The sequence below is a fragment of the Heptranchias perlo genome, chromosome 8, assembly GCF_035084215.1.
Source record: "Heptranchias perlo isolate sHepPer1 chromosome 8, sHepPer1.hap1, whole genome shotgun sequence".
NCBI classification, from domain to species: Eukaryota; Metazoa; Chordata; class Chondrichthyes; order Hexanchiformes; family Hexanchidae; genus Heptranchias; species Heptranchias perlo.
Genome location: NC_090332.1, coordinates 90,277,358 through 90,349,446, shown reverse-complemented (window position 1 = coordinate 90,349,446; position 72,089 = coordinate 90,277,358). Strand labels below are relative to the sequence as shown.

General features: G+C 45.0%; 1 protein-coding gene across 1 annotated transcript; it reads right to left on the bottom strand.

The window, feature by feature from the left end:
* Nucleotides 1-22,550: 22,550 nt before the first annotated feature.
* Nucleotides 22,551-71,756, bottom strand: abch1 (ATP-binding cassette, sub-family H, member 1). Its single transcript, XM_067989517.1, has 20 exons — nt 71,608-71,756; nt 66,172-66,322; nt 65,303-65,462; nt 64,984-65,138; nt 60,519-60,626; nt 57,708-57,801; nt 54,354-54,428; nt 54,093-54,261; nt 50,970-51,066; nt 47,696-47,864; nt 45,423-45,523; nt 45,207-45,277; nt 42,615-42,664; nt 42,455-42,511; nt 41,566-41,636; nt 38,362-38,450; nt 34,840-34,943; nt 33,699-33,858; nt 28,384-28,488; nt 22,551-23,466 (listed from the first exon to the last, which is right to left on the bottom strand). The coding sequence occupies exons 2-19, from the start codon at nt 66,291-66,293 to the stop codon at nt 28,400-28,402; spliced, it is 1,941 nt and encodes a 646-aa protein (XP_067845618.1). The 5' UTR covers nt 66,294-66,322; nt 71,608-71,756; the 3' UTR covers nt 22,551-23,466; nt 28,384-28,399.
* Between the last annotated feature and the right edge of the window lie 333 nt (nt 71,757-72,089).

Sequence of the window (72,089 nt, the reverse complement as noted above, 5' to 3'; positions counted from 1 at the left end):
TAACTGCAGTCTCAAATAACACTCGCAGTTATGTTCCCCTGAGAGTTTGCAAATCTCAGTCACATTATCTGTGGGAGGATGGTGTGAGAATGCACACGTTACAACTATCCATTTCTGCTGTAAACAGTTAAATATTTCCACAACAGATGGTGCAAGAAATTTTTGTTACATAAGAACATAAGAAATAGGAGCAGGAGTAGGCCATTCGGCCCCTCGAGCCTGCTCCGCCATTCAATATGATCATGGCTGATCTTCGACCTCAACTCCACTTTCCCACCCGATCCCAAGAAAACTAATATTGAATCGGGGACAGGGACTCGATAAAATTAACATAAGTAAAGCAACAGTAATGAAGAAAATAATAGCACTAAAGAGTGACAAATCCCCAGGACCAGATGGTTTCCATCCCAGGTTTTCAAAGGAAGTAGGTGAGCACATTGTAGATGCCCTAACTATAATCTTTCAAAGTTCTCTAGATTCAGGAACTGTCCCTCTGGATTGGAAAATTGCACATGTCACTCCGCTTTTTAAGAAAGGAGAGGGAAACCAGGGAATTATAGACCAGTTAGCCTAACATCTGTTGTGGGGAAAATACTGGAGTCTATAATTAAGGATAGGGTGACTGAACACCTCGAGAATTTTCAGTTAATCAGAGAGAGCCAGCATGGATTTGTGAAAGGTAGGTCGTGCCTGACAAACCTGATTGAATTTTTTGAAGAGGTGACTAAAGTAGTGGACAGGGGAATGTCAATGGATGTTATTTATATGGACTTCCAGAAGGCATTTGATAAGGTCCCACATAAGAGACTGTTAGCTAAGATAGAAGCCCATGGAATCGAGTGAAAAGTACGGACTTGGTTAGGAAGTTGGCTGAGCGAAAGGCGACAGAGAGTAGGGATAATGGGTAGGTACTCACATTGGCAGGATGTGACTAGTGGAGTCCCGCAGGGATCTGTCTTGGGGCCTCAATTATTCACAATATTTATTAACGACTTAGATGAAGACATAGAAAGTCTCATATCTAAGTTTGCCGATGACACAAAGATTGGTGGCATTGTAAGCAGTGTAGATGAAAACATAAAATTACAAAGTGATATTGATAGATTAGATGAAAGGGCAAAACTGTGGCAAATGGAATTCAATGTAGACAAATGTGAGGTCATCCACTTTAGATCAAAAAAGGATAGTACAGGGTACTTTCTAAATGGTAAAAAGTTAAAAACAGTGGATGTCCAAAGGGACTTTGGGGTTCAGGTACACAGATCATTGAAGTGTCATGAACAGGTGCAGAAAATAATCAATAAGGCTAATGGAATGCTGGCCTTTATAACTAGAGGACTGGAGTACAAGGGGGCAGAAGTTATGCTGCAGCTATACAAAACCCTGGTTAGACCGCACCTGGAGTACTGTGAGCAGTTCTGGGCACCGCACCTTCGGAAGGACATATTGGCCTTGGAGGGAGTGCAGCGTAGGTTTACTAGAATGATATCCAGACTTCAAGGGTTAAGTTACGAGGAGAGATTACACAAATTGGGGTTGTATTCTCTGGTGTTTAGAAGGTTAAGGGGTGATCTGATCGAAGTTTATAAGATATTAAGAGGAATTGATAGGGTGGATAGAGAGAAACTATTTCCGCTGGTTGGGGATTCTAGGAGTAGGGGGCACAATCTAAAAATTAGAGCCAGACCTTTCAGGAGCGAGATTAGAAAACATTTCTACACACAAAGGGTGGTAGAAGTTTGGAACTCTCTTCCGCAAACGGCAACTGATACTAGCTCAATTGCTAAATTTAAATGTGAGAGAGATAGCTTTTTGGCAACCAAAGGTATTAAGGGATATGGGCCAAAGGTAGGTATATGGAGTTAGATCACAGATCAGCCATGATCTTATCAAATGGCAGAACAGGCACAAGGGGCTGAATGGCCTACTCCTGTTCCTATGTTCCTTGATTCCCCTAGAGTCCAAAAATCTATTGTTTTTATGTGTAACCCAGTTAGCTCCTATCTATATGTGAAAACAATCTAATTATGGGTCGACTGCAGCTTCAAAATATGGGCAAGCGATTTTTGGTATTATCATCAACAATTTCAATCTATGGAAATTCTTTTTAAAAAAAAAATTGGACCTCAGCATTTTCATTTCCTTGTAATTGCAACACCACAAGGTTTTATGTATGAATTTTATTTTCCAACTTTACCATCTGTGGGCTCCAAAGTTTAATTTGTATTGAATCATATTAAATGGCTTTAAAGATAACAGTTGTTTTTCTTTAATCTTTTCTTCCATAAGGGTGCAGCTTGCCATCATACACATTAGTCAGCCAGGGGAGTGAGTCAGATGGTTTGCTTAGTTGATTTACTTCCAGTACAGCTATAACACTGGCATCTACCCGACAATGTGGAAAATTGCCCAGGTATGTCCTGTCCACAAAAAGCAGGACAAATCCAATCCGGCCAATTACCGCCCCATCAGTCTACTCTCAATCATCAGCAAAGTGTTGGAAGGTGTCGTCGACAGTGCTATCAAGCGGCACTTACTTACCAATAACCTGCTCACCGATGCTCAGTTTGGGTTCCGCCAGGACCACTCGGCTCCAGACCTCATTACAGCCTTGGTCCAAACATGGACAAAAGAGCTGAATTCCAGAGGTGAGGTGAGAGTGACTGCCCTTGACATCAAGGCAGCATTTGATCGAGTGTGGCACCAAGGAGCCCTCGTAAAATTGAAGTCAATGGGAATCGGGGGGCAAACTCTCCAGTGGCTGGAGTCATACCTAACATAAAGGAAGATGGTAGTGGTTGTTGGAGGCCAATCATCTCAGCCACAGGGCATTGCTGCAAGAGTTCCTCAGGGCAGTGTCCTAGGCCCAACCATCTTCAGCTGCTTCATCAATGGCCTTCCCTCCATCATAAGGTCAGAAATGGGGATGTTGACTGATGATTGCACAGTGTTCAGTTCCATTCGCAACCCCTCAGATAATGAAGCAGTCCGTGCCCGCATGCAGCAAGACCTGGACAACATCCGGGCTTGGGCTGATAAGTGGCAAGTAACATTCGCGCCAGAAAAGTGCCAGGCAATGACCATCTCCAACAAGAGAGAGTCTAACCACCTCCCCATGACATTCAATGGCATTACCATCGCCAAATCCCCCACCATCAACATCCTGGGGGTCATCATTGACCAGAAACTTAATTGGACCAGCCATATAAATGCCGTGGCTACAAGAGCAAGTCAGAGACTGGGTATTCTGTGGCGAGTGACTCACCTCCTGACTCCCCAAAGCCTCTCCACCACCTACAAGGCACAAGTCAGGAGTGTGATGGAATACTCTGCACTTGCCTGGTTAGGTGCAGCTCCAAAAACACTCAAGAAGCTCGATACCATCCAGGACAAAGCAGCCCGCTTGATTGGTACCCCATCCACCACCCTAAACATTCACTCCCTTCACCACTGGCACACAGTGGCTGCAGTGTGTACCATCCACAGGATGCACTGCAGCAACTCGCCAAGGCTTCTTCAACAGCACCTCCCAAACCCACGACCTCTACCACCTAGAAGGACAAGAGCAGCAGGCACATGGGAACAACACCACCTGCACGTTCCCCTCCAAGTCACACACCATCCCGACTTGGAAATATATCGCCGTTCCTTCATCGTCGCTGGGTCAAAATCCTGGAACTCCCTTCCTCGCAGCACTGTGGGAGAACCGTCACCACACGGACTGCAGCGGTTCAAGAAGGCGGCTCACCACCACCTTCTCAAGGGCAATTAGGGATGGGCAATAAATGCCGGCCTCGCCAGCGATGCCCACATCCTGAGAATGAATTTTTAAAAAGCCACATCAATGCCATTCTTTGATTGGTCAGGAGGGAGCATGATTCTAGAAGTAAGAAAGAACTTCCATTTATATCGCACCTTTCATAACCTCAGGACACCCCACAATGCATCACAGCCAATGAAGTACTTTTGAATTGTCATTACTGTTGTAATGCAGGGAAAGGTGGCAGCCAATTTGCGTACAGCAAGATCCCACAAAGAGCAATGAGATAAATGACCAGATCATCTTTTTTGGTGGCGTTAGTTGAGGGATAAATGTTGGCTAGGATACTTGGAGAACTCCTCTGCTCTTCAAAAAGCACCTTGGGATCCATCTGAGATGGCAGACGGGCCTCAGTTGAACATCTCATTTAAAAGATGGCACTTCTCTTCGTACTGCACTAAATTATGGGCTGCAAGTCTCTGGAGTGGGGCTTGAACCCACAACTCTCTGACTCAGAAGGTGAGTGTGCTACCCACTGAGCCAAATCTGACATCTAAATCAGCTTCTGCCCATTTTCTGCATCCTGAAATGAAATACCCTATTACTGTGCTGAGAATCTGTCTGAGGATAGACAGAGCTCGAGGCAGTCTGCTGTCGTGTAGTCGACGTGTCCAACAAGGCTCAAACCCATAATTCTCCACACAACCAGCTCCTAATCTCAGAAAATGCTGAGAATAAATAAGATACAGAGGTATTTTAGAGAGGATTATGGAGGTCAACGCAGGTCACTGTGTGCCTGGTTGTAAAGTGGCATTGGTAGAATCTGCCAGCAGGTCACCAGCCGTCCCTCAGAGCGGGGAATTATATTCACAGCAGAGAAGCTGTAGGGAGGGAAGGCAAATAATAAATTGGGGGGGCGGTGGTGGAATAGGAAACAAGCTGGCAGGCAGCCTGAAGAATGTGGCTCGTAACTAAGCAGTCAAATATCTTGAGCTATCAATATGCTCTGATGGTCACTCTCATTTCTGAAACTTAATGTGTAATAAAATACTTTGGAAACAACTTAAAACCCCAGGAAGCAGTAATTTATCACTTTAGGTAAAAGTTTCATGTTTGATCAGCAGCCAGTTGCCTGTATTTACACCACACATTGATACAACGGATGAACTGAATATAACCAGTGTTCTTCATCATGTTGTTTTGGTACAGGCCCTGATCTGTTGTCATGTTGCTATGGATACAGTATCCAGGCAGAGGGAATGTTTACATACTGTTTTACATACTTAAAGCTTTGAGGATGTGAAATGCCACTCGCTCAATTCCTGATGTATTAAACCGATAAATATGTAAGGGACTGGTTTAATTCATTTCTATTGCTTAATCTTAAGATTGATACACTTAATATTATTCCTTAAAGATGGTATTAAGTGTCACTAAAGTCTGGTCAAATTTTGCTGTACAGAGGGTTTGTGTCAACTGGATCATTTGTCAAACATGTGGACAAAACTGTTGGGAAAACACAGTTAATGTAAATGCACAGAAAAAGGGGGCTGTGACCTTTTACATTCCTAGTAAGTTGATTGAAAGTAAATTGTCCCAATTTTGTCTTTTTAAATTGTTCTTTAATGATTATGATATATGAGTTATAAATATGAATATTAAGAAAGGATATTTTGTGGGCTGATGGCGCAGCGTATTGGGGTCTTGTATCGCAGCATGGTGGGGGTTGCTTTACATTCACCATTCTCCAAGCATTGAGTTTCTGATCTTATGCTGGGCCATTAAGGGGCAGAGGCAACAGGAGATGAGGCGTTTCCGCAGAGGGTGGGAAAAACACCAGAGGCAAGCCAACTCAGGCAGCATTGGATCATGTCCAGTGAATGAGTGACAACTTCTAGAGTGTAGGCAGTCTGCTACCATTTTAGCAGGGGAGCAATGAGTGAGGTGGGGGAAAGGTGGAGCTACACAAATGGACAGAAAAAAACTGAAACCAGGAGCAGAGACAATCCTTTAAAAGAATCTGATTCAATGGTGTCTCAGCACACCTTAATGTAAACAATTTCATTACAGTTGTAGAAGAACAAAGGGAGAGAGCATCTTCAGTACTTTCATAGAATTCTCACACCGTTTACTTTATGTGTCTAATTTTGTAATCACAAAATAAAGGAACTAGTAAAACACATATTATCATCACAAGGAACTGCAATTTTTTTAAATTGCCATCTTTTCCTGCAAGTTGTAACTCGTTCTGGGGTATGCTTCTGTAGCAGAAACCCTCCAGTGCCTCACCCAACTGGCCAGTCTTCAAGCCTGGACCTAAACAGTGAGTGTTAATTGGCTCTTTGACCTTAGGGGCCATCACAGTTGAACCTTACCCTGTCCTGATTTGAAAAGCATGTCTGTGGACAGTGAGGAACACTCATTGCTTTGGGAGATGTGGCTGCGAAGCTACGTTCTGGACAGTGATCAGGAGCAGGAAATATGTCTGACATTTCCTCTGGGATACTAATACTAATACTCGCAGCCCGACAGCTTCATGGGTGAGATCATTCAAATTGTCACTGATCAGGAATGAATTCTGGAACCTTCCCATGCAACGACAGTTTAGCAAAAACAAAATTCTTTAACAATAAACTCTCTGGTCAAATCAGGTCTCTGCGCTGCCACAAGCTGCATTTACTCAACGAGTCATTGGGAAAACTTCAGGGTTTTATAAAATAAACAAATAAATTTAAGGTGAAGAAAATGATAAAAGTTAGTGGCCAGAGGTGCAACAGTTTAGTTTTCTGTGAAGCCATTTTAGATAACTGCGCTGGGCTGATAGTCTCGGCCGTGCCTTAGTGGGTAGGACTCTTACCGCTGAGTCAGAAGATTGAGGGTTTAAGTCCCGCTCCCAGTGTAGTACTGAGGGAGTGCTGCACTGTCAGAGGTGCCATCTTTCAGATAAGACATTAAACTGTGGCCATGTTTACCCTCTCAGGTGGATGTAAAAGATCCCATGACACTATTTGAAGAGCTGCCGAGGAGTTCTCCCCAGTGTGCTGGCCAATATTTATCCCTGAACCAACATCATTTAAACAGATTATCTGGTCATTATCATATTGCTGTTTGTGGGATCTTGCTGTGCGCAAATTGGCTGCTGCGTTTCCTACATTAAAACAGTGACGACACTTCAAAAATACAAATGGTTGTAAAGCTCTTTGGGACGTCCTGAGGTCATGAAATGCGATATAAAAATGCAAGTCTTTCTTTCTCTCTTTTTGATAATGCAATAAAAACAGAACATTCTGGAAATACACAGCAGGTCAGTCAGTAAAGAGAAAAAGCAGTTTATTAACGTTTCGGAGTATAATTCTATCAGAACGAAAGACTGAAAGATAAACAGGCATTTTAGTAAGATTGAAAAATTAGAGGGTCTTATTACAAAGACACCCCACATATTTCATCTAAACTTTCGGCACAGATTCTTCAAAGTCTGTGGGACAATGACTGGGTACAAAACAACAACCTCCTGCATTTATATAGCGCCTTTAACGTAGTAAAACGTCCCAAGGTGCTTCACAGGAGCGATTATCAAACAAAATTTGACACCGAGTCACATAAGGCGATATTAGGACAGGTGACCAAAAGCTTGGTCAAAGAGGTAGGTTTTAGGGAGTATCTTAAAGGAGCAGAGAGAGGTGGAGAGCAATGTTCCCAATAATTTTTCTTAGCCGTGTGTGAATGAATTTGGGTTTGTGCACCGATATAAAGGCTGTGTGCGTCACCGTAAAAAAACACAACTTTAAATAGAACATCTTTTCAGAAAATATTATTCAGGGTAAATAACAAACAGAACAAAAGTACAAAGTAATGGATAATTGTAACAATTTAAGGTTATATTGGTTGATAAATTTATGTAATTTATGAAATGGGTTTCTTAAGTTGCACTGGATTGAGCAGACCAGCCTCGTTATATTTTATTAAAAATTATCTGGTGGGAACGATTCCAATCAGCTTTTTGTTGGATCAGCTTAATGACTCTGATTCAAACAGGAATAAATCGTGTGCGACCAGAATTTTTAAATTGAGTCAGAAATACAAAACTGCTGTCAAATCAGTCAGTGTGAATTTGGGGATAGGAAACAGTTTAATTAAAGCTCCTCCCTCCCCCTCTCCATTGAGTCCTCAGCAGGGTTTAAAAAATTATTGCATTCAATTGTCGCATTCAATTGTCGCATTCAATTGTCGCATTCAATTGTCGCATTCCAATTGCACATCTTGCAGGTCTCATTAGTTTTGGCTGCTTCTATGTACAGATCCCTCATCTGTGATTGGCCACTGACAAACGCATTGGTTTGGCCAATCGGTTTACATTTTACTTCCTGGTCTGGTTTCCGCGCAGCCAATCAACTGCTCGCATTTCCTAGCAACGCGGTAAACAATGCAACAGCTGGGGCCGGAGCCGCGGGATCAGACACTCGGGCCTCCGGACACTCAGACACTCGGGCCTCCGGACACTCAGACACTCGGGCCTCCGGACACTCAGACACTCGGGCCTCCGGACACTCAGACACTCAGGCCTCCGGACACTCAGACACTCGGACCGCCAGACACTTGGACCTCCGGACACAGGGACACTTGGTGACTCGGACACGCAGACATTCATACCTCTGGACACTCGGACCTCCGGCCACGCAGACACTCGGACCTCCGGACACGCGGGCCTCCGGCCACACAGACACTCGGGCCTCCGGACACTCAGACACTCGGGCCTCCGGCCACACAGACACTCGGGCCTCCGGACACTCAGACACTCGGGCCTCCGGACACTCAGACACTCGGGCCTCCAGACACGCAGACACTCGGACCTCCGGACACTCGGACACTCGGACTTCCGGACACTCGGGCCTCCGGCCACACAGACACTCAGATACTCGGACCTCCGGACACTTGGCCAATCGGACCTCCGGACACAAGAACACTCAGACACTCGGACCTCCGGACACAGGGACACCTAGACCTCCGGACACTCGGACCTCTGGACACTCGGACCTCTGGACACATGGGCCTGCAGACACATGGGCCTCTGGACACTCAGACACTCAGAACTCCGGACCTCCAGACCTTTTTTTTTTATTCGTTCACGGGATGTGGGCGTCGCTGGCGAGGCCAGCATTTATTGCCCATCCCTAATTGCCCTTGAGAAGGTGGTGGTGAGCCGCCTTCTTGAACCGCTGCAGTCCGTGTGGTGACGGTTCTCCCACAGTGCTGTTAGGAAGGGAGTTCCAGGATTTTGACCCAGCGACGATGAAGGAACGGCGATATATTTCCAAGTCGGGATGGTGTGTGACTTGGAGGGGAACGTGCAGGTGGTGTTGTTCCCATGTGCCTGCTGCTCTTGTCCTTCTAGGTGGTAGAGGTCGTGGGTTTGGGAGGTGCTGTCGAAGAAGCCTTGGCGAGTTGCTGCAGTGCATCCTGTGGATGGTACACACTGCAGCCACAGTGCGCCGGTGGTGAAGGGAGTGAATGTTTAGGGTGATGGATGGGGTGCCAATCAAGCGGGCTGCTTTATCTTGGATGGTGTCGAGCTTCTTGAGTGTTGTTGGAGCTGCACTCATCCAGGCAAGTGGAGAGTATTCCATCACACTCCTGACTTGTGCCTTGTAGATGGTGGAAAGGCTTTGGGGAGTCAGGAGGTGAGTCACTCGCCGCAGAATACCCAGCCTCTGACCTGCTCTCGTAGCCACAGTATTTATATGGCTGGTCCAGTTCAGTTTCTGGTCAATGGTGACCCCCAGGATGTTGATGGTGGGGGATTCGGCGATGGTAATGCCGTTGAATGTTAAGGGGAGGTGGTTAGACTTTCTCTTATTGGAGATGGTCATTGCCTGGCACTTATCTGGCGCGAATGTTACTTGCCACTTATGAGCCCAAGCCTGGATGTTGTCCAGGTCTTGCTGCATGCGGGCTCGGACTGCTTCATTATCTGAGGGGTTGCGAATGGAACTGAACACTGTGCAGTCATCAGCGAACATCCCCATTTCTGACCTTATGATGGAGGGAAGGTCATTGATGAAGCAGCTGAAGATGGTTGGGCCTAGGACACTGCCCTGAGGAACTCCTGCAGCAATGCCCTGTGGCTGAGATGATTGGCCTCCAACAACCACTACCATCTTCCTTTGTGCTAGGTATGACTCCAGCCACTGGAGAGTTTTCCCCCTGATTCCCATTGACTTCAATTTTACTAGGGCTCCTTGGTGCCACACTCGGTCAAATGCTGCCTTGATGTCAAGGGCAGTCACTCTCACCTCACCTCTGCAATTCAGCTCTTTTATCCATGTTTGGACCAAGGCTGTAATGAGGTCTGGAGCCGAGTGGTCCTGGCGGAACCCAAACTGAGTATCGGTGAGCAGGTTATTGGTGAGTAAGTGCCGCTTGATAGCACTGTCGACGACACCTTCCATCACTTTGCTGATGATTGAGAGTAGACTGATGGGGCCGTAATTGGCCGGATTGGATTTGTCCTGCTTTTTGTGGACAGGACATACCCGGGCAATTTTCCACATTGTCGGGTAGATGCCAGTGTTGTAGCTGTACTGGAACAGCTTGGCTAGAGGCGCAGCTAGTTCTGGAGCACAAGTCTTCAGCACTACAGCTGGGATGTTGTCGGGGCACAGGCACTCGGACACTCGGACCTCTAGGACACTCGGACAGTCCCCAGCACCAGAGGCCGAGCAGCTCGCCTGAGGCTGGAGCACTGGGGACCGGGGAGGCAGTGCTGGAGAAGGGCATTGGGTCTAGGCACTGGGGACTGGTCAGTGTGAGAGAGGGGCCTGGGGACTGGTCAGTGTCAAAGAGGGGCCTGGGGACTGGCCAGTGTGAGAGAGGGGCCTGGGGACTGGCCAGTGTGAGAGAGGGGCCTGGGGACTGGTCAGTGTGAGAGAGGGGCCTGGGGACTGGTCAGTGTGAGAGAGGGGCCTGGGGACTGGTCAGTGTGAGAGAGGGGCCTGGGGACTGGTCAGTTTGAGAGAGGGGCCTGGAGACTGGACAGTGTGAGAGGGGGGCCTGGGGACTGGTCAGTTTGAGAGAGGGGCCTGGAGACTGGACAGTGTGAGAGGGGGGCCTGGGGACTGGTCAGTTTGAGAGAGGGGCCTGGGGACTGGCCAGTGTGAGAGAGGGGCCTGGGGACTGGTCAGTGTGAGAGAGGGGCCTGGGGACTGGTCAGTTTGAGAGAGGGGCCTGGAGACTGGACAGTGTGAGAGGGGGGCCTGGGGACTGGTCAGTTTGAGAGAGGGGCCTGGGAACTGGTCAGTGTGAGAGAGGGGCCTGGGGACTGGTCAGTGTGAGAGAGGGGCCTGGGGACTGGTCAGTGTGAGAGAGGGGCCTGGGGACTGGTCAGTGTGAGAGAGGGGCCTGGGGACTGGTCAGTGTGAGAGAGGGGCCTGGGGACTGGTCAGTGTGGGACGGGGCAGAGAGCACTGGTTTAGCGCACGGACGGAATGATCAAGTGAGCGGCCCACAACAGACTGTTGCATGGCCTCGCACCCGCACGGCTTAGAGGGGACAGTGATAGAGAGGCGGAGAGGGTTAGGGAGGAATTCCAGAGCTTAGGACCTAGGCGGCTGAAGGCACGGCCGCCAATGGCGGAGCGATTAAAATCAGTGATGTGCAAGAGGCCAGAATTGGAGGAGCGCAGAGATCTCGGAGGGTTGTGGGGCTGGAGGAGGTTACAGAGATAGGGAGGGGGCGAGGCCATGGAGGGATTTGAAAAGAAGGATGAGAATTTTAAAATCGAGGTGTTCCTGGACTGGGAGCCAACGTAGGTCAGCGAGCACAGGGAGAATGGGACTTGGTGCGAGTGAGGAGACGGGCAGCTCAAGTTTACGGAGGGTGCAAGGTGGAGTACTGAAGGGTAACGGGTACAAATGTAATTTTGGAAGAGTTCACCTTTTTCCATTATTGAACGGAAAGCAGGGTTGTGTGAGTGGCAGCTCGATAGTGACAGAATAACATTGTCATTATACGAGCTACATAGCGATAATAGCTCGGGCCATAAATATTGCGGCTTCACTGACAGGATGGCCCAGAATATTCTAGAATCAAAGCACAGATAAACAAAAGAGAAGTGTCTTGTCAATCGTAAGCTGATTTTATTTTGTTGTAATTGCTAATCATTGGGCTGAAATTCCTATGTTCATTAATTTTAGTGAAAAAGCAGATGTGAGTAAAAAAGTGATGGAATGGAGGAACCTTCCAAAAATGGATTAACAAACACGAGTGAGGCTCCATCTGATCTCTCGGGTGGATGTAAAAGATCCCACGGCACTATTTCAAAGAAGAGCGGGGGAGTTCTCCCTGGTGTCCTGGCCAATATTTATCACACAACCAACATCACTAAAAACAGATTATCTGGACATTATCACATTACTGTTTGTGGGATCTTGCTGTGCACAAATTGGCTGCCATGTTTCCTACATTACAACAGTGACTACACTTCAAAAGTACTTAATTGGCTGTAAAGCGCTTTTGAATGTCCTGAGGTCCTGAAAGGCGCTATATAAATGCAAGTCTTTCTTTCTATCAGAACACCTTCCACAGTACAAGGAGGCCTGATTACTTACTACAATATCGAGGCTGTATTAAGCATTCACTTGCCTCTTAAGGAAGTCCACTAAGGTCTGTGTCCCCCTAATACTCAGTTCAAGGCATTTAACATACTGGACATTTCCACTTATCAGCTAGGCCCACACTAACCATCCCACTGCTACTCCTTTATTACTACTGCTCAATGCAACACCCTGGGATTCCTCCTGTACATCATGATTTACTGCTCCTGAGTGTTTATACCTGTCCTTGGAGGCTGTGACAATCGGTGCTCGGTTGAATGATGCTCTGCAGTTTCAATTGAAAGATGACTGATTCCTCCTTGTTGTATAAAGAGAACAGATGGTGACATTGTGATTCAATAAACACTTATCCAGATGGATATTGCATTGTTATTACAATCTTGATTATGTGCTTGAAAACAATGACCCTTTGTGAGAATGTTCATGCGACATGTCATACAAATCATAGAATAGCTGAATAATAAGGTACATATCGTAAGTTCTTTACAACCGTCCAACCTCCCTCTCAAGTAACCCCACAATAGTTTCTTTACATGAACTCAATGGTTTATGGTCTGGGTCCCACCACCTGGTCCATCTTTCATTCTCTGGTCACATGCCAGCTTTGTTTTTAATTATTTATTTCTATTTATTGCCGTTTTTATAAGCAATTTCAAAATTTTATGAACTTCTTTGTGGCATGTACAGCCTGGATGTATTCACTTGGAAAATTCTGGGGTTTTATACTTATTGTGTTCATTTGTACAATTTACAGGTGTCATAAAAATACAGTATTTAAGGTGTTTAATTGTTAACCTTAAAACTGAAAAAATGTTGGGATTTTTCTTGAATTTCTTTCTTTTGCAAGAATTGAATTAGTACCAAAACCCCAGCACAATGCAACATTAAAATCCAGAGAATTGCAATGTATCCTGCTTCTTTAGCAGCTATTACTGCATACACCAAAAAGAATGTAGTTATCAATTTCCCTTAAGGAATGTTTCCGAACAAGATGCAGTCCTTAGTAATTAGAATTGGTTGGCAAGGTCTTACAAAGGCCAGAACAAGAACACACACATGAAGTGCAGAAATAGTGACGAGGGAGGTCTAAGAGCTCAGTCTGGTATGATGGGTGTCTGAAACCCGGAGGTGGGTACACTTTTGGTCAAACAGATAGAAAAACAGCGATGGTTTGCCTGTTTTTAATGGTGCAAATGGATAGGCAAATATTACAGTTGTGACGGTTGGAAAATTTGTTCCAACTGAAATGTTTACAGTGAATCAAATTTCCAGCACTCCTAAGTTTAAAAAACACAGTGTTGCTAAGAAAATATTTAAACATTTCTAAACAAAAAATAAATTATGGATATGACTTTAGATGTGATATGGATATGACTTTTCGAAGTCTAATTCTGTGGAAATTGGGCAATGAGGAATCTGGCTTGGAATCATTTCACAGACGACTCACAGAACTCAACAGTTTCAGGAATAGAAACAGATGATTTGGATGCATTTTTAACCTGACCTGAAAAGTTTATGTACACAGTGTATATTCCATCATACACACTGTAATCAGTGTGAGAAAAATAACAATCATGTTGCAACTAGCATGAGAAAAGGAAGAGTCACTTTTATAACCAGAATATTTGTCATAACGTAATGTATGAAGGTTGTTTACTGTTATTTTATTTTACTTTATATATAAATTTTGCAAAGCAGAAAGGTTTATTGGAATGGCAAAAAAGTGCACTTTGTAGGCAAATTCTAAACTTGAAGAGGAAAAATTCAGAGAAGCAAAGGAGAAAAAAGCAAAAGGATGATAAAAACAGAAATATAAGAGAAAGAAAATACAAAACAACAGAAAAAACAACAGAAAAAACAGGCAAAGAAACGGAAACGTCCCGAGTGCACATTCGAAAACCATTGACATGTTTTCCAAAAAAAACCAATAACATTCTTCATGAAAGGCTCCGACTGAAACTGAAAGCGGAGCATGTGGATCAGGATTAGGATCAATGAAGGAGTGCAGGTGGATCAGGATTAGGATCGATCGGGGGAGTGCAGGTGGATCAGGATTAGGATCGATGAGGGAGTGCAGGTGGATCAGGATTAGGATCGATGAGGGAGTGCAGGTGGATCAGGATTAGGATCGATGAGGGAGTGCAGGTGGATCAGGATTAGGATCGATGAGGGAGTGCAGGTGGATCAGGATTAGGATCGATGAGGGAGTGCAGGTGGATCAGGATTAGGATCGATGAGGGAGTGCAGGTGGATCAGGATTAGGATCGATGAGGGAGTGCAGGTGGATCAGGATTAGGATCGATGAGGGAGTGCAGGTGGATCAGGATTAGGATCGATGAAGGAGTGCAGGTGGATCAGGATTAGGATCGATCAGGGGCAGTAGCAACATGGATACAGAATTGGCTAAGTGACAGGAAGCAGAGAGTAGTGGTGAACGGTTGTTTTTCGGACTGGAGGGAGGTGTACAGTGGTGTTCCCCAGGGGTCGGTGCTGGGACCACTGCTTTCTTGATATATATTAATGACTTGGACTTGGGTGTACAGGGCACAATTTCAAAATTTGCAGATGACACAAAACTTGGAAGGGTAGTAAACAGTGAGGGGGATAGTGATAGACTTCAAGAGGATATAGACAGTCTGGTGGAATGGGCGGACACATGGCAGATGAAATTTAACGCAGGGAAATGTGAAGTGATACATTTCGGCAGGGAGAATGAGGAGAGGCAATATAAACTAAATGGTACAATTTTAAAGGTGGTGCAGGAACAGAGAGACCTGGGGGTATATGTGCACAAATCATTGAAGGTGGCAGGACAGGTTGAGAAAGCGGTTAAAAAAGCATACGGGATCCTGGGTTTTATAAATAGAGGCACAGAGTACAAAAGCAAGGAAGTTATGATGAACCTTTCATAAAACACTGGTTCAGCCACAACTGGAGTATTGTGTTCAATTCTGGGCACCTCACTTTAGGAAGGATGTGAAGGCCTTGGAGAGGGAGCAGAAAAGATTTACTAGAATGGCTCCAGGGATGAGGGACTTCAGTTACGGAGATAGACTGGAGAAGCTGGGGTTGTTCTCCTTACAGCAGAGAAGTTTGAGAGGAGATTTGATAGAAGTGTTCAAAATCATGAAGGGTTTAGATAAAGTAAATAAAGAGAAACTGTTCCCATTGGCAGAAGGGTCGAGAACCAGAGGACATAGATTTAAAGTGATTGGCAAAAGAACCAAAGATGACATGAGGACAAACTATTTTACGCAGCGAGTGGTTAGGATCTGGAATGCGCTGCCTGAAAGGGTGATGGAGGCAGATTCAATCATGGCTTTCAAAAAGGAATTAGATAAATACTTGAAGGGAAAAATTTGCAGGGCTACGGGGAAAGAGCGGGGAAAATGGACTAACTGGATTGCTCTTGCAAAGAGCCGGCATGGGCTCGATGGGCCGAATGGCCTCCTTCTATGCTGTAACCATTCTATGATTCTATGTTTCAATGAGGCTTTTTGAAGAAGAGCGGGGGAGTTCTCCAGTGCCCTGGCCACTAATTATCACTAATTATCCCTCAACCAACTAAAACAGATCATCTGGTTATTGCTGTTTGCGGGACCTTGCTGTGCACAAATTGGTTGCCGTGTTTGCCTACATTCTATTAGTGACTACACTTTCAAAGTTATGTATTGACTGTGGGACGCTTTGGGATGTCCTTAAGAAGGATGCTATATACATACAAGTTCTTTCTTGCTGTGTGTACCAAACACTTTTTCAAGAAGGCACTACTCTACATGCCAGGCACATGTCTGGTGCGCTTTCCAGGGCGGCAAAGGTCCAAAGTGAAAAGAGATGATTGGTCTGTTGAAAAGAAGCTGAAATCTTGCTAGGGAGACTGAATCCAGGCGGCATGATGAAAATCTTCATATACATTAGTTTGATATAAATTATTTACTGTGAAACCATTGCATATAAATAAACAATTTTACCTTGGGGTATATGTAGATTTGTAGGAAGATGTGAGGACTTGTTAACAGCTTATTTAAATAGAAACAGGTTTGCTGGTAAACTTATATGTTAAATGAAACAAACTGCATGACTAGATTTGTATTACTAGAATTTTACTTTTAATATTGGGCTAAATTTGCTGTGGTGCGGCATCTAACAGTATCTGCCGTTAGTTCGACTTGTCCCTGCACGTTTAGGTTTTAAAACTTTTTTGCGTGACAAGTTGCTGAAAGTGTGAGCTGATAACGGGGCAGTGAGGGAATCAGGGCATCTGGGACCTGAGCGAACAGGACAAGGAACTGGGTATCTCCATAATCAATCAGATTGAGGGATTGTGAAATTAACAGCACAAGGACTGAGAAGGAGGGTGAATTAGAGTGGGTGAATTCAATGTCAAATCAGGTACTGAAAGAGAAATAGAGAGGGAAAGAAAGATTGGATTAAGAGAGAGAAAAGAGACAGAAAGGAAAAGTAAAAAAAAAAATTTTAGTTTAAAATTTTTACATTTTTAAAATCTCCAACAGTTGAAACCTGAAGGAATGAGACTCCACACTTGTAATAATTAATCTTCAGTACCAGAGGGGTTGACTGGCAGTAATTAACACTTACTACGTCGTTAAAGGGGGACTTAGATTTGAAATGACTTGACTTGACTGTCTGTGGTGAGTTTAGTTTGTATCAACCATGTAAATACAGCAACTTTACACCATTTAATGCATTTCAACGGTGAGTCGGACGGTGAGATGCCGTTTTCTCCAAGGTAACGACTGAGCAGCAACTTCTGGATATTGGTGTTTAACCGCACATCTGCCCCTCGCCTGAAGATGGTTATTAGCCTCACCGTTATTTTGATGTCAAAATCAGGGCCAATTTTTAAAAATGTTCTTGGGCAATATTCAAATCACAGTGGCATGAAAATAATTCAATCGGCGCATCTGGATTTAAAATTGCGACTTAGTTCTGACAATTCATCTTTTTGTGTAGTTGACCTGTGCAAATGAAATTTGGTGTGTCACAGCAATCTAAATAATAATTTTTAAAAACTTGAGTTTGAATTCCTCACAACTCATATTTTGGAAAAGGTCACCCAGAACGATTTATTTTCTTCCATTTTCTGTTCTTTTCGCAGTTTCGAAGCCACCATCTGGTCCAATTAGGAGGGTGGGGGGTTGTTAGGCCTCCCCATCACCATCAATAGTCCCCGAGGAGCTCAGTTCAAGTCGAAATATTGGCTGTCAGTTTATGCTGTTTCCTCAGTGGCTCAGGGCATTCGACCCAACAGCAAAAGTGAGAGCGAATGGACAAAATTAAACTGCATTTTATCCAACACTCCACAGTCTAGAAATGACCATTATCCCAACACTTAGAGAATTTTCATCAAATTTCACTCTCCATTATTTAATAAGGACACCAGGCTGTCTCCACACACTTTTTTTTTTACTTCATTGGGAGTCAAAAGCATGCTATTATAACATTATTAACTTATTTACTTAGCAACATAGTCTGGCTTACTAGGATGTTGTCTTAGCAACAGGAATATGTTATGGCATCATCAACTTAATATGCGTACATACCTAAAGCTAGCACTGGAACAACTTGTTTCAGAATTTTTTATGCCATTCTCCCACCAACTGTTCATGGGAGATCCTGCGATTCTGTAAAAGGGGTTTCTGGCCACACAATTGTGAAGTGGGACCTTTGAATGAGGTGGTTTGATCGTAGGGTGTGCTGGTCCCAGTATAATGGGAACCTCTATCACAGTGCCCTGGAAACCTTAACACCACAACACACGACACACATTTAAATTGCTCTATATTTTTGCTAATGTGAGCTTAATCTGCCTCAGGCTGACAGACTTGTGTCAGTAAGTGGATTTAATGGGCCGTGCACACTGGGTGTGCTGTTTTGCTCCATAATGCGCAGTTCCATAGTGCTCGGATAGGCATGTCAGCAGTAGCCCAGTTTATGTGGCTACACTTGGCCAGGGCCATTCTAACTTTCAGAGCAACCCAGCGGATAATGAGTGTCATAAATATAATTTAGCTGGAGAAAGTGAGGAAGTATTAATTAATGGGCCTCAGCCTAATCAGAGCGCTTGGAAGAAAGGCATCGGAGTTTAAACTGCAGTCTCAAACGACCAGATTACAACGTCCACCACACGGACTGCAGCGGTTCAAGAAGGCGGCTCGCCACCACCTTCAAGGGCAATTAGGGATGGGCAATAAATGCCGGCCTCGCCAGTGATGCCCACATCCCATGAACGAATTTTTAAAAAATATATGAAACGGTCAGCAGTGGATAGTAGAATAACTGCGGTTGTAACTGACATAATGTGGACCGGAACAAACACAAAATGGGATTAAAGTAGCAGAGCAGTAAAGATGGAGCCGCACGTAACAACAATTGATAGTCACTGCGTCACCAATCCATTAGGTCAATGTAGATCAGGGCTACAATTGACATTCAATCAGGGTAAAGGGAGGAGAGATCTGGAGACATGGGGGGAGTTCTAACCCCCCATCATGGCAGGAGAGGGTCGGAGGGGGGTTAGATTGTTAAAAATGTGAAACCCGACCCCAACCCGCTGTGAACGTGCCGACCTCTGGTTTAACCGCGACGGGTCTGGAGGGCGGCCGAGTAACCGTCTCTCGAGAGGCGGGTCAGTGATTGTAATATTATTATATGAGGCTGCATTCCTCAGATTTTGGGAGCCATTGGAATTTAATGGCCGTGGGCTGGGACCCCCAGGGCTCTGGAAACCTGGCAGCAGAAGGGAGGCGGGAGCTGCCGGATCCAGCGGGTGAGAGCCTTTCCATCACAGCTTGTGGGCCAAGAGGAGCAGGAGGGCTTTCCCCCAGCCCGTCAAGCAAACCTGCAGTGATCTCTCCCCCCCCCGCCCCAGCGTGATCTCTCCCTCCCCGCAATCGGCCGACCCTCCCCTGCGATCTCTCTACCCTGCGATGTCTCCCTCCTTGCAATCGGCCGACACCGCCCGCCCACCCACCCCGATCTCCCCCTCCCTGCGTTCTCCCTCCTACCTTCCTTCTCGCTGTCATGCGCTGAGCCCTCCCCTCACCCCCGACCTTCTCCGATTGCCGGGGACTGTCCCCAGTTGCTGCCTTCTACAGCAGTTTTCCCACCCGCCAGTGACCAGCCTCTCCATCTGTCCGGCTGTCAGGCGGAAAATGGAGTAAAAAAATTCTAATGAGGTCCTGCTGTTACATTCGGCCAAACCTCTGCCTGTCCCTTATTTCTGGGCTTCCAGGCCGCTGACACCTGCCCCCAGTCCCACTCCCTCCCCCACCTTTTTAAATCATGATATAAATTCTAATTTCCAGAAGTAATTTTCCCCTCCCCATTCTTGTCCACCTGTTTTCTTGTTCTCTCTCTCACTCAAGGTTCTATGGACACTGGCTGTCCTCTCGTTCCTTCCCCAATTCTCCATTTATGACCTTGAACAAAGAACGCTGCCAGGCTATTCAACTGCTGGAGCCATCACCAAGTTCACAAAGGTTACAAGTGATCAGGAGAGACAGAGATTACTAGACAGAGATCACTAGACAGTGATCTGGAGAGACAGAGATCACTAGACAGTGATCTGGAGAGACAGAGATCACTAGTCAGTGATCAGGGGTGAGCACCTGATGGATTTTGTGCACCCTAATCTGGGTGCTGAGGCCAAGTGCAGCAACTTGTCTGAGAGCAACTAACTGAATGGAGGGCAGCAATATTCTGGTCTCACTTCATTAGAAAAAGATACAAGACTGTAGTGGGAGTTGTGTATAGGCCCCCTGGTAGCAGCTGTGAAGTGGCAGAATGTATGAATGCAGATATTAGACAAGCATGTAGCAAAGGCAGAGTGGTTTTAATATGGGATTTTAACTTTCATATAGATTGGGATAAGCAGACAAGCGTATGTCAGAAAGGTAGTGAATTTCTTGAGTGTGTTCAGGACAGCTTTCTGCAACAATGTGTCCTAGAAATCAACAAGGGGGCAGGGCCATATTAGATTTAATAATGAGTAATGAGCCAGATTTAGTTATCAGCCTAACGGTGCATGAACATTTATCTAATAGCGATCATAATATGATTGAGTTCAGTGTTGGGTGTGAAAGGGAGAAACCCGGATCAGCTACTAAGAGTCTAGACTTGGGTAAGGCCGACTTCAATGGGATGAGACAGTAAACTGGGCAAATCTGTTAATGGGTAAAACGACAGAAGGTCAGTGAGAGGTGTTCAAAAAATAATTTAACGTGATACAGAATCAGTTTATACCCCAAAGGAGCAAGAGCTCCACTTACCAAAAAAAACAGCCATGGATGACGAGAGGTAAGGGACAAGATCAAACTAAAAGAAAAACATACAAAAATGCAAAAAAAAGCACAGATCCTGGCGACTGGGAGAGATACAAAGAACAGCAAAGGGTGAAAAAAAATAGTAAGAGCTACAAAAAGAGTATGAGAAGAACTCACCATAAGTAACATAAGCAAATTAACAGTAATGAAGTAATAAAGAGTGACAAATCTCCAGGACCAGATGGCTTCCATCCCAGGGTTTTAAAGGAAGTCGGTGAGCACATTGCAGATGTCCCAACTATAATCTTCCAAAGTTCTCTCGATTCAGGAACCGTTCCTTTAGATTGGAAAATTGTACATGTCACTCCACTATTTAAGAAAGATGAGAAAGGGAAACCAGGGAATTATAGACCAGTTAACATAACATCTGTTGTCGGGAAATTACTAGAGTCTATAATTAATAGAGTGACTGAACACCTTGAAAATTCTCAGCTGATCAGATAGAGCCAGCATGGATTTGTAAAGGGTAGGTCTTGCCTGACGAACCTGATTGAATTTTTCTAAGAGGTGACTAAAGTAGTGGACAAGGGAATGCCCATGGATATTGTTTTATATGGACTTCAGAAGGCATTCGATAAAGTCCCTCATAAGAGACCGTTAGCTAAAGTTGAAGCTCATGGAATTGAGGGCAAATTATTGACCTGGTTAGGAAATTAGCTGAGCGGCAGGAGACAGAGAGTGGTGATAATGGGCAGGTACTCAAATTGGCAGGATGTGACCAGTGGTGTCCCACAGGGATCTGTGTTGGATCTTATCTTAGATGACGGGATAGAGAGCCACATATCCAAGTTTGCCAATGATACAAAGATAGGCAGCATTGTAAGCAGTGTAGATGGAAGCATAAAATTACAGAGAGATATTAATAGATTAAGTGATTGGGCAAAACTTTGGCAAATGGATTTCAATGTAGGCAAGTGTGAGGTCATCCACTTTGGACCTAAAAAAGGATAGATCAGAGTACTTTCTAAATGGTGAAAAGCTCGAAACAGTGGAGGTCCAAAGAGACTTAGGGGTCCATGTGCATAGATCATTAAAATGTCTTGGACAGGTATAGAAAATAATTAAAAAGACTAATGGAATGCTGGCCTTTATAACTCGAGGAGTAGAAAACAAGAGGGTAGAAGTTATGCTACAGCTATACAAAGCCCTGGTTAGACCACACCTGGAATACTGTGTTCAATTCTGGGCACCGCACCTTAGGAAGGATATATTGGCCTTGGAGGGAGTGCAGCGTAGATTGACTAGAATGATACCTGGACTCCAAGGGTTAAATTACGAGGAGAGATTACACAAACTAGGGTTGTATTCCCTGGAATTTAGAAGATTAAGGGGTGATTTGATCGAAGTTTTCAAGATATTAAGGGGCACTGATAGAGAGAAACTATTTCCGCTGGTTGGGGAGTCTCGGACTAGGGGACACAGTCTAAAAATTAGAGCCAGGACTTTCAGGAGTGAAGTTAGGAAAAGCTTCTACACGCAAAGGGTGGTAGAAGTTTGGAACTCTTCTACAAACGGCAGTTGATGCTAGCTCAACTGTTAATTTTAAATCTGAGATTGATAGATTTTTGTTAACCAAAGGTATTAAGGGATATGGGGCTACGGCAGGTACATGGAGTTAGGTCACAGATCAACCATGATCTCATTGAATGGCGGAACAGGCTCGAGGGGCTGAATGGCCTCCTGGTCCTATGTTTCTATTAAGCAGCTGGGCCACTAGCAGGGATAACTTTTAAAACAGTAAAGGAATATTTTTGCTCGAATTGCTCTCGATCGTCCTCCTCACCTCTGTCCCAAGGGCAGGATTGGAAATAGAATCAAGTTGAAAACTTTCAACATTTTTATTTGTACTTTATCAATCAATTTTATATGACTGATTCTACAGTTTAAGGTAGAATTGTTGTTTAAAGAAGCCCATTGTAATTATGCACTCTGGAAACAAATGACTAATGCCCCTGGAGAGGGTGATCTCTGTTTGATGAGGAACTTCAATTTGCCAAGAATTCAACAACACAATGGTGAGCCATGTAATGTGGAGGGAAGGACTGCTGATTGATTTGTAGAAATCATACAAGCTATTTCCCAACTCAACATGTTAATGAGGTAACCAGGGGTCGTCAGACGTCCCACGGGATAGTGGAGGTAAAAATCTTGGAAAAAAACCATGAATTACCCGGGGGTAGGAGGGCCAAAAGGTCCATTCCGGATGGATAAGCAAGATGGGAAAATGGTGTTCCTCATCTGTATCTGTCCTGTGATCTTGTGAATAAACCGGTCAGAATTCCTCTGGGTAAGGCAGTATATGAATATCTGTGTTCCAAGATAAGGAATCTTGCTGTGTAGTATCTGTTATCATGTAAAATCTGTGACCAACGTTCAGTACATTTAAGATAAGGCAGTCAGATGTACATCTTTAGAACAGCAACATGCTTGTGTTCATTAAAAATTTGAGCATTTCTTAAAAACAAAATAATGTAGAAAATAGTAAAAGCAACAGGACAATTACATCAAATATTTGCAATCTAACAGAAATTCAACTTAATGATTTGTTTTCTTAGGCCCCTCCCCTGGACGATGTAGTTGCTTGGGAGATGATTATTCTAAATATGTCCAGTTGCTGTAGATCATTACTTCGTTTGTTTCTATTGTTATCTTCTTATTTTCAATATTATTGTTGCTAATAAAAGGAAAAATATATTCCAAGCCAGTGTAATTACAAATCCACTCCAAACTGGCCAATGGGTGAAGCCCCAACCTGCAATGGATACAGAGCATGTTAGAAAGTCTGAAACATTTTTACACGTAATTCTTTTTCTTGAACATCTTGGGCTATAAATTCGGCCGTGTGGCGCCCAGTGGTGCGGCCTCCTTTAGTTCCAAAATGGCGGCCAGGATGCGCACAGCATGCTTCTAGCATGACGTGCGCCGGACGCCATCTTGGTAAAGGGGTTCGTGCAGGTGCAGATAACGAACAGCAGCAGCGTGTGAAGTAGGGAGAATATGCATTAGATCAGTGTGCAACGCTGATTTAACGGGATAGACACCATTTTGCCACTCACTGCTCCAGCCAACGCACGGTCTTATCCACGACCAGCTAAACATGTCCTAGACGGCCTGGAGGACCCCCCACCAGCGCTATTTAAAAAGGGACCATGCAGGATTTACAGGTTAGTTGCTGGATTATTGCTTCTGGCTGCTGATGTATTTGTACCTGTTTTTGGAGGTCTCCTATACTTGAATACTAGGACTAGGGGATATAGCCTAAAAATTAGAGCCAGAACTTGCAGGAGTGAAGTTAGGAAAAGCTTCTACACGCAAAGGGTGGTAGAAGTGGCTCTTCCGCACACAGCAGTTGATGCTAGTTCAATTGTTCATTTTAAGTCCGAGATTGATAGATGTTTGTTAATTAAGGATATTGAGGGATATCGGGCTAAGGCAGATAGATGGAGTTAGGTCACAGATCAGCCATGATCTCAATGAATGGCCGAACAGGCTTGAAGGGCTAAATGCCAATTTGCTGACTCCTGTTATGCTCCACCTTCTCCTGCAAGACAGCAGGATGTGTGTCAGTGAGTGACCTGAAGGATGTTTGAGTGATGTGCCTATCATTGTTGAATAGCTGCCAGCGTGTGTGACCTGTGAGTTGTGGGTGTGCAGCTTGCAACAGTGGTAATGTGTGAGGGTGAGAGGAAGCATCTGATTGGAAGAGTTGAGTTCTGATTGAAAGAGTTTGTTGGTATGTGGGTGATGGGGGTGTAGTCCGTGGGGCAGTGGATGCGGCCAGTGGTGTAGTTGGTAGGAGACGCCACTTGACAGTTGACCTCACTCACCTTGACCACTCGTGTCAAAGCATTGAACTTCTTCCTGCCCTGCATCCATGTTTGTGGTGCTATGCGCCTGGCATTGACTTCGTCCGCTACTGCCTCCCACTGCCTCGGGAGCCTATGTCTGCAGGGCCTCTTGCTCCCCTGCAGATATAGGATGTCCGTCCTTCTGTCCACCTCTTGCACCAAGGCCTCTGGTGCATCACCAGAGAACCCCCCTTATTCATTTGGACCACACTTCATAGACTAAAGCCATTCATCTCTTCTGCTTACGACCTTGAATATGTGTCCAATTTTTCCAAGACATAAAACTTAATATTCTTGTAAAAATAAATGATGTATTTGCAGTGGTAAAATTCTGTCTATTGTTAAGTAAAATGGTTCAATTATTCCAAAAACCTCAAGGACTGAATGTCATTTGAAGGTTTTTTAGCCTTTAGATGTTTCATATACTGAAGTTTTAGTGATTGTGAAAGCTCAAATCCAGCGTCAGTGGGGTATAACCGTTAACCGTCAGGGCACCAACTGTAATTAGAACCCCGCTTTTTAATTATAGAATCAGAATTGGCTGTATTCTGGTCTGCCACTACTTTACCCAGTTAAGTACAGTATTCTGCTTTTATAAGAAAAGGACAAATACAAGGTAGGGAAAACTAACGGAGGCAATTCAGACAACATTTCTTTTGCGAAAGGCTGATCAGCACATAAAACAAATAACCAGTGCAGGTGTTTAAACAGGAAACGCCACCGTTTAAAAAGGAAACAGACAAGTTCCTGCCATTTAATTCATAACTAATACATTTTATAAATGACACAGAAATATATCGAGCCATCTCACAGGAAAGAAGATGGATGATTAGATGGGCAGGCTCGAGGTACTGATGGTCTCAATATGCCATTAATAGATTTTCCTCTTCCCCAGTTTCCCTGTAAATCTATTCCAAGCTAATAAGCAGAAACAAAATCTGCACCAAACTGCTTTTACTGTTTTAAAGTTGGTTCTGGTTACATCTCTTACCTTTGACGTAAAATTGCACTATGGTACAAGAGAGACAGTGCACTGAAGTTCAGGCTTGCTCCACGAGTGGGATTATGGCTTCATGCTCACAGTTCCCTTTACAACAAGCTCCTGATCTCATGTTCAATGTGGAGGCCAGTCACGTAGGGAGAGTTAAATCTGGTTAAATTTGCCCAACTCTTGAGCAGAATTGGCATTTGGGAACAGATAGTTTGCCTGTCCCTCCTGCCCAGGATGATGGGATATGCGAGAAAGGGAGAATATAAAACTGACCAAATAAAGATTAAGGCCTTAGAGAGGGTGCAGAAGAGATTTACTAGAATGGTTCCAGGGATGAGGGACTTCAGTTACGTGGATATATTGGAGAAGCTGGGATTGTTCTCTTTAGAGCAGAGAAGGTTGAGAGGAGATTTGATAGAGGTATTCAAAATTATGAAAGGTCAATTCAGAGTAGAGAGAGAGAGAAACTGTTCCCATTGGCGGAAGGGTCAAGAACCAGAGGACATAGATTTAAGGTGATTGGCAAAAGAACCAAAAATGACACGAGAAAAAACTTTTTTATGCAGTGGGTTGTTATGATCTGGAATGCGCTGCCTGAGGGGGCGGGGGAGGCAGATTCAATCGTGGCTTTCAAAAGGGAATTGGATACGTACTTGAAGGGAAAAATTTGCAGGGCTACGGGGAAAGGGTGGGGGAGTGGGACTAACTGGAATGCTCTTACAGAGAGCCGGCACGGACTCGATGGGCCGAATGGCCTCCTTCTGGGCTGTAACTTTTCTATGATTCTAAGATTGATACTCATCACAACTCAACACACAGAACATCATAAATTATGTTCGTGGTCTGCACTCACCACGAGCATTCAGAATACGAGATCTCTGCACTCCTCCAATTCTGGCCTCTTGCGCATCCCCGATTTCCATCGCTCCACCATTGGCGGCCGTGCCTTCAGCTGCCTGGGCTCTAAGCTCTGGAATTCCCTCCCTAAACCTCTCTGCCTCTCTCTCCTCCTTTAAGACGCTCCTTTAAACCTCCTCTTTGACCAAGCTTTTGGTCACCTGTCCTAATATCTCCTGATGTGGCTCGGTGTCAAATTTTGTTTGATAAAGTTCCTGTGAAGCTCCTTGGGTTGTTTTAGAGAAAGCTAATAGCACCGGGAATAAAACTGAAGTAAATTAGTCCAATGCTTGGAGCGATGCCAGATGGGATACTTGATTATTGCTTGGTTCATAATCTTACGGGTCAATCAGATACATCCGGGGGAGGGCGGGGGGGGTGGAGGTGTGTGTGTCCCCGGGGGAGGGTGGGGGGGCGGGGGGAGTGTGTGTCCCCGGGGGAGTGAGGGTGGGGGTGTGTGTGTCCGAGGGAGTGAGGGCAGTTGGGGGGTTCCCGGAGAAGGGGAGTGAGGGCGGAGGGGCGGGGGGGTGTGTCCCCGGGGGAGTGAGGGCAGTGGGGGGGGGGGGGGGTCCCGGGGAAGGGGAGTGAGGCCCGGGGGGGGCGGGGGTGTGTGTCCCCGGGGGAGTGAGGGCGGGGTGGGGGGGGTCCCGGGGAAGGGGAGTGAGGGTGGGGGGGGGGGGTGGGGGTGTGTGTCCCCGGGGGAGTGAGGGCGGGGGGGGGGGGGTCCCGGGGAAGGGGAGTGAGGTCAGTGGGGGGGGGGTCCCGGGGAAGGGGAGTGAGGCCCGGGGGGGGGGGTCCCGGGGAAGGGGAGTGGGGGCAGGTGTGGGCTGGTAACGGCGTCCAGTTGTTTTGTGGGACCAGGAGAAATGTTCCTGCTCCTTCCGACTCCACAATGTTTGGAAGTTTTGGGTCCTCCAGCAGTCTCTTTAAGGACCACCGGTTAGTCTGCTCAAATGCCAGTCAGAGCTTGTGATAGTCGGGCAAACAAATGTAGGAGTTTGGGTCTGAAACGAGTGTCAGGACCCGCTGAGGAAAGGCCCCGACCAATTTAGCAACGGTCCGGACTCCTGTGCAGATTGGGCCCGAGCCGCTGCCCTGCTAAACTGGTTATTAATGCGCCCGATGGGCACAACGATGTTAACATCAGACCCCACTGACCTCTGTCATCACTGTGATAGTTTAAGAACTAACCCTTCAGTAGCTCATTAACCACAGAAGTAAAATACTCACTTTCCAATTTGACTTGTTGGAGCTGCAGAATTCTGCACAAGTTCACCAATAATTACATTAATAATGATCTTAATAAATACTTTAAAAAAAGGATTTTTTTAACCCACTTTTTGCTAATGCTCATTCATCTATTTTTGGAAAGGCAGAATTCTCAGATCTGCAGTAAACAGGGTGAATAATCCGCTGCCAGTTTATCCCAGGATTGTATCACTCTTCGAAAATTGACTTCTTTTTGCTGCAGTGAGTGAGCAGAGCAAAATGTGCCATGGATTGTTCCACCAATCGGAAGTTTAGATTAGTGCAGCAGCCATTAAAAATCCAGAATAATTCATTTTGCAGATTTTAAATAGTTGATCACTATCCCAGATTCATGTCTTTTACATACAACAGTGTCAAAGTCACCCGTACAAGTTTGCCTCAAGAAAACAGCTTCACCCGTTCATAACTCTTGCTACAGATGTCAAATTAAACATAATTTAAAAATGGATTTGCATTGTTAACATTTAAGAGAGCAGAACAGAATTGAAAAAGCAGATATAAAATATATTGTTTCAGCGAATTCTGTATTATCACGTCGCAAAAATTATTTTTACCGTTAAATTTGAAAATTGGTTTTCAGTTGGATAATTTAGCTTTCAAAAGAATAACTTATTCAAATGGACAGAAGTAGTGTGTTCTGAAGTAATTGAATAAGCTCCCTTACCTCGGTAAAGTATTCCTCAAAGTCCTTCTGATGCATACGTTTGTGGTAAGATTAAACTAATGTACCTTAGGGGATATGGGATACATTCAATTGGCCAAATAATTCCTGGAACAAAGAAAAAAGAAAACAAACTTGGAGTTTGATCAATTCCTACGATTCAGCCACTCAGGTGCACCGTAAGTAATGGTTCTATTGAGAAGGATATCTATGGTTCATTAGAAGACCAATAGGACACACAGGAATGCCATCATTCCTATTTACACGTCGAACTTCCACTTTGGTATCTTTGGCTCGATACAACCACTGACCATATCAATATTTTGCTTTATGAGTTTTGTTGTAAGTTAGAATATTTCTACAGTAAAAAGCATTTCAATCTTCAGTCACGATAATGATCGTTTGACAACACTGTACACCTGAAAATGCAGCACAAACAGAACAAAGTCACTTATTACAATCGATAATAAAAACAGAAAATGCTGGAGCAGCTCAGCGAGTCAGGCAGCATCTGTGGAGAAAGAAACAGAGTTAACGTTTCAGGTCGAAGACCTTTCGAAGAACTTTTTACACCTTTGTATTGCAAATGAAAAATGTCTGGTTGAATAAAATCCAATTACAATGAAGAAAAGGTGGAAGGAAGTATTCTGAAAGACCCATTATCAGAAAGATGAAAAGGGACTGGAGAGAGAGAGTTTCCAACAGAACGAATCTTGCAGAAAGCTTAATATTAATTTGTATTTTTTTCCCTCTTCTTGGCAAAAGTATAAAGCTGTTTTTTCCAAATGATTTTCACCATGCCTTTTCTCCCTGTTCTGGTCTCTCTGGAGTCATGGATCAAGAATAGCTCGACGTAGAGAGTTGGCAAGTGAGCAGCTCCCAAATGTTTGCATCTGACTGAAAAACAGCAGAGGTGACGGAGCCTGGGGATGAATTTCCCACCATCATTCCCTCCTCCCTGCTGGACCTCTGCTCGCTGCCTGACCACAATGGGACAGTCGAGATTGGCATACGGACAGTCTGGTGCGATCCCACAATCGAACAGTCCATGGTGCCACACACTGGGTGTTCCAAAGCACGACAATGCCCACATTTGCAAGCTTAACGCAATATAGATCTGATAGAATTTATTTATCTTGTTTAAAAGTTTTTAGGAGACAAAATTCAGTATAAAACTATCTTGTAAAAGAACAGCCGTAGCCACACACATCCTGCAAGAATGTGGAGAAGGAACTGAACCAGCTCAGGTATAGATTTGGGCAATGGTTTCGGGAGGTGACCATCCCAGAGCAATTTAAAGGAATCGTTAACTACAGTCAGGAAAAAATAGAAGCACACTGGTACTCATTTTATCTGCAGTCTCGTGTGTGTTTTAAGGCTCAAAGCCTTCCATTATTTCATCTCCTTGTTGCAGCTGGTGATACGAAAATTTCCCTGCTGCTAAAAACTGCTGCTCGTTTTACTCCCGACACCTCCACCCTTCCCTTTCACATGCTGTCCTGCCCAAACCCCCACCCTCCCAAATAAGCACAGTGATTCGTGCCGAGAGCTCGACTAGTCAAAGAGGTCCCAACCCCACCCGCACCCCTCACCCCACCCATCCCTCCCTACGCCTCACTCCCTCCCCACTCCTCACTCCCTCCCCACTCCTCACTCCACTGCTCCTCCCTCCCTACTCCTCACTCCGTCCCCACTCCACCCCTCAACCCCTCCCTACTCCTCACTCCCTCCCCACTCCGCCCCTCCTCCCTCCCCACTCCGCCCCTCCTCCCTCCCTACTCCTCACTCCTCCTCACTCCCTCCCCACTCCGCCCCTCCTCCCTCCCCACTCCACCCCTCCTCCCTCCCTATGCCTCACTCCCTCCCCACTCCTCACTCCCTCCCCTCCCCACTCCTCACTCCCTCCCCACTCCACCCCTCCTCCCTCCCTACGCCTCACTCCCTCCCCACTCCACTCCTCACTCCCTCCCCACTCCCTCCCCACTCCCTCCCCACTCCACTGCTCCTCCCTCCCTATTCCTCACTCCCTCCCCACTCCTCACTCCCTCCCCACTCTACCCCTCACTCCCTCCCCACTCCACCCCTCACTCCCTCCCCACTCTACCCCTCACTCCCCACTCCTCACTCCCTCCCCTCCCCACTCCTCACTCCCTCCCCACTCCACCCCTCCTCCCTCCCTACGCCTCACTCCCTCCCCACTCCACTCCTCACTCCCTCCCCACTCCACTCCTCACTCCCTCCCCACTCCCTCCCCACTCCCTCCCCACTCCACTGCTCCTCCCTCCCTATTCCTCACTCCCTCCCCACTCCTCACTCCCTCCCCACTCTACCCCTCACTCCCTCCCCACTCTACCCCTCACTCCCTCCCCACTCTACCCCTCACTCCCTCCCCACTCCACCTTCAATGTCAGAATATGGGAACTTAGCTGCTCCCAAATTCTTCGAAATTTACTTCAACAAATATTTGTGAACATAAATACACGGTGCTTTCGGGTAAATAGACTTAATGATACATCGCAGGCAATGACTGAGAGTCGCTTTGCTTAAGCTTCTCTTAAGCTATTGTTACACTTAAACTACGTGCACCCATTTTTGCTGTGGTAATGACATACTACAAATTTAGCAACTAGTTCATGGTGCACCAGCATCAAACACTTCAGCTCTGCTAACACAAGCATTAGTATCACTGTACACTAACCAAACAAACAGTGACTGGACAAGAGGGCAGTTGTGCTCGGAATTTGCCTCTTGAATTTAAAATGTTCCTTTGTATCATTTAGCTTCAAAGTCCTTGATGTTAGTGATAATTTTTCGGGCAATTTCCTGAATATCATCACAGATTCTGCTTTGATTTTAAACATACTCATTGATTGTCCCAAGACTTAATGGAGGGTCTCTCAAGCCTCCTTTTCCAAGTGTCAGCCATGGGTCAGTGGGCAGCACTCTCGCCTCTGAAGCAGAAGGTCATGGGTTCGAGTTTCGCTCCAGAGACTTCAGCACATAATCCAGGCTGACACGGCCGGAGGGGCAGTGCCGAGGGAGCGCCGCGCGGCAGGAGGGGCAGTGCCGAGGGAGCGCCCCGCGGCCGGAGGGGCAGTGCCGAGGGAGCGCCGCGCGGCCGGAGGGGCAGTGCCGAGGGAGCGCCGCGCGGCCGGAGGGGCAGTGCCGAGGGAGCGCCGCGCGGCCGGAGGTCCCACCTTTCGGATGAGACGTTAAACCGAGGACCCATCTGCCCTCTCAGGTGGACGTAAAAGATCCCACAACCACTATTCGAAGAGCAGCAGCAGAGTTCTCCTCAACTTCTGGCCAATGTTTATCCCTCAACAAACACATTACCTGGTCATTATCACATTACTGTGTGTGGGACTTTGCTGTGCACAAATTGGCTGCTGCGTTTCCTACACTTCAAAGCTGTAAAGTGTTTTGGGGCATCCTGAGGTCATGAAAAGTGCTATATAAATGCAAGTTCCTTCTTTCTTCTTCCAAAATGTAAATTAGATCCAATTTTTTTTTGTATATTCACCTCTCAAACAGATTACTTGTGAATGTATAAAGAGAGTGAGAGAAGACCACTGAGCCCCAACCTCCTCCCTCCAGGCCCCTCCCTCCGGGCCCCGACCTCCTCCTCCAGGCCCCTCCCTCCGGGCCCCGACCTCCTCCCTCCAGGCCCCTCCCTCCGGGCCCCGACCTCCTCCCTCCGGGCCCCGACCTCCTCCCTCCGGGCCCCTCCCTCCGGGCCTCGACCTCCTCCCTCCAGGCCCCTCCCTCCGGGCCTCGCCCTCCTCCCTCCAGGCCCCTCCCTCCTCCCTCCAGGCCCCTCCCTCCTCTAGATGGTTTCACTTCATTCAACACCAGCCCATTTGCTAATGATGCAAACTCCTCGGAGAGGCAAAAACTGGAAAATTTTAGGAAAAATTCTGGGAATTTTCCCCCTGATTCTCTAAGGCAATCAAGCAAGCTCCAAGACCATGATTATCCACAATGCATTGTGAGAATGTACTAAACCAACCTCTCCACCCAACCAATGTCCTTTGGAAGGTCGGACTGTACAGGAACAGTAAAAGCCTCTTCCATCCATCAGATCAGTCATCGAACTCCTTATCCCATTTTCTCTCTCACATCCATCATACGGTGAAATTTATAACATCTGCGCCATCCACTGCCCCGCGGGGTCGGCAATGCCACATATTCACCCTCTGCATAAAGACTTTAATCTTAACTTTCTATTCAACTTTCCTTGTCCAAGAATGAACCCATGTTTCCATGGCTTAGAGCTCATGTTAATATTGAGCATCTCTCTGGGATCCACTTTAACACCTCCAATACCTGAACAAGATCACCTCCCTCCAATAAGAGTGTCCGTAGTGACTGTACTCTTTCTTCATAGTACAGGTGCCTGCGTCGTGTGGAGAGAATGCAAACTCCACATCGAGCAAACAGAACCTTTACCCAGGTGGATTTTCCAGCAGGTCTGTCCATTCTTAAACACGGTGTTGATTTTATGCAGAATGTCAGGTAACCGACTGACCAAAAAAAAACTGGGAACATTGCAGCAGTTTGTAAATATTTTATTTTTAATAAAAATTTGATGAGAATATCAATGTAATCCCACTGATCTGCCACTTAACCAGGGCATTTTAAGCATCTCTGCTTAAACGCTAAAGCTGCATCTAAACTACAGCAGCAGAATGTGCCACTCACACGCCGCTAGTTAGTGGGAATAGTGACTGGAATGTGCTGTCATTAAATAAAAGTAGCAAGTTCCCCCCGTGCTTTATTTTTATGAATACAGTATCGAAAGGCAGTTCAGGAACTCCATGATTTACACCTATTAAATTTAATGTGTTCTCAATCTAACTTTTAACTGTTCATTGGAACAACGTAGAACAAGATTTCCCTGGAAAAGATAAGACATTGCATTGCTGGGAAAAACTTGGATGGTGAGATTGTTAAGAGTTACACATCAGGGAAGTGAAATTGGAAAATAACACAAACCAAACAGGAAATGGTGGAGACTGTCAGGAAGAGGCCAACGGTCTTACTTTGGACACAAGATGATGAGAAGCTGGTGAGGATGCAGCTGCACCGGGCAAGCAAAGACTCTCCTAAAGATCGCTCAACTGAATTAAAGTGGATCAGTCCTTTATTGAACGTGGTATTCCAGAGGAGTGACTTTGGATAAAAGGGTTAAATTACTACTTTCACCCGAGTCTTCCTGGTTATTTGATTGAATTTTATCCTCCACATTAATTAGAATGTGAGTCCAGCTAGTTATTATTAGATTCTACTTTCTGACATAAGCAGAAGAACTCACTTACCACTAAGTACAATATTAGGATAGAAGATACCCAGTGAGACCTGGGCTGCTGACTGTTCATCATCAAATGCAGCTGAGATGACAAGGCCCAGTGATATGCCAGTGATGCCTTGCAGTAAGATAAGAAATCCTATCAGTGGCAAGGAGCCTTCATTTGGAATCTACAATACACAAGGAAAAGATAAATTAGTTCAACACAATCAACTGTTCAATGTAATCTCTACCTGCACATTTCTTTTAAAACAAATAGAACCAATTGGTTTATATTTAACTTCTTTCCATTCCACTTAAATTTGGGGCTGGATTTTATTTGGAATTATATATTGATGTAACACAGTATTAAGTTGTGATAAAGTTCTTAAAGCCACTCTGATCTTGAAGTGCAAATTGAAAATTTGCACCTGCCATATGAATATTTAAAGTTAATTAAACATGTTTCCATCAATGCAGGTGTGCTTCAATGGAGGGCTGGTTGAACAAAGCACCAGAACTTTAAAGAGCCATTTATTCCAAAATATGCCAAGTTCAAACATTATTTGGTGGCTATTTAGAAATAAAAACTAGCCCTTTGTGTGTTGAGTGTTTGCAGTATCGAGCGCAGGAAATGGAATAATTTACACCTCGAAAGTTGTCAAAAGCCAACAAGATATTCTCAGTGAATAATCCAGTTTAGCAGAACCTGTTCATCAGTATAAAGTTGACTCAAACTTCAGCAATAAATATAGGAATTATCGGAACCATGGAATTGTAGGAAGTGGATTCTAGTCCCCAAATTCCCCACACGTTGAGTTCCCAATCTTAACCATTCTGTTGTGGGTAACAATAATCAAAAGATCCCCAACAGAGAGGGAGGGGGAAAATCTAATGGCCTTTCACCTCGATTATTATTCTTCACTTCCTAGTAGCTGGGAGCTGAGCAGCAGTGACAGCTCCCACTCGTGTTCTACGGTTCTATTGCAGATAACTGTACCCTTCAATAAACATCCTTTAGTAACAGACTCATATTTAACTGTCTGACCTCAGCATCTGTATGAACAATACCCAACTGAGCTCAAATCAGCTGAAGATTTTTCAGATTGAGGGCAGACCGATGGACAGACTCAGGAAGCTTTGAAACTTCTGCAGGAAAATACGTCACTGACCTTGAAAACGAGGAATGTAAAGACGAGTAACAATATTATCTGAATAGTCATCGTCACCAGGTGTGAGAAGATATGAGCCAACATTACCTCCAGGGAACTAACACCTAAATAAATATACACACAAAGAATTTACTCACAAAAGCAGAGGAGATGCATGTTTCCTTAAAACTACATAATATACTACACAGAATATCAATCAAAATTTTACTTCATAAAATACACCAAAGATGAAATGACCATTTTGCCCCACAGGTTCTCACCACCCTCTCAAATCTACACACACACATTTTATTTTACCTACATAACCTCCTTTAAAAAAATTTAAAGTGCTTCTATGTACTTTTCTCCATGTCAATACCATAAAGTTCCTCCTTAAGTACAAGGAATTAACTTAGTTATGGGGTGCAGGAAATTTACAGAAAAGATTCCTAACAGAGGTAAGCACCTGCAGCAACTATGCTGAACTGTACATGGGCTGTTTGAAGGAGTACGGTATCTCCCCACACAACCTGCAGATGTGGGACAAGTTGTTCCAATTTAGTTTAGTGGATACAGTATTGTAAATTACGTAGCTCCTCTGTGGAGCCTTTTAATTACCCAGTTTGTGAAAGTGGGTACACTGTATGATATTCTCTGAACAAGAGTAGTTTATTGTGAATGTATTACTGAGTTACATCCTCTAACCAACTGCTTTCGTGGAGGGAGCCTCGTCAATGTGTTGCCTCCCTTACTGTGTTGCCTTGAAGCTATTAATCATGCAATATAACATTTATTCAATAACTTATATGTGGCATAAAGATACAGCACACCTAGTCTGTAGTCTGCTCTACGGGAGCCACACATGAAGTGTGCAGCAGTGAGCCATGTTATACAGAAGGTGTTCTATATTGTTCCTCTGTGAAAAATTACATTACCTATGCAGATCTTGTCGGAGATAATTGCAATCAGACCATTACAGTGAGTGATTTTAATCTGATGAATGATACAATTTGAGGATTAGAAATTAATGTGCCAGAATTTGCTGTCAAAATAACAGTGAGGATAATGGTGCTCCCCGTTATTTATGGGTAAATGGTACAGCAACTTCAAGCGAGGGGCAGAAGTGCGGTCAAACACCAATATCCAAAAGTTGCTGTCAGAGATGCGCTGCTCCGCCATTAGCTTTGCGAAAACGGCATCTCACCGTCTGCCTCACCGGTGAATGGCATGAAGTTGCTGTATTTGCTCGGTAGATATGGACTAAACCTGTCACAGAAAGTTAAGTCAAGTCATTTCAACGTGATAAGTGTAAATTATTATTTTTTTAAAAAATTCGTTCATGGGATGTGGGCATCGCTGGCGAGGTCGGCATTTATTGCCCATCCCTAATTGCCCTCGAGAAAGTGGTGGTGAGCCGCCTTCTTGAACCGCTGCAGTCCGTGTGGTGACGGTTCTCCCACAATGCTCTTAGGAAGGGAGTTCCAGGATTTTGACCCAGCGACAATGAAGGAACGGCGATATATTTCCAAGTCGGGATGGTGTGTGACTTGGAGGGGAACGTGCAGGTGGTGTTGTTCCCATGTGCCTGCTGCCCTTGTCCTTCTAGGTGGTAGAGGTCGTGGGTTTGGGAGGTGCTGTTGAAGAAGCCTTGGCGAGTTGCTGCAGTGCAACCTGTGGATGGTGCACACTGCAGCCACAGTGCGCCGGTGGTGAAGGGAGTGAATGTTTAGGGTGGTGGATGGGGTGCCAATCAAGCGGGCTGCTTTGTCCTGGATGGTGTCGAGCTTCTTGAGTGTTGTTGGAGCTGCACTCATCCAGGCAAGTGGAGAGTATTCCATCACACTCCTGACTTGTGCCTTGTAGATGGTAGAAAAGGCTTTGGGGAGTCAGGAGGTGAGTCACTCGCCGCAGAATACCCAGCCTCTGACCAGCTCTTGTAGCCACAGTATTTATATGGCTGGTCCAGTTAAGTTTCTGGTCAATGGTGATCCCCCAGGATGTTGATGGTGGGGGATTCGGCGATGGTAATGCCGTTGAATGTCAAGGGGAGGTGGTTAGACTCTCTCTTGTTGGAGATAGTCATTGCCTGGCACTTGTCTGACGCGAATGTTACTTGCCACTTATCAGCCCAAGCCTGGATGTTGTCCAGGTCTTGCTGCATACAGGCACGGACTGTAAATTATTGCCAGTCAACTCTCTGGCACCGAAAATGAACTATTACAAGTGTGGAGTCTCATTCCTTCAGGTTTTAATTCAGGTGCCACAGTACTGAAATGGCCCTTATCAAAGTCACTATTGATATCCTATGTGACTGTGACCATGGTAAACTATCCCTCCTCATCCTTCTCGATCTGTCTGCAGCCTTTGACATGGATGACCACACCATCCTCCTCCAACACCTCTCATCCGTCGTCCAGCTGGGTGGGACTGCGCTCACCTGGTTCCATTCTTATCTATCCAGTCACAGCCAGAGAATCACCTGCAATGGCTTCACTTCCCGCTCCTGCACAGATACTTCTGTAGTCCCCCAAGGATCTGTCCTTGGCCCCCTCCTGTTTCTCATCTACATGCTGCTCCTTGGCGACATCATCTGAATGTTGGGTTCCATATGTACGCTGATCATACCCAGCTCTACCTCACCACCATCTCCCTCGCCCCTCCACTGTCTCATTTGTCACACTGCTTGACCGACATCCAATACCGGATAAGCAAAAATTTCCTCCAACTAAATATTAGGAAGACCGAAGCCATTGTCTTTGGTCCCCGCCACAAGCTCCATTCCCTAGCCACCGACTCTGTCCCGCTACCTAGCCAGTGTCTGAGGCTGAACCAGGCCGTTCGCAACCTTGGTGTCTCCTCCAATTCTGGCCTCTTGCGCATCTCTGATTTTAATCGCTCCACCATTGGCGGCCGTGCCTTCAGCTGCCTAGGCCCTAGGCTCTGGAATTCCCTCCCTAAACCTCTCCGCCTCTCTCTCCTCCTTTAAGATGCTCCTTAAAACCTCCCTCTTTGACCAAGCTTTTGGTCACCTGTCCTAATATCTCCTTATGTGGTTCGGTGTCAAATTTTGTTTGATAATCGCACCTGTGAAGCGTCTTGGGATGTTTTACTACATTAAAGGCGCTATATAAATGCAAGTTGTTGTTAATTGTTTTTGGAGATTTTAGAAATGTATAATTTTTTAATTGAAACATTTTAAAAAAAAAACTTTTTTCTCTCTCTCTTAATCCAATCTGTCTTTCCTTCTCTTTCAGTACCTGATTTGACATTGAATTCACCCACTCTAATTCACCCTCCTTCTCAGTCCTTGCGCTGGTAATTTCACAATCCTTCACTCTGATTGGTTAAGGAGATACCCAGTTCCTTGTCCTGTTCACTCAGGTCCCAGATGCCCTGATTCCCTCACTGCCCCGTTATCAGCTCACACTTTCAGCAACTTGTCACGCAAAAAAATTTAAAAACCTAAACAGCAAATTATGGCCCAATGTTTTTTTAAATTTAAATAGTTAATTCGATTTGCCTCAATAATCACATCATACAAACCTGCAACCCAACCTCTGTCCAGTAAACCTTCTTTCTGCTCAATCACAAAGGACAACGCAGTCAACCCAACAGCCAAGAAGAAAGTAATGCTGAAGATTTAAAATAAGTCTTTCATTAGAATGGTATTTTGGGTGATGTTTTGAATGCATTCTATACAGCACGTAGTCATAACAAGATATAAGTGTTAACGTACTCTGGTGGCTCAGTTTAAGTGCACTGCCCAGTGCAGAAGTGGGTTATAAAGACCAGGAGGTCCCTGGTTTGATCTCTAGTCTCTGCTGAGGTAGGAGGGGGTCAGAAACAAACTGAAACACAGCTTTTCTCCCATTGATTGCTCTCCAGTGACACTTGCTGCAATGTGCATCTATGTACACAGTGAAATCAAAACCAGAACAGGTATTTTGGGAGGAATAAAAAAACAAGGAATGAGAGAATTAATGGAAAGACGCTGAGGATGTGGATGAAGAGATCTCTAGCAGCCCAAATACATAACTGGCTGAAAATGTGAGCGCAGGTTGATAAAGCCATAAAAAAGGCCAATAAAATTTTAGGTTTTATGAATGGGGTAAAGATGAATTTGTACAAGGAGAGAGCAGGGTAGTGGGATTAGTTTTAGATTGCTCTAGCAAAGAGCTGGCACAGGCACGATGGGATGAATGGCCTCCTTCCGTGCTGTAGACTCGATATAAATAGCCATCAAGACAGTCTATATTTGAAACTTTAATTTTACAAGGATATGCGGAAAGAGCAGAGCAGTGCAATTAGATTTGGATTGTTCTAGTAAAGAGCCAGCACAGAAACGATGCACCAAATGGCCTCCTTCTGTACTGTAAGCTACTATGTTTTTATGGCTCAGTTGACAACACCAATAAACACCTTGACAAATGGACGATTGGGTGAGGTACTTAATAGGTACCTGTGGGATTGCACACAAGCCCGAGTGACCATCTTCAAGGAGGCGCAAAACTGGGGTAAAATAATGAAGAAAATATAAAGTATTAGACGTGCTTTTTTTTTGTATTTGCTTCTCCCCATCCCCTTGCCCAGACATGCACCAAAGCTGTCTCGGAGAGTGGGCAGGTGGAGTAGCTCCTGCTATGTTTGCTCTGTAACCAGCGAAGGTGACTCACAATGACCCATCCTCTAATTTGCTCTTTCTCTCGGGTCCCATTCTCTGTACTCCACTCCGATTGCAAGGCTAAGATCAGAAAATCAAAACCCATGATACGATCATGGACACAAGTCTACAATGTTTTTCACTCCATGCCACAGGTGCCCCTCTACATCTGCCCTCTTTCCTCAGGCAAACACATTCTCAATAGGAGCGTTCTTGAAAGCAGGTTAAGATCAAAGCTTTGTCGTCTATGCAGCCTATCTGAGGCATCACAAGCTTTTCCTCAAAGAACAGAAATGGTTCCCATCGAGTTCTGACTAAACGGGTGACAGGTGCAGCAGCTCAGTTTGAGTGTTGGCAGCTACAAGAAATCACAACCCACTTTCTCAGTGGGTTATATGCAAACGTAGAACTACATTTGTAAGAGCAAATGGGAGTCGTGACTTCGCTCGTGTTTGCAGCTATAAATGACAGATCAGTAAAAAAACCTGACTTGAATTAAACTCACTTTTTGAACGAATTTCCTAAAGTTGGGGACAGAAGGAGAAACTGACTTCAACTTTCTGATACTAACAACAACTTGTATAATGCCTTTAACGCAATAAAACGTCCCAAGGTGCTTCACAGGAGCACAATCAGACAAAATTTGACACTGAGCCACATAAGGAGATATTAGGACAGGTGACCAAAAGCTTGGTCAAAGAGGTAGGGGTGACTTAAAGGAGGAGAGAGGGGTAGAGAGGTGGAGAGGTTTAGGGAGAGAATTCCAGCACCTAGGGCATAGATGGCTGAAGGCACGGCCACCAATGGTGGAGTGAAGGAAATCGGGAATGTTCAAGAGGCCAGAATTGGAGGAACGCAGAGACCTCGGAGGGATGTAGGGCTGGAGAAGGCTACAGAGATAGGGAGGGGCGAGGCCATGGAGGGATTTGAACACAAGGATGAGAATTTTGAATCGAGGCGTTGCTGGACTGGGAGCCAAAGTAGGTCATTGACCACAGGGTGATGGTGGTAAAAGCAGAATGAAAGGAGACCAAATACACGACTGCCACCAACCCAATGCCTCTCGCTCGTGTAATCGAGGTAGATTTACAGCAGTTACCAGTGCACAGGCCCTCTAATTGGCATTAATAAAATAAATGTTTTATTTTAAATACAGGCTGTGCTCTCAGGCTGTGCAGCTGAAAGCTGGTTGGACCTTATAGTCTTTAAAAACCTTTAACATTTTTTACTAAGGGAGCTTCCGACTATTATATGGAGGTGCAAGTAGCTGCTCCAGGCAGCAGGAGGGAGCTTGGGACGATGGGAAGAGTCAGGCTGGTGATTCCCCTGATTTTGGAGTTGGTGCTTTCTCCCTGCAGCTGGTGAAATGACCCCTGGACAATAAAGAGCCGCCCAGTTTTACAAGCAGGAGGGAAAAATTGAAGAGTCCAAGTTATTTGAAAGCATTTCCATGCTATAGATGAGACATCAAAGTATCGAGGAACAAATGGGTAAATATGATCAATAAACATTTGGCCGTTCATCACCTCCGTGAACTTTCAGTTGTTCACATTTCGAGGTTTCTCTCCCGAGTAAATGACTAGAATGACATCGTCTGAGGAACTCCCCTCGGAGCATTAACGTCCCACCCTACCGTCACTGAAATGGTCTCCAATCACAGGTCTCTATAGTTATTCTTTCATCTTCCTTTTTAATCTCTAATTAGCATTTATCATCTATAGAGAGAGTTAACTCCACATCTTCTATTTCAGCACAGAAACGACAATGTCAAAAAGTACAATAATCAGGATTTTACTGTGCATATTAGAGAAAGATTTCACTCCAGCTTTTCTAAAACAAAGTCCCTGCACTTTAAAAGTAATTCATTGTGTAAAGCATTGAGACATTTTTTAAAACCTTTACAAATGCAATAAGGCACTATATCAATGGAAATATTATTTATTACCTTATGTTGACTAAGAATTCAATCCATATTCAGAACTTTAGATGATATTCAACCATAGAAATTATTCTTGCGCTATTTGGGAGCAATGAGACTCTGCTCCTGTACGCAGCACTGTGTCGATAACACTGATTTTAAACTTTACCTTAAGATTGCACCAGGAGCAATGAATATTGTAAAATCTGGATGCTTATTCCCGTATATTGGCTCTTCAAACTACAACAAAACAAGCTTGTTATTAAACAGCATAATTATTTATAATCATACATCACCTCAGTACCTCATATCGAACGCTCAACTTCAAATCCATCGCACTTTAATACATTTTGGTTATCTTATTTTTGAATTTTGCTGACTACAAAAAAAACTTTCCCTCATTTTCCATCTACAACAGCAATATTATTACATCATAAATAACATAAAATGTTGCTGAGAACAAAATAATAAAGGATTACTTTCATAATAAGAAGGGTCGGTAACCAGAGGGCACAGATTTCATTTAATTGGCAAAAGAACCAGAGGGGAGATGAGGAGAATTTCTTTTTTACGCAGCGAGTTGTTCTGATCTGGAATGCGCTGCCTGAAAGGGCGGTGGAAGCAGATTCAATAATAACTTTCAAAAGGGAATTGGATAAATACTTGAAGGAAAAAAAATTACAGGACTATGGGGAAGAGCAGGAGAATGAAACTAATTGGATAGCTCTTTCAAAGAGCCGGCACAGGCACAATGGGCCGAATGGCCTCCTCACTCTCAAGAAATCTGAAAATGGTTGATAATTTAGGCTGCAAGTCTCCAATGGGAGCCTGTTTTACACTCTCACCCAAAGTCAAAATTACTCGCTTTGTGTTTTAAGGGTTAACACAACACCTTTAGGCATTAATAAAATACAATTACATTGCCACCAAAGGAACCCAAACAGGATCATATAATTTAATAAAGCCTAAATGCAGGGCATGAATAGTTCATCTTTATTTGTAAACTGTGCCTATGGCGTCTGACCTTGAGCACACTCACTGGCAGATTGGTTTTTTACCTTTACTGGAAGAGATGCCAAGTAAGAGTAATTTCCCAGGATATCCTTAACAAAACCCTGTGATAAAAGATTCAGAAGGACAATTTAGAGTCTACAGAATGTAGTCAAGATGGTTTGTAAAAGATCTGAACAATCCAAGTGATATTTTTTCGAAAAGTACCTCAAATGCTTCTTGCAGTTTTAATTTGATGGTGAATGCAATTTGTTGATCTGAAAGTAAATAAACACAAAGCAGACGACAGGTCCATCTCAGCTACAAGCAACCACACTGGTTTCATAAATTGAAGAACAAAAATGTCACTCTCACCATTACACTTTCCACTTTTTAAACAAATAAAAATCATCTTTTTAAAAAAAAACATTTTATTTTACATTTAGTATTAAAATTAACTGGATTCCAAAAAAAATTCTTCCTGCCAGCCCCTTTAGTATCCTGTTTGACCTGTACCCAAAAGGGCTGGGGACTGAACTCCTCCCAGGCTCTCTCATGTTATGCTGAGTACCTGATGGGACTATTTAGGGGATTAGCAGGTACTCCGGGTAACTTTGGATATTCTACTCCAGTTGTGTTTGTTAATTGAGCTCTCTCGTGTGGTCATGCTCAGTAGCTCCTGCACACCACTTTTCCTGATAATGTCATCAGGACTCAGTGAATAAAAGAAATGTGTACTTTAAAACCAGAACGAGAAATAAACAATGTTTGGGGAAGTGTCATGTGACTGGTGTCCATGTAGCTCAGAGTTAGGTAATTCATTCAGTCATCAGAGTGAGAGATAGGAGGGACGTTTGCAGCATTAATCTGAGGAGAGATTGCAACATTGGGTCACTGCTTAGACATGGAGGCAGAATGGGTCTTCGAGGTCCCTGTTTGGTTCTTTTCAATGCAGGTGTGAATTACCTTGGAGCAGGCTCGAGGGGCCAAATGACCTACTCCTGCTCCTAATTCTTATCTCGAACTGTCTCAAGATGAACATCTGACTAGATACAGCTGTTGCTCTGTCGTAAAGCCATTTCGATAGTGCTGGATGTCCCCTCGTCATCAATGACTTCCGGCAGTGTTGGTACCTGCCTCCTACGATTGATGGGACTAGGGCACGTATGGACTGTGTCAGTCCTACTGTCTGAGTTGTGAGATTGCTGCAATCAGAGAGGCAAATCTTGCTTCAGGAAACATCTCAGAACTGGGGGAGGGGGTGCAGGGGTAGAAACATAAGATGAGTTCCACAGCTGTTTTGGTGTTGACCAGAGCCAGTGCTGAGTGGACTATCCAGCTAATGGTTAGAGCCAAGGGAGACGTCAATGTCACCTTGTACGAGTTTCCCTTAGAGCGGCACTGACCAAATAAATCGCTGCACTGTGCTACAGCACTGGAGAGCACTGCAATCGCCCAACATTGGCTCATGTCAAGGACACCGATACCCTTTCCTGGGTTTGTAATCTATTCTTCTGCAGAAAATGGTCGGTGTGTAAAGTTCAGTCAATGGCTTGACTCAGTTTTTCACATAAAAAAAACTATTCCCTGCCGCAGTGATGAATTTCCACACTTGATTCCACATGTAACCTGGAACATTTAGTTTTGTTTTGCAAGCATTCTACAAGTTAATGACCAGCCCTGTTCTGAAGGCCATGCACTGAGCAAATTGTAGAATGTTTACAGGCAACACAGATGCCAACTTCAGAGGACAGGATTTCTGGAGGACAGGACGCTGAAGAACCAACAAAGGCAAAAGAAGAAAGGATGGAAACAGCTTCCAACGGGGGCCCGCGGTACCGTCTCGCCGACGGGGGCCCGCGGTAGACGGGGGCCCGCGGTACCGTCTCACCGACGGGGGCCCGCGGTAGACGGGGGCCCGCGGTACCGTCTCGCCGACGGGGGCCCGCGGTACTTTGAAGGAAAGGCAACAAAAAATTTTGGATAAAACGTTGCAACGTTTCATTATGGATGAGTTCTAATTTCCAAAACCTTCAAAGTAACAGTGGAGAACAAGAGAAACTAGCAAAAGGCAAATTTAGGATTGCTGTCAGAAAGTTCTTCACACAAAGAGTGATCAATGGACTTCCAGCTAGAGTAATGGGGGAAAACCCTGGAATTGTTCAAGAGAAAAATTGATGCTGTAATGGGGAAGGGCTGGGTCTTTCTGGATGGATGAACTAAGACGGGCCAAATGGCCTCAGTCATCCATATTTATGTTGTGACCTACAGGATGTGGAAGTTTAGATTCTGGCTCCTGGCAACAACTAATATTGAAAGAATGTTTGCTCAAAGTTTCACCCTAAATGTCAATGAAAGTCTCAACTAAGGCAATTGGCCCAAAATATAATTTTGATATCAGAACTTGTTGATAATGGTTGTGAAAAATGGTAAAAAAATTCAAGAGCTTACCAAAAACTAATATTTGCACAAGGACCAACAACTACATAAACCAAATCTTAGAAAAATTAAATTAAACTACATTGAACTATTTTTCCCTGGTGTGTAGCAGAGAGAAGTGAATTTCTGCCAACAGGAGAAAAGGAACTGCAGGATAATACCAGAACACGGCCGATCCAATCCATGGGGTTCTGGGAAGCAGCAACTGAGCACCTAACTCTTAAAAAGGATGAATTCCTGTGGATTTTCCTGCAGTTGAGTAATGGCCGTTTCATTTGTATGTGGAGACCAAGCAAACAAGGAGAAATACGTATTATGTTCCTACCCATCTGAACATTCCCATTTGCCACAGTTACAGAGAAAAAGCTTTAACAAACTTACCAGTCATATCCAGCCAGACATGCACAGAACCCCCATTAACTGCGTGTTCATCAACTATCTTTTGAGTTGCCCTAAAAAGCAAAACAGACACGTGCACTACTACAAAAAGACCGGGACAAAATGGTATTTCATCTACTTACAGTTATTCCTTACATCATGAGAAAAGCTGCACTGAAATATCTCAAAATAAAACAGCCTTTATAAATTGCAGTTTACCTTGAAAGAAAATCTCGTGTGAAGTTTGCTCCAAAGCCTATTACACCCCAGTATTTACCATCTCGAACTCCCTTAATGGCATCAGACTGGTTTAAATGAATCTGCAAGATACAATAACAAACCAATAATGCACAAGAAAGCATGGATTTTATGGTGAGCAATAAAAGGCCAATGATTTGATATAAAAGTAGCAAAAAAACCTCCGTTTTTGATTTAAAATCAAATTGCTGAACGTTTAACAACTTTTCCGTAGGCACTTTAGTCGTCTTCTCCAGGCTTAATATTAAAATGACACAATAACAGTATTTCGGAAAACTTGTAGAGTAAATTTTGCACAAGTCTGCTCCCTGCATGGAGCCACACTCAATGGGAGCACAGATCAGAGACTCTGGCGCAGAGATTAGCATTCTCCTGATTCCCAGCACTTGCCATTCTTCCACCAAGAGCGGATATTTACCCTTTATTACTACATCTACATTACACAGGATTGCAGCACAGAAACAGGCCATTTGGCCCATCTAGTCTATGCTGGTATTTATGCTCCACACAAGCCTCCTCCCACCCTGTCAGCATATCCTTCTAGTCCTTTCTCCCTCATGTGTTTATCCAGCTTCCCCTTAAATGTATCTACACTATTCACCTCAACCACTCCTTGTGGTAGCGACTTCCACATTCTCACCACTCTCTGGGTAAAGAAGTTTCTCCTGAATTCCCTATTGGATTTATTAGTGATTATCTTATATTTATGACCCCTAGTTCTGGTCTCTCCCGCAAGTGGAAACATTTTCTCTACGTCTACCCTATCAAACCCTTTCATAATCTTGAAGGCCTCTAACAGGTCACCCCTCAGAGAAAAGACCCTCAGCCTGTTCAATCTTTCCTGATGGGTATAACCTCTCAGTTCTGGTATCATCCTACTAAGTGTTTTTGTACCTTCTCCAGTGCCTCTATATCCTTTTTATAATATGGAGACCAGAATTGTGCACAGTACTCCAGGTGTGGTCGAACAAATTAAACTATACAAGTTTAACGTAGCTTCTCTGCTTTTCAATTCTATCCCTCTAGAAATGAACCCCGGTGCCTGGTTTAACAATGGTGCACAACCTTTACAGAAAAGGAAAGAGGGACAGAAAATATACCCCATTATGTAGTAATCAGTGTGTACTAAACCAGCAAAACAGAAGATCAGTAAAAGGCACCAATACATATTCAGCGGCCTGGCCTACCCCTGTATAACATTGTTGGTCAGCAGCACAGTCTGTACTTACACTGAAGTCAATTTTTCCACTGGAATCACAAGTCTAAAGGCAGCATTGTATAATCAACAGAAATGATTTTAACGTCATGAAAGTTAAATAAAATATTAAATGTTACATATTTTGCTTTGTCTCAAATACTGAGATAAAACTCATTTTATTCCAGAAAATTGAAAAGTGGAGAGTTCCTCAAACATTCCTCAAATTGATAGTCTTCTTCATGGTTTTTCCCCGCCTGGCTACCAGTTCCCAGGGGATTGACTCTCCTCCTTATCCCTCAGTACAGTCCAAGACAGTGGGTTTCACACACAGGTCTCAAATACTCCATCCCTCACCATCTTATCTCTCTTTACCACTCAGTTTCGCTCTTGCACACCTCTTGTAAACACGACCTTGCAGATCCCTAAGAAAATCTCATAGGCCCAATTTGAAAACCACCCTCGGAAACACTTCCAGTGAGTTAAACCCATTTGGAACAATTCACCCCAAGGCAAGCACAAGGCCTACTTTCACCAATTGCACACACTTTCTGGTGGTAACACATCTCATCAGGACTTTCTGATGAGCCAGTTACCAATCCAGGATCATCCAGAATTCTTTTTAAAGGTTTGGCTAATTGATGAGCCTCTGGTCCCTTTTTGAACACCTGCTGTTTCCCTTAAATGGTAGTCACATCATTCACTCGCTGACTGCCAAGAAATCCACCTCCCTCCCAGAGTTTCAAAATGAGGTTCCTTGGTAAAATGAAGGGGGCTCAATCTTTCTGTCACCACCCTTACTATCAGCATCACAGATCTTACATGCAGCTGTGCTTACTGACAATTCAGCAAGACCTTGAAAGGTTATCATAGAATGATACCGCACAGAAGGCGGCCATTCGGCCCATCATACCTATGCTGGCAAAGGCTAATTGATGTCCTCAAGTTTGAGGTTTCCTATTGTAGTTCACTCAACAAAAGGAACCTCCAGAAACATTTAGAAACACATGCACACACATCTATTATATACCTAAACAACCTGGATAATCGTGTTGTTGTCTAGATGCCACAGAACCTGCTGACTCAAGCCAGGCTCTCCTGTATCATTGTTCACCACAGCCACAGGCAAATCCTTTGGGTTGCCCCCAATGCAAAGGCATATCAGTGAGATTTGAATAACTGGCAGCAAGAACTGGAAGCAAACAAATCTGTGGAACACAAAAGATGATCTTAAGCAAAAAAAGACTGAAATTAACCACACCCTTTAAAAATAATTTGCAATTCTGAGTGATTGGTCGGTACATTGAAACAGAACCTGTCCTGGATTTGAATTCATTCATTCACCACCTACCTCCCAGTGGGTTCAAAGCACATAATCCAGCACTAATTGGTCAACCTCAGTGAGACAGGTGACAGAAATGCAAATGTCACCTGTTGTAGGTGGTTCTCGTCTGAAATTGGATTAAAGCAGGTTAACCTCACCTATCCTGTTTACCTGCTTTTGAATGAACTTTATTCGGAGGCAATGATTGCTGCCAGAATTTTCCCGCTATTGTGAACCAGTTACCGTTGAGGGGGTCAGGATTATGTACTCAGAATGGGATGTCTGAAATAACCATTACTCTCTTCATGATCTTTTTATAAAAAAGGGAAAGTAGAAATAAGGCATAAAAGTGTGTTTATAAACCTTGCTTCTGCTTTTTTTTAAAAAATGGGCATTGAAATGCCTCCCATGGTTCATTGGGCACAGTCCAGAAGGTTCCAGGTTCAATTCCCTGGCCATACTGAGTTAGTGAGGCCATCCCAGGAACCATAGTTCATGAGTCCTTTAATACACCTGCTCACAGAACCTGGTGAAAGATACGATGAGGCTCACACAGCAGTCCGTTGGAACGTTACATCAAAGCATTGAGTGATCAGACCAAGTCTCATGGTGCAACCATGGGATGAGGATCATTATTGGCAGATGTGCCCTTGCACAACTCTGCCCGAACAGGGTCATTGCCAAAAGAAAACCCTAAATCAGAAAGCTGCAGAGTTGGCAATAGGTTCACTCGCTGAGAACCTTACGGCAGGCTCGAATAAACAACACCCTTCGTTCAATGTCTAATGTCTAATTCACAAACGTCATCTGCACATGCTGTTTCCCACAGAGTTGTAGCCCAACAAAGCTAAGCATCTTCAGGAGAGGAAAGCCGAGAACTTGGTGGGGGGAAAGGGGGAGAAAGTTAATATCCAAAGAAGGTCTCCAGCCGTATATACTTCAATATAGTAAACCCCGAATTAACATGGAGGGGGAGAGCTGTGTCTTTGCCGGTTGGGTGTTAAGTGTCACCTGGGGAGGGGGGAAAATGCAGAAAGGAATATCCGGTGGAGAGAATCACACGGCCTTTGGAGAATCGGCGAATTTACCTCATTCATTTCAACGGAAGGAAAGGCAGGCGGGTTCTGTTACGGGTGAGTTCCTCCTGGACAGATTGTCCTCTCTGTGCTCTGCCCAAGGGGTGCTTGATGTACAGGCAGCAAAGACAAAAATCTAACACCTAGCATCACCAAAGTATGCGTCTTATTTTTAGAAATGGGAAAGCAGATAGCTGTAAGAGGTTCAGAATATACAAAATCTAAAATAAATGTAAACAATTTTACAACACCAAGTTATAGTCCAACAATTTTATTTTTAATCCCACAAGCTTTCGGAGGCTTCCCCCTTCCTCAGGTGGTGTGGAAAATAAATGTGTTTACACTCTACCCAAGGCATCTGACATATTTAATATATATAAAAAATACTGAGGGGATCCGAATGTTTTATATCTGCAGTCAGCTGATTGAAGAATGGCATTAATGGCGACTGTGGATAATTCTCTAATTGCTAGTAGAGATTCAGAAACAGGAAACTGCATGTGGTGCAGTGAGTAACATATTTGTTTATGCGTTAGCAGGTTAAAGAAGAAGTATTTTCTATGCCCCATTACAAGAACGTAAGGAAATCTAGTGACAAAAGGGCCATTGAGCCCATCGAGCTTGTTCTAGTCAGAGTCCATGTATGACCATTCTATCATGGAGGCCCCCCGCCCCCACCCATTACCTGTTCATCCTCTAACTTTAGAGAACATTCATTTCTTATCCCAGAGTGACCAAAACTGCCACACTCCAGAACTGGCCTCAAAATGTATCTGTACAATCCCAATATTACTTGTTGTAACTAGTAGTCCAAACCCTACATATCAACTTGGCTCTCCAGGGAGTGTTCTCCTCTCTGAGGCAGGAGGTTATGGGTTCAAGAATGTCAGCACATCATCTCGGCTGCCAGTTTTGCAGTACTGAGGGAGTGCTGCATTGTTGTTAGTGCTATCTTTCAAGTTAAACTGAGGCCCTGTCTCCTGTTCATATGGATGTAAAAGATCCCATGGCACTATTTGAATTGGAGCAGGAGAGTTCTCCCAGTGTCCTGTCCAACATTTAAAGTTCCAAAAACAGATTAACAGGTTATTTATCTCACTTATGTCTGTGGAATCTTGATGTACACAAATCACCTACCTCACTTGCCTACAAAACAACAGCGTCTACACTTCAAAAGCAATTCATTGGCTGTGAAGTGCTTTGGAACATTGAGGATGTGAAAAGCATTTAATAAATAAAGTCCTTCTTTCTTTTAAGTTGGACAAGGTTAATTTATTTACTGTAAATTGCACATCGCTCTTCATATTTAAATACCCCATCCTGTTGCCCACAATAAGTTGCTAAATATAACTTTTATTTTCACACACAAAATGGCAACACAGTTGGGAGTGAGATTTCAGAAAGCTACTCCACAGAGCCACCTAGTGGCTGGAGCCTGCAACTAGATCGTGACAGTTTACATAGAAAAATTGAATGGGAAATGCTGACATAGTAATTTACAATGCAAAATGTTAGAGACAACAAGAAGTAAAGTTGTGGACAGCAAGTGTGTGACCTGCATATTATTAAAATTCTTGTGCAGATTATGTAACAATTACCCGTGTTGGTGACGTCGTTGTACAGTCCTATATTTGACCTGCTTTTGCGTCTCACAAAATGACACCTTAAATGTAGTCATGGTGATCTGTTTCTCCCTTCACCTCGTTACATGAGCCTCATATTAAATGAGCCACTACAGAGTTTCAATTTACATTTCAATTTACCTTTTTTGTTGGCAGTTCAAATGCAGACTAACATAATACAAGCTTAAAAAGACCCTGTGGTGGATTACGTAATTAATTGCTAAATAGATCAATTATCTTGTTGCAACTCTGGTCCACCAAAAGCTGCTTAAAAACTAAAACAGAACCTACCCAGGCATCCTCCTGATTCTGGTGAAAGTCTTCATCATTAAAGCTGCAATTTTCCTCCACTTTGGGAGCAGGCTTTTCATCCATAACTTCCAGTCCACTGTAAATCAACAGAGAAAAAACAATCAGGCCCCAAACTTTTTTTCAGCAATTAGAAAAGGGACATTACCCCTGGGACAGAATAATAAAACGACAAAAATAACCTTTCTGCCTCACGGTTAGGGACTATTACAAAAATAGGTCAAAACACATCAAACTACTCTGTCATTGGGGCTTGTATTAGAGCGAACACAAATTCCTGGTGGTAATTTTGTTCTTCACACTCCCTTATTTTGTTTAACTCATTGGGTGATTATCGAGCTGCCTCCTTCGATTCATCTGGAAATCTGAGAAATTTGCATTGAGTTTCGGAATTCAAGTCAGTGAATAGTCTCAATACGGAGTCCTGGGGCACCGCACTCAGTCCTCCCCCTATAACCCCTCCGCCCCCCCTCACTCAGTCCCTCCCCTCAACCTCTCACTCACTCAGTACCTCCCCCGCCCCCCCCCCTCGCTCAGTCCTCCCCCTATAACCCCTCCGCCCTCGCTCACTCAGTACCTCCCCCCAACCTCTCACTCGCTCAGTCCCTCTCCCCAACCCCCCCTCGCTCAGTACCTCCCCCGCCCCCCCTCGCTCAGTACCTCCCCGACCCCCTCGCTCAGTACCTCCCCCCAACCTCTCGCTCGCTCAGTACCTCCCTGCCCCCCCTCGCTCAGTACCTCCCCCTCCCCCTCGCTCAGTACCTCCCCCACCCCACCTCGCTCAGTACCTCCCCGCCCCCCCCTCGCTCAGTACCTCCCCCTCCTCCTCGCTCAGTACCTCCCCCTCCCCCTCGCTCAGTACCTCCCCCTCCCCCTCGCTCAGTAACTCCCCCTCCCCCTCGCTCAGTACCTCCCCGCCCCCCCCGCTCAGTACCTCCCCCTCCCCCTCACTCAGTACCTCCCCCTCCCCCTCACTCAGTACCTCCCCCTCCCCCTCGCTCAGTACCTCCCCCGCCCCCTCTCACTCAGTACCTCCCCCTCCCCCTCGCTCAGTACCTCCCCCGCCCCCTCTCGCTCAGTACCTCCCCGCCCCCCCTCGCTCAGTACCTCCCCCGCCCCCTTGCTCAGTACCTCCCCCACCCCCTCTCACTCAGTACCTCCCCCTCACTCAGTACCTCCCCCTCCCCCTCACTCAGTACCTCCCCCTCCCCCTCACTCAGTACCTCCCCCTCCCTCAGTACCTCCCCCGCCCCCTCTCGCTCAGTACCTCCCCCTCCCCCTCGCGCTCAGTACCTCCCCGCCCCCCCTCGCTCAGTACCTCCCCCGCCCCCTTGCTCAGTACCTCCCCCACCCCCTCTCACTCAGTACCTCCCCCTCCCCCTCACTCAGTACCTCCCCCTCCCCCTCACTCAGTACCTCCCCCTCCCTCAGTACCTCCCCCGCCCCCTCTCGCTCAGTACCTCCCCCTCCCCCTCGCTCAGTACCTCCCCCGCCCCCTCTCGCTCAGTACCTCCCCGCCCCCCCTCGCTCAGTACCTCCCCGCCCCCCCTCGCTCAGTACCTCCCCGCCCCCCCTCGCTCAGTACCTCCCCCGCCCCCTCTCACTCAGTACCTCCCCGCCCCCCCTCGCTCAGTACCTCCCCCGCCCCCTCTCACTCAGTACCTCCCCGCCCCCCCTCGCTCAGTACCTCCCCCGCCCCCTCTCACTCAGTACCTCCCCCGCCCCCTCTCACTCAGTACCTCCCCCTCCCCCTTGCTCAGTACCTCCCCCGCCCCCTCTCGCTCAGTACCTCCCCGCCCCCCCTCGCTCAGTACCTCCCCCTCACTCAGTACCTCCCCCTCCCCCTCGCTCAGTACCTCCCCCTCCCCCTCGCTCAGTACCTCCCCGCCCCCCCTCGCTCAGTACCTCCCCCTCACTCAGTACCTCCCCCTCCCCCTCACTCAGTACCTCCCCCTCCCCCTCACTCAGTACCTCCCCCTCCCTCAGTACCTCCCCCGCCCCCTCTCGCTCAGTACCTCCCCCTCCCCCTCGCTCAGTACCTCCCCCGCCCCCTCTCGCTCAGTACCTCCCCGCCCCCCCTCGCTCAGTACCTCCCCCGCCCCCCCTCGCTCAGTACCTCCCCGCCCCCCCTCGCTCAGTACCTCCCCCTCACTCAGTACCTCCCCCTCCCCCTCGCTCAGTACCTCCCCCTCCCCCTCGCTCAGTACCTCCCCCGCCCCCCCTCGCTCAGTACCTCAGTTTATTTCAGCTTGTATAGGATTTCCTATACAAGCTGAAATAAACTGAGGTACTGAGCGAGGGGGAGGGGGAGGTACTGAACATCAAAGTTCTGAATTTTGCCTTTGAACTTTTCTGTAGGGAGAGCTTATTGTTCAGATCTTTTCATATAATGCAACAAAACAATACATGAACTGGCTCTCTGCTGGCCGGGAGAGTTGAGATTGTTTCTGCAGCTATCGTAGGACCAAAACCCTCAGTCAAGTTCCGTGGGGGTTGAGATGAAAAGAAGAATGAGAAACATACAGAAAAAAAGAGACGAACACACAGAGAGAAAGAAGGAGAAAGGGGTAGAAATGAGTCTGGGCCCAGACTTGGCGATGGGTGAGCAACGCGGCCTGAGCATCGATAGAAATTGGTCCTTGAGCCTCAACACACTTGGGGCGAGCTGCGTCTCGCAATGCCCGTGGATTTGGGGGAGTGCTCCTTCTCCTCGCAAAGGGTTTTTGAAAAGAAATGTTGAAACTTACCTTTCGTTAGCGGCCAAGGGGGGTCTCGGGCATTGGGCCTGCCCATCGGTGACTCCTTTTCCCAAGGGGTCCTCCAACAATGCTTAAAACTGGGCCCCACGAATCCAGCAGTGGAACAGCCTGCACCCAATCTGCGTGGGCACTGGTCCTACTGCTAAATTCACGGGGCTCATTTTTGAATATGGACACCATGAAAAACGGGTACATCGTAAATCAATTTCTACATCAAAGTATATGGGAGGCTCACAGAATGGACGAGAGAGAGAGAGAGAGAGAGACACAGAGTGAGGAAACAGCAAGAAAGAAAGGTGTGTGAGGCAGACAGAGAGATCGGGAAACGACAAGTTTTATCTCTCACCTTTGAACTCAAGTTTTTTTTTCTCGATATCTCCATGGAGAATTGGTGCAGTTTCATCCTCATTTTTCTCTCTGGGATTTAGTTTCTTCTTTTGACGAATAACAGTGGCGATTTTTGCAGATGAGTGATCGCAAGCTTTACACAATTTCAGGAACACATTCTCCAATGTCTAAAATAACCATTAGCAAAAACCAAATTGTATCACAGTACTAGTATACGATGCACTTAATAACTGTTCAATTATGAATCATAATTACTTACTGATACATCGTGGAACCTTATTAAATAATCAGGTGGAGATTCTGCAAGTAGGTTACCATTTCTCATTAATCCAACCTAAGTAAGTAACAGAGAGATTATTTCGGATTAAGAGATACAAGTACAGAATTTATTTGATTGAATTTATTTGATGATAGCTTGGAGGCAGCCAGATGGTACAAAGCACTCGTTTACCCGAGGGCTGTCCCACAGAGAGGTCGGATCAAGGAAAAGAGAGCTTGCATTTATGAAGCATCTTATCACATGCTGCAAAGTCGCTAAATCTTCTATCCATCATTCCCTCCACACAGATTCCCAGTCTTAACAGTATTGTTGGAAGAATGCCAAGGAAAGGAAAGAACTTTATCCGGAGGGACGAAAAGAATGGAAAAGGGGAAAAAGGGAAAGCAGAAACATTCCAGAATGCTCTCCAACATCGTTCAGTAACCAGTTTCAAAGCAAAGGTCACAGGACTCTGGGAACAGGTCGCTGGCCTCCACTCCTTGCACAGTGTCATGTGGGTTAGAAGTTTCAAAACAATCAACAAATGTACCCAGAAAACAAAGCTTCCATAATTTTAACCTTTTTTAAAAAATGTAATCTTCAAACATAGCAGTAAATTAATGAACATGGAGATGGTAGTGGTTGTTGGAGGCCAATCATCTCAGCCCCAGGACATCACTGCAGGAGTTCCTCAGGGCAGTGTTCCAGGCAACGACCATCTCCAACAAGAGAGAATCTAACCACCTCCCCTTGACATTCAACGGCATTACCATCGCCGAATCCCCCACCATCAACATCCTGGGGGTCACCATTGACCAGAAACTTAACTGGACCAGCCACATAAATGCTGTGGCTACGAGAGCAGGTCAGAGGCTGGGTATTCTGTGGCGAGTGACTCACCTCCTGACTCCCCAAAGCCTTTCCACCATCTACAAGGCACAAGTCAGGAGTGTGATGGAATACTCTCCACTTGCCTGGATGAGTGCAGCTCCAACAACACTCAAGAAGCTCGACACCATCCAGGACAAAGCAGCCCGCTTGATTGGCACCCCATCCACCACCCTAAACATTCACTCCCTTCACCACCGGCGCACTGTGGCTGCAGTGTGTACCATCCACAGGATGCACTGCAGCAACTCGCCAAGGCTTCTTCGACAGCACCTCCCAAACCCGCGACCTCTACCACCTAGAAGGACAAGAGCAGCAGGCACATGGGAACAACACCACCTGCACATTTTCCCTTCCAAGTCACACACCATCCCGACTTGGAAATATATCGCCGTTCCTTCATCGTCGCTGGGTCAAAATCCTGGAACTCCCTTCCTAACAGCACTGTGGGAGAACCGTCACCACACGGACTGCAGCGGTTCAAGAAGGCAGCTCACCACCACCTTCTCAAGGGCAATTAGGGATGGGCAATAAATACCGGCCTTGCCAGCGATGCCCACATCCCGAGAATGAATAAATAAAAATGAAATTGGCTGTCATGGTTTTCTCATCGTTTGTACCAATTGTTTAAGCAAGGGATTGATGTAAAAGTGGAAACAGGCTATCTTGTTGCCTGCATTGAAAAAAGCACCGAGCAACTACAGACCAATACTCTCCCCACCACTTAAAATATTCAACTTTAAAATGGGCAGTCGAGCCACGTAAGGAGATATTAGGACAGGGGGTCAAAAGCTTGGTCAAAGAGGTAGATTTTAAAAGGAGGAGAGAGGGGATAGAGAGGCGGAGAGGTTTAGGGAGGGAATTCCAGAGCTTAGGGCCCAGGCAGCTGAAGGCACGGCCGCCAATGGTGGAGTGATGGAAATCAGGGATGCGCAAGAGGCCAGAATTGGAGGAGTGCAAAGATCTCGGAGGGTTGTAGGGCTGGAGGAGGTTACAGAGACAGGGAGGGACGTGGGCCATGGAGGGATTTGAACACAAGGAGTAAATAATACCTCGTTAAAGTGTACTGAATGTAATAAAAGAGTCTTATTGAAGGAGAGAACTATTTTACCTCTCCAGAGAATTTGTACCTGCAATCCATCAGCTGTAATAAATGGCCCAGATTTGAAAGCTATCCGGTAAATATAGACCTCTGGTAACACTGGACTATTTTTTTGTTACATTTCTCTCAGCTATGACGAGCTCACAATAAAGTACAATTGAAATTAAGCTCTAAGTCGAGAATATATGTTTTAAATGCATGAAAGCACTTTAACTCCTCAGATGAAGCAGAATGTGTTTTTATTGATGTTTTCAGCTGTAGCACTTTGCGCGATGGCCGTTATACCAGAAAATGCATCCGAGCTGCACTGGCGTGTGTCAGAAGACAGCCCGGTCCCTCAGAAGGGAAAAATTCTACTTGAGCAAAGTCCTTGACTCCTCTGAGCCAGTGTCCACCCAAGTGCAGAGGGTGGCCTGTGATTGGGTGGCCTCCAAAAGGCTTTTGACAAAGTTGCGCATAAAAAGCTATTAATTAAATTCAAAGCTATGGGGGTTCGCTGAGAAGTTGGGGCAAGGGTAGGAAACAGTAAGTACGTGTTAGAGGGGTTATGTTGGGGAGGGGGGGGAGCGGGGGGGAGGGGGCGGGGGGAGCAGGGGGAGCGGGGGGATGGGGGAGCGGGCGGAGGGGGGGCGGGAGTGACTCCGATCTGCTCAGAAACCGGCAATTTCACCGCCTCTAGAAATTTCTACACAAAATTGCAGTATGTGGGCAGAAAATTTCACTTCACACAGCAACTATACAAACTTACAGATATAGAAACAGGAGGAGGCCATTCAGCCCCTCGAGGCTGTTCCGCCATTCAATTAGATCACGGCTGATCTGTCTCTTGACTCCATCTACCCACCTCGGTTCCGTAACCCTTAATACCTTTACCCAAACAAAAATCTCAGTTTTGAAATTTCCAGTTGATCCCCAGCCTCAATGTTTTTTTTGGGGGAGAGAGTTCCAGATTCCCACTCCCCTTTGTGTGAGGAAGTGCTTCCTGACATCACCCCTGAACGGCCTGGCTCTAATTTTAAGGTTCTGCCCCCTTGTTCTGGACTCCCCCCACCAGAGGAAATAGTTTCTCTCTATCTACCCTATCAAATCCTTTAATCATCTTAAACACCTCAATCAGATCACCCCTTTGTCCTTGAATATAAAAGATGGTCAGTCCATGTGCTATGGGATGTCTCACTGCACTAAATCACTGGTCCTTCTAATCAATTTACGTTAATTAATCAGATAGGGCACTGTGTTTTCATTCATTCACATCCTTTCCAATGTTTGATATGGAATACATTTATGCAATTACACCTTTTGGTTATTAGAAATAACACAAATATCCACATAAACACGAGCACATTCTCAAATAAAAATCCCACCAGATTAGCGTGTCGAGCTTCTTCTATGTAGTGCGTTGTTATGACGACGGATACCTTTCCATCTTTCACTACATCGACCAAATGTTGCCATATCCTCCAAATACAAAAGAGAGAAAGAGATAATAAAAGTTCAAGTTTAAAATATCTACAGAAGTGCATTCATTTATAATCTGTGACAAAGAACTATTTAACATTCATTTCTTAATACTTGATAGCGGACCATTGAACCATCAAGGAATTGCTGACAATCTATTAAATTGGAAACTACAGGGTTCCAACCACTACATTAAGACTGGTCCATTTTGAACTGGAGAAACAGGGATGCTTTAAATGAGTTCCCTTTTCTAAATTCTGAAGTTAGACCCCTACATTTTTCTTCTCAGACAGTGCACCAGCTACGCCCAAGAAGTGAGCAAGCAGCTTGCTCCTGGTCTGTCCCAATCATATTCTGAATTGCCTGCTAACGGGTGTGCAGAAACTGAACGACCAAGCACTTTGAGACGAGTTCCTGGTTGGTGAGAAATTAGATCATCTGAGCCGTGGAGACAGTGGGAATACTTCAATTACCTCAGCAGCCCAGGAATAGGGGAGAGAAATGGAGCAAACTGGTCAATAAAATTACACTGAAAGTTTATCGATATATTTAATATCAACTTATTGCTCTCTTTCAGATGCTGATTGAAATGCTGTGCATTTCCTGTGATTTTAAAACCATAGAATCGTACTGCACAGAAAGAGGCTATTGGGCCCATCGTGTCTGTGCTGGCTCTTTGAAAGAGCTGTCCAATTAGTCCCATTGCCCTGCTACTTTTTGTCCCTTCAAGTATTTATCCAATTCCCTTTTTGAAAGTTATTATTGAATCTGCTTCCACCGCCCTTTCAGGCAGCGCATTCCAGATCATCACAACTCGCTGTGTTAAAAAAAATTCTTCTTATCTCCCCTCTGGTTTTTTTAATAACATTTTTTATTTTATTATAAACAATAGATTCTGTTTCTGCCTTATTCCTGTGTAAGTGCTGCATGGAAACTCTGCAGGTGCTGACTCACTGCCTTGAATTGTACTCTGCTTCTGACTGGGTTTGAGTTTCTCTATTTTAAACAGCTTCCCACTTTCAGGAGGTGTATGTTTCTAATTTTGTTGTACTGAGGTGTTGATCATCACTTAACACCTCCTCACAGGACTGTTAATGCAGAAGCAACTTAAAATAGACAAACTGAACCAGGCTGTGCCAGAGAAAGACTTGAGTCAGTGTCCTGGAAGAATTTGCACACGACAGTGAAGATACAAAGAAAGCAGAATTCCAATACATATATCAAACATCCCATGTTTCTGTCATGCTTAAGATCTTCCTGGGCCATATGGGATCAGTTGCCAAGAGGACAGGTTGTGCGACATGCTCCCCAGCTTCCACCCGTCCTTCAGCATTCCAGGGTGGATCAGAGACTCTTCCCTCAGCGCAGGTAAGAACATACCTTTCACTCAGCACATCCTCACAATAGGCGGGAAGGTCAAGTACAGATCAGCCATGTTCTAATTGAATGGCGAACAGGCTCGAGGGGCTGAATGTTAATTGTATCCACGTGATTTATATCAATTAGTGTTAATTGTATTCAGGTGGTGGGTATCAATTGGGAACTCTCCCGTATCCATTTATAAGAGAGCTGATCTAGGGTGTGGGGGTGGTAATGTGGAGCTCTGTGAATAGAGGCTTGGAAGCAACTGAAGACCAGGCTCTAGTATTCCATCTTTCACCACCGGGCTATCCAGTTTGTAACAACAAACGGCCTCCTCCTGTTCCTGTGTAATAGTGTGCCTGAAGTCAGGATCCCAGGCAGTAGAAATGTACTTTACCTTTCAAATACACTCACAGGCACTAAATCCAAAAGCATATATCCCTCAAGCTACATTTGCACTATATAAAGGCAGGCATTAGCAGATATAAATTGTTGTATTTGAGTCGAAACGCTTACAAATGATTCAGTAGAAATTCTACTCGTGTTCAGCAAACCACGATTATTCCTATTTTAAAGTGACCGGGTATCAGCTAACGGGCCGGGAAGGGCAGAAGCTGAATTTATACCCAGATATGTTTTGAATTTAGTGCAATATTCATTCAATCAGAGCTACTGACTCATTCTTTATTTCCTTTCATATATTAGGTGCACAAAAATGGAGTGTAGACTCGAACAAAGAGAGCTCCCACCCTGTTAGAAACAAATGTTGGAGAAATTGTACTGGAATTCCAACGGGCAAATCTTAAAATCTCCCATTCCTGCCGCCTAACTCCATGTTCCAACAACTCCAGTCCAGGAGACAAAGGCCCAAAGAATCCACTGAGTGGGTCGACTGGTGGGGGCGTTCGTTGGTGACCTCGGGTCCTGATGTTGCCAAAGTCCCTGGGATTGGGTGGGGGGGGTGGGTGGGGGTTTAAATATGGCTGGCGGGAGCCTGTGCCACTATGGGCGCATCTCGTTCCCATTCCCCCAAACCCCCGTCCCACTATCCCCACAAACCCCCACCCCACCTCCAACCCCGGCCAGTCACTCGAAGAGCTCCAGCACCACTGACCCAATTGGAAGACTGGCTTCAGTGGCAGCCCCGGAGAAGAATGGATAGATTGGTTGTTAAATACATTTATTCCGAAGGAGGGCCCTTTCAGCAGGGGGTTTGAGATGCAGTTTGCTTCAAATGGTTCATTTTTTTTCCTGAAAATCTCTATTAAAAAAAAATCGATCGGAGGAAACAGCGTTTTAGTTAATCAGTAAAAGTTCTGGGAATAGGGGCGACCAATCTGGTTCAGTATTATTACCTGGCTCGTAACACTGGATCCACTCCAACAGTTGGTTCATCCAGTAAGAGGAGCTGTGGCTCCTGGAGTAGAGCAGCTCCCAGGGATACTCGTCGTTTCTGACCACCGCTGAAAAAGGCAGAACCCTCTTGTATCAAACAGACAATTCATTCTCTATTATGATCATTTCTAACAGAACTGTTCTGAGATAAACGTCAGGATAATTGGATTCTTGACACGCTACAGGCTGGTAATACGCATGGACCGTACACCAGGCGCGTGGACCGTACGCCAGGCGCGTGGACCGTACACCTGGCGCGTGGACCGTACGCCAGGCGCGTGGACCGTACGCCAGGCGCATGGACCGTACACCTGGCGCGTGGACCGTACGCCAGGCGCGTGGACCGTACGCCAGGCGCGTGGACCGTACGCCAGGCGCGTGGACCGTACTCCAGACGCGTGGACCGCACGCCAGGCGCGTGGACCGTATACCAGGCGCGTGGACCGCACGCCAGGCGCATGCACCGTGCACCTGGCGCGTGGACTGTACACCAGGCGCGTGGACCGTACACCAGACGCGAGAACCGTACGCCAGGCGCGTGCACCGTACGCCAGGCGCGTGGACCGTACGCCAGGCGCGTGGACCGTACACCTGGCGCGTGGACCGCACGCCAGGCGCATGCACCGTACACCTGGCGCGTGGACTGTACACCAGGCGCGTGGACCGTACTCCAGACGCGAGAACCGCATGCCAGGCGCGTGGACCGTACGCCAGGCGCGTGGACCGTACTCCAGGCGCGTGGACCGCACGCCAGGCACATGTTACTGCAAGAAAATTTCCCAACCTTTATCCAAACTAGTCTGCATTGAACAGACAGTGGATTTCCCCGTCACTGGCTGGAGGGGAAGGGGCAGAGTTAGAACGGATATTAAAACCTTTCACATGGATTTTACCAATCCACCAAAAATTGCTTACGCATCGGAAGTGTGGCAGTAGCTCTGCTAAATTCTATTTTTAAATAATGTAGAACTTTAATTTCTGTATTTTAGGTCTCAGAAAATGTGTAAGTTGATGATTGCTCTGATGTAAATTTGCAGGTTTGAAATTTGAATTTTTTTTTGCTGATCATGGATCTTGCTTTTCAGTGCAAGAAGCCCCACCTCAGCAGGTCGACATTTTCTTACCTTGTCCCCCCGGCTCTGATAATGACCAGGCTTCCTGCACCCAGCCAGTCAACAATATTGGTCCGAAACTGGATGTTATGAGGTGTGAGGGATGAGTTTTGAATTACTCTCCATCAAACTCTCCTCCTCCCTAATGTTCCACCTTCCACAGTACAGTATGTCTGAGTTTGGGAAGTCAGGAGGTACAAGCCCATCTCACGATGGCCCAGGTGTCATTGAAAAGTTTTTCTTTAAATTACCTCTCCCGTCTTTCATTTTGAGGATTAAGTCAGGACAACAATAAGAGGCTTATAACGTCACTCACTGGGACATTACTTAAAAGTTATTAAATATTTAGATGGAACCTCATATAAACCACAATTTGTACAAAACTGTTAAAACTATAAATATATGGGTGGAAATGAAAGTGTACGTCAGAGCATTAAGTCATGCACTGTAGGGAGTGGGGCGGGAGGTGAAGAGGCGAAGGGAATCCACCTTCTCAGCTTTATATCTGCCAGCCGGTTAAACTGGTTTCTGCTGCAATGTGCGATTCTTGTTTTATTAATTTCCCTCCATGTGCAAAAAAGTCAAGAAATACAAACAGCTGCTGTCAGTTGCTAACCGACAGATAAATATTCGACCTATGCCACAGAGCTGGTGTGCAGAATGCTATTCCTTTCAAAATCACTCCAGGTACTTTTCTTGCACCCAATACAAAAGAACACAAGCCGATAGACCGACCCTCTCTATCAACCAAGGAATGACCTGTTATGCAAAGTAATGTGGACGAGCAGAACCCAGGGGAACATGAACCCGTTCACTGATAACATATCGGACTTCTGCTACGTCTCAAGTCACTTCAGAAGATAGTTAATGTTAACAGCGGCAGACACTTGTGTAAAAGACTAAACTATTAAACAGCTTTACTCACAGATAGTATTATTTACAGAAGCGAGCATTAACAGGAGGCAGTGAAATGAAGAAATTGCATTTATATAGCTCCTCTCATCACCTCAGGACGTCCCAAAGTGCTTCACAATCAATTAATTAGATTTTTGAAGTTGTAGGCAGACATGGCAGCCAATCTGCACACTGCAAACAGATAAATGACCAGTTAATTTGTTTTGGTGAAGTTGGTTGAGGGATTAAAAAGTGCCCTGGAACCTTTCAGCTCTACCTTCGTTTAACATCTCATCTGAAAGACGGCATCTCCGACAACGCAGCACTCCCTCAGTACTGCACTGAAATGTCAGCCTAAATTATGTGCTCAAGTTCTGGAGTGGGGCTTAAACCCACAATCTTCTGATTCAGAAATGAGAGTCCTATCAGAAGGTCCTGGGTTCAAGTCCCACTCCGCAGACTTGAGCACGTAACCCAGGCTGACATTCACACTGCAGTAATGAGGGAGTGCTGCACTGTTGGAGGTGCTGTTTATCGGATGAGACGTTTTACTGGGGGCAGACGGGGCCTCGGTTTAAGATCCCATGGCACTATTCGAAGAAGAGTAGGGAAGTTCGCCAGATATCTTGGGGCCAATTTTTATTACTCAATCAACACCACTAAAACATATTATCTGGTCATTATCTCATTGCTGTTTGTGGGATCTTGCTGTGCGGAAATTGGCTGCTACGTTGCCTACATTACAACAGTGACTACGTTTCAAAAGTACTTTGTTGGTTGTAAGGCACTTTGGGACATCCTGAGGTGGTGAAAGGCGCTATATAAATGCACAACTTCCTTTCATTCTTTTCTTTCTACCACTGAGCCAAGATGACACTGACTGAAGTCAGTCCAAAAGCACAGTAATCTGGAGCCAGCTCACGAAGGGTTAAACAGACAAACCAGCCAAACAAGGTCTTTCGAGAACTGACTGCAGAACTTGGAAAAAAAACAAATGCTTTTCAGAGAGAGATAATAATCTGACTCCTTGGTGAATCAACACAATACAATCGTTGCTGATTCACTGTCTCATCTCGCTATAACGCCAATACGTAAAATGTGCAATTTCTATATCCGTAACACCCTTTGAAAACTATCTCTTCTTTGAAGACTCATGACTGCATATAGTGACTTCCTTTGTTTGCTGTAAGTCATGCCCCGCCTCCATCTCATAAGCTGACACAGTGGACACTCATAGACACTCCGAACATCCATTGTTAAGACAAGAGACAACTCGCTTGGACAATGTCAGCAATCCCCACAAGCTACAAGCAAAAAGGAATGACAATAGTGGCTGTTTACACTTCCCATTGATACCTGCTTCAAAGCAACTAGTCATCCTGATTGGATTTAGAAGACCAACAGTTCTGGTTACCCAACAGTCTAGCACGGTGAGGAGCAAACCGTGTAACAGATATTAAATGCTGAGCAACATGGTACAAATAATAATCAGCGAGTATTCTAGTGGGAAAGCAATACGAAAAGGGCCTTCTCATTAATATATTAACAAATCAATATGCGTTGTCCCCTCAAATAGTTCATAGTGGCTGATAGTGGCAATTAGGGATGGGCAATAAATGCTGGCCTCGCCAGCGACGCCCACATCCCGTGAACAAATAAAAAAAAATACCTGTTGCTTTCTAATGAAGGTGTAACTTCCATTTTGAATGCAGAATTTTCAAAACTAAGTTCACCTAAGAGTCATAATGAAGAAAAAAAATAAACGATATACTGAATTTTTTTGCCACTTCTCATGTTACATAACTCCAGCATCTCAGCTAACTGACACTCAAAACAGAAATTTGCAGGAGTCTAAAGAAAATAAGCCTCAAATAAGTCTTTCACCAGGGGTAACTCAATCGGTACAGACATGGGGCGTTGTTGTCCCTTTAATTGATAGGAACATAAGGATAGCAGGAGGCCATTCAGCCCCTCAAGCCTGTTCCACCATTCAATTAGGTCATGGCTGATCTGTATCTTAACTCCATTTACCCGCCGTAGTTCCGTAACCTTTAACACCCTTACCCAACAAAAATCCATCAATCTCAGTTTGAAATTTTCAATTGACCCCCAGCCTCAACAGGGGAAGAGAGTTCCAGATTTCCACTCCCCTTTGTGTGAAGAAGTGCTTCCTGACATCACCCCTGAACGGCCTGGCTCTAATTTTAAGGTTCTGCCCCCTTGTTCTGGACTCCCCCCATCGGAGGAAATAGTTTCTCTCCATCGACTCTATCAAATCCTTTAATCATCTTAAACACCTCAATAGATCGCCCCTTAATCGTCAATATTCAAAGGAATACAAACCTAGTCTGTAACGTGTCCTCATAATTTAACCCTTTTAGCCCCAGTATCATTCTGGAATTCATGTATGTTTACATACCTGAGGTGCTTTACAAGTTCAGTCTTGTCAGGAAGATCTAGACAGTCAACCAGGAAGGAAATACGAGCTTCTATATCTTTGCTGGTTAATCCATGTATTCGTCCAAAGAACCAGAATGTGTCATTAATAGTAAACTCGTTGTACAATGCTAACTCCTGTTTGTGATAAATCCAAAGGAGTATTTATTAATAATAAGGGGGCAATGTGTAGGAAATAACTGAGTTTGATGAGTACTTTCTATATCCGAGTACAAAATCATTGCATGTCTGATCCACTGAAATCAATAATCATTTAAAAGCCTAATACATAAGACTTGTACCTGAGGCATGTATCCTACCATCCTCCCAGGTACCTCATGGCCTGGAAACGCTGGAGGTTTCCCCAGAACTGTAATTTGGCCCTTCGAGATGCGTAATCTTCCCAAAATACATCGGACAAGTGCGGTTTTCCCACAGCCACTTGGACCCAGCAATCCATATCTGGGCGAAACAGGAGGTCTTCTTAAAAATCATTGTAGCCATAAGTGCACAAACGTATTAGACCCCCCCCAAAAAAACATCTCCCCCCTGCCCCAAACACCCCCCCCCCCCCACTCACTACAATATATCATGACCTATGATGCACTACTTATGCCTTTTGACTCCCTTTGTACTGGAAGTTCATTTAAACAGCATCTGCCCACCACACTTCTTGTATGGTTCTTGACATAGGAAATAACCTGAAAAAGTAAAATAAAAACAAAACACAGCGATGGAGAAATTCAACCTCCTTCTGCCCATTTTTCGGGCGTAAAACGAAGGGAAAAAAAAAACTTACCAAAATCGGCCTGGGACATCCCGGGCCCGATCTGCACCCGAAATTCGGTGGCTGCCATTTTGGATCAGGCGACTTTTAATGGCCCAGGCGCCCACCTGAAACAGGTGTTTTGCTAAGGGGCCTGACGCCTGTTTCAGGCGCAGGATCTGGACGCCTAAACTGCAGCCTTTCCGGTGCGGAATATTCGCGCACACACCACCCGCCATATTGGACACTTAGGTGCCTGTGTCACGCCTGTAAAATGGGGGCAGTGTCAACCAATTTTTAGACCAGAATTTCTAGGCAAATTAACTGAAAGCAGTTTCCTAATAAATTTATAACAATGATAATGCAACTACTAACCCTACAGATGTAACATATCAGCACACTTACATCTGCCCCTGTGGTAAAGTAAGGTTAAGGTTATCAAGTATATTTAGCTTCCCATAGGACATACAGGCTCCCCTACATTCAATAGCAGACTGGCTGATGTCACTGGGTGCAGCTGGATCCATTGGTAGGATGTCTTTATATCATCAAACAGCTGAAATAAAAGAAACTAAAGTATAAATTTCAGTAAAACTGAAAACGAATAAAAAACATTAGGAAAAATAATCTCTCAGTAAACATCATGTATTTTCAACACAGAGGAGTGAATCAAGTCTGTATGTTAAAGCTCCTTTTATTAATAATCAATTATCTCATCACCCTCTCTCTTTGTGCACTTACATTGCACAAGACATTTAAAGATGCAGCAGGAATAACCTGGGCTTGTTCCAATAGATTGGGCACCTTAATTCCTTTAACTTTCAACTCTTTCATTGATTCAGCTGTCAACTGTAGTTATGCAAAAGCTCTAGGTGGAATGCTAGGTCTTGGTTCCTGCAAACTGGTATTTGAAGATAGATCGAGCTCATCCAAAACTCTACTGCCAGTATCCCAACTCGCACCAAGTCCTGTTCACCCATCACTCCTCTGCTCGTTGACCTACATTGGTTCCAGGTCCGGCAATGCCTCGATTTTAAAATGCTCATCCTAGTTTTTGAATCCCTCCATGGCCTCGCCCCTCCTCCAGCCCTACAACCCTCCGAGATCTCTGCGCTCCTCCAATTCTGGCCCCTTGCACATCCCCGATTTTCATCGCCCCACCATTGGCGGCCGTGCCTTCAGCTGCCTAGGCCCTAAGCTCTGGAATTCCCTCCCTAAACCCCTCAGCCCCTCTACCCCTCTCTCCTCCTTTAAGACGCTCCTTAAAACCTACCTCTATGACTAAGCTTTTGGTCACCTGTCTTAATATCTCCTTATGTGGCTCAGTGTCAAGTTTTTGTCTGATAATCGCTCCTGTGAAGCGCCTTGGGACGTTTTAGTATGTTAAAGGCACTATATAAATGCAAGTAGTTGTTGTCGATTTCCCTCAGTGAAGTGCAGGACGATGTATCCAGCCTGATGCGGTTTTGTAAAATATTGCCCCTGTACATTGCAACGTATATTCGTGTGTTAGATTATTCTTATGTTGAGATTATCCTCCGATTCACCACTGAGTGTGCTGTGACATCACAAAGTCATTGCTGTTCCACAATTACCCATCCCACGGGAACAGAAATTAGTCTCTTGGTTTTGTTAAGATGATCACAGGAAAATTACAGACCAATGCCCTTGTCCTTATACCAGCCCAAGGGCAATATGAAGGATTATATACACATCTGACCACCTGTACACAATTCAGAAACCCCACTTGTACCTGAAGACTGTTTTGTGACCTCGATCACAGAAAACCCTCTTTGAACAATGGACTGAATTTTTCAGTGTATTTTGGTGTTAGGCTGGTTTACTGATAGCAGTAAAACTAATCAGAAATCTGCCTCATCACCGGTTTGCATTTTTCAATTGATCCTAATGTCCAGAAGTGTTACCTCAAGTACATCAAAAACAGTTCAAACAATAATTATGGATATTTGTACTCTGAAAATTGACAAGTTATAATTTCTTGGTGCTAATTATTGACAATGAAGAAATACTTCCCTCTAAAGGACAGATAATGAAAGAGTCATTGTTGAATTTAAATACTGCAGCAAAAGTGTATAATTTCACTGCTATAACTATTCCGCTGCTCAATCAGCATCCCATTACACAGCCTCCCCTATCGAAAGTTTCACATTTTTCATTCAGTAACTAATTATTTCAGATGAAGTACACAGAACTCTTCAAATATGAAGTGAAAACAATTTATTGGACAAAGTAAAAGTGAAACAAATTATATCCACACAAATTAAACAAGCTTTGGTTTAAATTGTCTGCTGTCTTGTGGTAAAGACAACAAACTTGAACACAAATCAGAGAGAAGAGAATTAAGGACAAAATTTCACTATAAAAAGGTATTTTTAAAAAATAATGATGGTGACTTTTAAATGTGCACACACCTTCATAATTAAAAATTAACTAAAATTTGCAGAAACACTCGAACTTATGTTTTGCTGCCGACCTGGTTTAACCCTAGTGTGACCTTTTGTTCTGGTGTGACAATCAATTCCTCCTTTCTCTCTCAATCCCACATTATGGACAATTTTCTCTTGCAGTATTTTTTTTTTCAATCTCAAAAATCAGAATACTGCAGATGCTGCCAATCCAAAAACAAAAACAGAAAATGCTGGAAATACTCAGCAGGTCAGGCAGCGTCTGTGGAGAAAAAGACCTCAGTCAGTCAATGATTCAGGTCTAAGACCCTTCTCTGCAGGTAACGAAAGCACTGTGTTACTGTCAGCTTGGCTCAGTTGGTAGCACTCTCTCTCTCCTGTGAGTCAGAAGGTTGTGGATTCATTCTGCTCCAGGATTCGAGCACTAATCTGGGCTGACATTTCAGTGCCGCACTGTCGGAAGTGCCAATACGGAGCCTTCGTTTAAGACTGAAACAGATGTTAAACTGAACCCATCTGCCTGCTCAGGTAGATGTAAAGAATCCCATGGCAGTATTTTAAGAAGAGATGGGGAGTACTCCTGGTGTCTTGGGCATCATTTATCCCTCAAAAAAATCACTAAAACATCATAACAGATCACTATGTCTTACTGCTGTCTGTGGGACCTTCCTGTGTACAAATTGGCTGCCATGTTTACCTATTTTACAACAGTGAATACATTGCAAAAGTAATTAAGTGGCTATGAAGGAAGTGAAAGGTGCTATATAAATGCAAGTTTGTTCTTTCTTTCTTGATGCTTCCATTGTAAATCAGTGCATTTACTGTCAGAGAGCCATCATTGCCACCCTTCCACAGAAAGAAAGAATCCAGCCTATTGCAGGAATACCTAATTCTCCCCACAGTGGGAGGAGGTGGAAGTGGGGAGTTTGCAAACGGCAAGCTGCTGTATTGGACAATCTATGTGTTGCACAGCTCCACCAAGTGGCTTTACTGGATATTAAATCTACTGCACTCATATTTTCTACAACTGATATGATTCATGTTCATTTTTATTTTTATTTTGCATGCATTGGCCATATTTATTTTTCTCTCCCTTCTGCCTGTACTTCCCCCAGATCTACAGAAATATCAGAAGCTGCAGAAGAATATAGACGATATGGAGGGATTAAATCTTGCTCTCCTTTCCATCCTTGTGCTCTCTGGGACTCCTCCATTGGCCCAGGCTCCTCCCTAACATCACTCGTGTGCTCAATATGGGCGTCACCTTGTGGCTGGAACCTGCTTCATATATCTAGACGTATTTTTTAAACTGATTTTAACATCTGCCATAAAGCTTCTGAAAATGACAGTTAACCACTGGTCCTGCACAGACTATCCTGAAGAATTAGAACCACCTCAGATTCTGAGTGTTGCTGGGAAAAAACAGTGAAAAACATCATGTCAAGAATATCTGCCCAGGAATTGTTTATTCAAATCCAAGATTGGCAATTCAGACTGTGTTGAAAACTAATCTGTCCAGAAATTACTGATGTGTAAGTGTCCATCATGTAAAAATGTCTTATTTACTAACGCATTGTACACAGCTTCCAAATCTTTCCTATGTTTGAGTCTCAGGCGTTAAGTAATCTGTGAAAGCATTCAGCTCCTCTTTTAAATGTTTTGTTGTATTCATTAAAGTCGGAGATATTTTGGGGAAATAACACATGACTATTTGTTCTCGTACCAGGCTGCCTGACTGGTTCTCAGAATATTTAACTCAACTTTTTTTTTCCAGGGAGGCAACATACCACTCATGGCCCTCGATCACGGCTGCAAAAGAAAGCTGCTGATAGAATCCCCCATTACTACCACTCTCCTATTCTTGTACATTACCAGCCTCTCACTGTAGTCCCTCGTTCCACAGAGCCACACTGTTTCTCAGGGCCAACCTCCTCTCAGTTGCTGTCACTGTCCGTCTCATACTTCTCCAATGCTTTGTGTCTATTGCAGGGGTTCTCTGTCCCTGTGAATTCTGTCTGCCCCTGTGGATGGTCACCCACTTCCCTCCTTCTACACTATCCCCGTATCCTGGACTGTCCAGCACCGTCCTCTGGGTGACCACTTTTTGCCGAGTACGATCCAGAAACGCCTCATCCTCCCTGATGCTGTGGATTGCGACCAATAGCTGCTCGAGCACAGAGACCCTCTGCTCCAGAGACTCACAATTCTGACATTTATTGTAAATGTGGTGCCCCCTGGATACACCGAGGATTCATGAAGGACCAAACCGTGCACTGCACACACATCACCAGGGTTCCCTGCGCCGCCATCTCTCAGTGACTAACTTTAAATGTAGGTGATGTTTACCTGAACTAGCACCAAAACGCTCGCAAAAATCAAAATTCCTCTTACTCACATCACACGGGCATTAATTTAAGGGAAAATTCTTGTCCAGCAGCAGCTCTGGTCTGTACTCCCGCAGGGGCTAAACATCAAGAATGTTATTGGTGAGCAGAGTTCTGCATGTGCATTTAAGCGCTGAGATTCCCGCTTTGGGCAAGTATAGAACAGTACAGAGCTGGCACTGCACCACAGAGCTGCTAACTTGCATTTCTCTAAAGCAGATTCCTGTGGCACCTGTCGTATAAAAGCAGTGTTATGTTTTTCAAGTAACTACTTTGCTCTCTAGATGGCCTACTTATGCACAGTTCACATTACAATAACAAATAAATGATATCCTGGAGTAAAACTGTAATACCAGTGCAGGATGTCACAGAAACAATTTACAGTACTCACTGAGGTCATTAAAATGCTGGTTCCATTTGACAGTGACGTTCAATCAAGTTCTACCTCCTGGGAGACAGTTTCATGGGAAGTGCTATCTGGCCGCACTGTTAGTCTTCAGCCTGGACAGTGAGAACTGGCATGCTATCGTATCAAGGGTGATTCTGTCCTCACCCTGTGCCCACTCAGTCATTTTCCAGTAAGGGCCATTGGATTGTATTAAGAAGCCTTGCTGATTTAACCCCTCCCTAGTCCAAGAGCACTGAAGCTGAGTGTAAATCCTATGCTGCCGTCCAAGCTGAGATCAGCTAACTCAGCACTAACCAGGATCAAACTGTGGTCACTCTGGTTTGGATGGCATTGTTGCGCTGGGGGTAATTTTCACCCACACCATGTGGGCAGTAATCTGGTGGAGCAGATCACCCACCCATTGATGGGATGTAACAAATGGTTCACTTTGCCCGATTACCACCCAGGCAGTGAGGGGGGAAATTACCCCCACTGTGCCTTTACCGGCTGAGCCATCAGGAAGCAGATATAGATTCTGCCCTTTGCACAGGTGCGATCGCCTTCTTCCGTGCTTTATTTTCTATAGAAACAAATGAACAGAGAAATGTTTAGCACTACTATTATTACATTTTAAACAACTTACATGTTGATAGGTGGACAAAGAGAAGATCTTTCCACTTGTGGGGGAGTCCAAAGCTACTGGTCATAAATATAAGATAGTCACTGATAAATCCAATAGAGAATTCAGGAGAAACTTCTTTACTCAGAGAGTGGTGAGAATGTGGAACTCACTACCACAAGGAGCAGTTGAGGCGAATAGTATAGATGCATTTAAGGGGAAGCTAGATAATCACGAGGGAGAAAGGAATAGAAGGATATGCTGATAGGGTGAGATGAAGTGGAGAGGGAGGAGGCTCGTGTGGAGAATAAACACTGGCATGGAGCAGCTGGACCAAATGGCCTGTTTCTGTGCTGTAGACTCCATGTAGATATTTAGTTGTGAGTGAACACAGTTTTCGACCATCATTCCAAACTATCATTTTTGAGTTCCACTCTGCATAAATTCGAACTCATCCAGAACTTCACTGCTCATGTTCTATCCTGCACAAAGTCCCATTCCCCTAT

What these genes read in the sequence shown, in the direction of transcription:
- abch1 (XM_067989517.1), bottom strand. Translation starts at nt 66,293, where the DNA reads ATGGATCCAGCTGCACCCAGTGACATCAGCCAGTCTGCTATTGAATGT. An exon ending in ACTTTACCACAGGGGCAGAT is followed by an intron (nt 65,463 to 66,171) that starts GTAAGTGTGCTG and finishes TGTTTCGCCCAG; the next exon opens with ATATGGATTGCTGGGTCCAA. An exon ending in TCCTAATATTGTACTTAGTG is followed by an intron (nt 28,489 to 33,698) that starts GTAAGTGAGTTC and finishes TCTTTGTTCCAG; the next exon opens with GAATTATTTGGCCAATTGAA.